At 41.0% G+C, this 59,803-nt stretch overlaps 2 protein-coding genes across 2 annotated transcripts; one reads left to right on the plus strand and one right to left on the minus strand.

Annotated features, from left to right (window-relative positions):
- Positions 1 to 628: 628 nt before the first annotated feature.
- Positions 629 to 29,113, minus strand: mms19 (MMS19 homolog, cytosolic iron-sulfur assembly component). Its single transcript, XM_039787743.1, has 31 exons — positions 29,008 to 29,113; positions 28,429 to 28,477; positions 26,765 to 26,865; positions 26,039 to 26,124; positions 25,679 to 25,753; positions 25,190 to 25,259; positions 22,541 to 22,669; positions 22,316 to 22,377; positions 21,375 to 21,461; positions 21,181 to 21,255; positions 20,902 to 20,979; positions 19,699 to 19,837; positions 17,978 to 18,132; positions 15,812 to 15,890; positions 15,202 to 15,327; positions 14,460 to 14,541; positions 13,680 to 13,777; positions 11,938 to 12,099; positions 11,200 to 11,355; positions 8,620 to 8,719; positions 8,047 to 8,149; positions 7,213 to 7,290; positions 6,974 to 7,100; positions 6,765 to 6,871; positions 5,053 to 5,109; positions 4,708 to 4,894; positions 3,581 to 3,663; positions 3,294 to 3,458; positions 2,987 to 3,046; positions 2,187 to 2,287; positions 629 to 1,374 (listed from the first exon to the last, which is right to left on the minus strand). The coding sequence occupies exons 1-31, from the start codon at positions 29,096 to 29,098 to the stop codon at positions 1,344 to 1,346; spliced, it is 3,099 nt and encodes a 1,032-aa protein (XP_039643677.1). The 5' UTR covers positions 29,099 to 29,113; the 3' UTR covers positions 629 to 1,343.
- Positions 29,114 to 29,650: 537 nt separating this feature from the next.
- ubtd1b (ubiquitin domain containing 1b) lies at positions 29,651 to 48,675 on the plus strand. The gene is made up of 4 exons (XM_039789153.1): positions 29,651 to 30,402; positions 41,122 to 41,471; positions 42,325 to 42,390; positions 43,052 to 48,675. Exons 1-4 carry the CDS (start codon positions 30,324 to 30,326, stop codon positions 43,337 to 43,339), a joined length of 783 nt encoding a protein of 260 aa, XP_039645087.1. The 5' UTR covers positions 29,651 to 30,323; the 3' UTR covers positions 43,340 to 48,675.
- The last annotated feature ends 11,128 nt before the right edge of the window (positions 48,676 to 59,803 follow it).

The following is a 59,803-nucleotide window of genomic DNA, read 5'->3' on the forward strand; positions in this document are numbered from 1 at the left end:
ACACACATACAAACTTTGAAAAAAATCCATCCATGCTGTTTTGAGTGAGATACGGTTTCTGAATGTGTCCTGCCTTCAGTCTCCTAGTGAGCTGTTCAAAATCGGCTCGGACTGTGACGTCACAGTCCGAAATGAGCTGGCTAACCACAACCGTTAGCTCGTTAGCATGCTAACCGTTAGCATTAGCATGCTAACGCTAATGCTAACGCTAGCATGCTACGTCGTTCTCAATAGCAAAGCACGGCTACAACACACACAAGTTCACCATAATCTACAAAAGAACTACTTACACGTGTGCCCTCGTTTAGAAGTCTCCCAGCTAATCCTGCCTTGTAACTGACCAAAGTTGGAGAAACAGCTTTCTTTTACTGTCTCTAGAGTTAGCTAGCTGACATGCTCTACATCTGAGCTACTGCGCATGTGCGAGTGCAATCAAAGATAGTACAGAAGAAGAAGATGAAAAGAGGTCTCACTCTGTAGCTAAAACAGAAACCAGGTGAAAAGAGGATCTGCAGCAGTGAGAGAGAGCTGTGCAGTACAACAAAAATATGGTGTTTTTTGAAAATTAAACCATGTAAACCTATTCTGGTACAACCTTAAAATACAGTTATGAACCTGAAAATGAGCATAATATGGGCGCTTTAAAAAAAAAAAAAAAAAATCTTGCAACATATGTATCCATTTTTTTATTATTTTGTTAGTTAATTAGAAACAGAAAATTAGCAGATAATACTTAAGTTTTTTATCAAGTAACCACACTAAACGTCAAAAATACTGTCCATTTCATTGTGATTATATAATGATTTCTGGAGGACTTATTTTAGCTGCTGATCTGATCCGAGTAGGAAACCTAAAAGACTCTTAGGACTCCCACTGGACTATTTAAAATGCACTTTGAGTCACATTTTTCAAATTATGAACAACCAAAATGCCTCCATGCAATCTGACGTTTTCTCAAATACGTAGTGAGGAAGACGTACATGAGCTGCGTGGCATATTAAACAAAACTGGTCATTTACATTCTTTTGACTTGGATGATGCTCCACAGTCGGGCCACGTACTCGTACTTGTGCGTTGATGAAGATACAGACAAGCTGCAACAAAAAAAAGGGAGAGAAGACGAAGGGTGGAGGGATTCTGGTTGAAAAGACAGAGAAGGGAGGATAGAGGGATGCTGGGAGATCCAAAGAAAAGAGGGGAGCCACTGAGGAGTTGAACCGAGGAGAGAGAGCCGTCGTGTGGCTTGTGCAGCTTGGGTCCTTGGTACCTGGTCCTGGAGTTTGACTTTCCTTTGTATTCTTCCAAGTTTCGGGAGGATGGGAGGCTTTTGGTTGGGAACAGAATCAACTTCCCCCAGGACTTCCTAACAGGAACCTGTGGAGGAAAAATGAGAAAGAGACACTTTGTTGTGACGAACCAACTATAACTCTATGTGGCGCGTCCACATGAAACAAGCCTTGCTTGACCGCGCACCACTAATTTTAAAGTCACGTTAAAACTATTTCCTGTCCTCCTTCCGATTTCCAGCTGCAGCCTGTCACTCCCCCCTGTACTAACGTTACTCTGTCCCTAAACGCACCTGCACCAGGCGCTTCACGCCGTGCGCTTAGATCGTTAAAAGTCCCATGACATGCTGCTTTTTGGATGCTTTTAAATAGACCTTAGTGGTCCACTAATACTGTATCTGGAGTCTCTTTCCCAAAATTCAGCCTTGGTGCAGAATTACAGCCACTAGAGCCAGTCCCACAATGAGCTTTCCTTAGGATGTGCCATTTCGGTGTCTGGAGCTTTAAATGCTATTGAGAGGGGGGGGGGGGTGTGGCCTTGACCAACTGCCATGCTTGGCTTGTTTTCAAGCCATGATGTCTCTCTCTCTCACGGTGGGCCAAATTCTCTGGGCGGGCAAAGCAGCGAAAGGGGGGGTAACCTTGCTCCTTATGACCTCATAAGGAGCAGATTCCAGATCGGCCCATCTGAGCTTTCATTTTCTCAAAGGCAGAGCAGGATACCCAGGGCTCGGTTTACACCTATCACCATTTCTAGCCACTGGGGGACTATAGGCAGGCTGGGGAAACTCATATTAATGTTAAAAAAACCTCATAAAGTGAAATTGTCATGCCATGGGACCTTAAAAATACTTTAAACGTCCTCTAGTGTGTCTCTTAAACAGTGATTCGGATTCTCACCACTGTCCTCTTGCCTTCACCGCCTCGCTCCTCACCAGCCTCTTCTTGTCGTCCAGGGGCCGGGCCAGAGCTCGCAGCACTCGGGCCCGAAAAGGCAAGACCTGAAACCGTAGACAAGGTTCATCAGTAAAACAAAAAAAAAAGTGTCTGGTGAAGATTTTCTTCCAGTGTCCATAACAATAGTAATACAGTAATAATTTAAACAAATTGGTCAAAATCCGCAGTGTTAAAAAGCACTATTCTTTATTGCACCCACATTTCATAATATTCTTGTGACGACATCCTAATGTGTGCAGCTTTAAACTGATCATACAATCTACACAGCGGAGGTTAGGTTCTTCTTCAGTCCAGATGGTTCATACGTTTTTCTTCAATATTATATATATATATATTTTTTTTTTGTGCTTTTCCCTTTATTTGATAGTGACAGTGGATAGACAGGAAAGGTGGGAGGGGGATGACATGCAGCAAAGGGCCGCAGGTCGGACTCGAACCCGGGCCGCTGCAAAGGTCTCGGCCTATATGGGGCGCACGCTCTTACTGGCTAGAGGTTGCCCTGTTTTTCTTCACTATATAAAGAAAACAACTGGGGTCATTGAAAATCCACATTTATGGGATGGAAGTGGGGAGAAATGAAGGGCTGGAACATTATAACATGTTTTTGTTCCGCTCTGTAAAAAGATATATATATATATTTTGCTCGAGTGTAGGTCAAGCAGAGACTCTAAATTTAAGAAAGCATTTTTTGACACAACACTTGACAGGGCTCTCAAACATCTAAAACAACATTTGGGTTTTACCTCATGTTCGGGGAAGCGGGAAACAGCATGGATGCACCGCAATGAAGTGATCCTCACGTTCTGCCAGAAATAAAACAATTATTGGATAGAGCTCTGGCTAATGTATATATATATATATATATATATATATATATATATATATATATATATATATATATATATAAATATATATAAATATATATATATAATATATATAGATAGTAAGCAGCAACTGCTGATGACGGTTTGACCTTACACTGCTCACAAATGTGATTATGACAGAGGGGATCAGTACAGAAAGCCCTCTCAGGTATGAGGTCTCACTCACCATGGCTGGACTGGAGGTAAGGGCCAGCAACCTGCTGACCAAAGCCTCCAGCTGTTGGATGAGCACTGGCGGGGGGTCCATGATGACGGGCTGCAGACAGGACAGGGTGGACAGCTGGACGCCCTGGTCGGGACACGACAAGGCCTCCAACAGCAGAGACAGGAGCTGGACACAGCAAAAAAAAAAAGCTTCACATTAATGCTCGCCATTTTCAATTTTTTTTTTTGATTAAGTGGCAGGCGGCCGCTGGTTATAGTCGTTCTAGAACTATTTGAAAATGAACTCACCTTTGGCAGTTCAGTGACTTGGACCTGCTTGGGCAGTGTATTGACGATGTTAGACAGAGCCTTCAGGTAGTTGGGCTTCTTCTCTGCAGAGGAGGCAGGGATGAGGGGCATTAACGAGACCAGAGGAAAAAAAGTCTGAAACCTCCAAAATAACAAGTCACTTTATTTGGACGTTATTTATTCTCTTTTGGAGATTTTACATCATTGTCTTTTAAACATCCTGTCAATGTTGTTAGAAGTTTTTGAGCATGAGCAATGATCTAAGGCAGCTTGCGACTCCTATATAAGCTGCCTTAGATCATTGCTCATGCTCAAAAGCTTTATATGAAACCAGTCAAAGGTTTGGGGTAACTTACAAATTTCCATTCCACTCCATTATAGACAGAATACCAGCTGATCTGAGTGGGTGGCTGATCTTTAATGCAATATCTACGTTGCCCATTATCAGCAACCATTCATCCAATGTTCCAAAGGCACATTCTGTTTACTAATCGGATATCATTTTAAAAGGCTAACTGAGAAAACATTGGAGAACCCTTTTGCAATTATGTAAGCACATAATGTAATCTGAAAACTGCTGACCTGGTTAAAAACACAATGCAACTGATCTCAGCTGGTATTCTGTCTATAATGGAGTAGAATGGAAATTTGTAAGTTACCCCAAACTTTTGACCGTATATATATATATATATATATATATATATATATATATATACGACTATATTGGATTATATATATATATATATATATATATATATATATATATATATAATCCAAGGTTTAAAAGATTTCCATCCGACAGTGGAATGGATATAAAGCCTCCTATAACGGGTTGATTTGACTTCTCTCAGCTCTATTTCCTTTATATATTCAAATATGGGTGACTGTGCTGGGATGTCCATTAATCTTGCTATTCAAATGCTCTCACATAGCTGTACTTTGAACAATGTGGTCTTAGTATTTCTTTTTTCTATGAACTGTCTGTAATGAGAGCAGCATGCATTTCGGTTTGCTACAGTGTCTCTTGTGCTGTCAGAAATGTTCAAATGATACCCGTAAGTGGCTTTAACCGAGTTAGGTTTGATTTCAAATAAGCCTTTTCCACAGCAGTGCTGTTGCCCCTGTACCTTGCGGCGCAGCATTGAAGCCCCGGACCAACTTGTCTGAATTCTCGCTGAAGAAGCGCTGGCGGTACATGATGCGAACGTCGGCATGGCAACCGCGGTTCAGGATGTCGGCGGAGTCGCTCATCAGCAGCGTGAAGCCGTCGGCTGCCATCGGACCCAGATCGGCATCGTCGAGCAGAGAGAAGAGCTTCAGAACACACAGTGGGAGGAAAGTTCAAATCAAAGTCCAGTTTCTTCTGTTCATCTTGGCACATGAAAGTTGTGTAAAAGGACACAATAAAATTGTAATAAAAGATTGGTCCAATTGTATTTAATAAAGCATGGTGCGTGTGTCCCTGTTCTTACCTTGTCAGTGAGTGTTGTAAACAGAGGGTGGTATCTGAGAAGCAGAGCCTTGGCAACCTGGAGACAAAGCAACTATATTGCACTTGCTTCTTCTTATACAAACATAACTGTGTTAGGTTACCATTTAACTTGATTTATTGAATGCCAGCCAGTTTAAATGTCTTAAAGTGCTCATATTATGCTCATTTTCAGGTTCATAATTGTATTTAGAGGTTGTACCAGAATAGGTTTACATGGTTTAATTTTCAAAAAACACCATATGTTTGTTGTACTGCACATTGCTGCAGCTCCTCTTTTCACCCTGCGTGTTGAGCTCTCTGTTTTAGCTAAAGAGTGAGACATCTCACTTCTGTTTCTATCTTTGTTGGGAGTTCCACATGCGCAGTAGCTAGGTAAGGACTACTAGCCAGTCAGAAGCAGAGTATGAGGGCGTGCCACGCTAGCAGCTAGGCGAGCATTATAACGTGTGTTACAAAGTAGGGCTGTGTATTGGAAAGAATCTGGCAATACGTATCACAATACATGGGTCACGATTCAATATATTGCCATATATTTCGATACTGTGCATAAGGCGATATATTGGGATTTTTTTAAAGTATAATTTTAGAAAAACTAATATAAAAAAAAAAAAAGACATGACGTTCATTAAAGTCAAAGAAGTTTACTTTAGGTAAACAATTCAGTACACAGAAAATCAAACTGCCAGTTTGGGATTGTGGTTCACAGGTTCTTAGTGAGCTAATTTTTATATGCTAAAGTAGGCCAAAGTTCAGCTACATTGTTAGGCAAAGTCAGGCACTGCTAGGCACGGTTATAGCCGGGACACACCAGCCAGACGGCTGACCGTCGACAGAAAAGCCAGTCGAGATGATCAGTTGGGTCCCTGAGGTCCAAAAAACTGCCTCGGAACACACTGAGGTGACACCGATTTGAGAAACGTAATAATTCTCCATAGCAGCAGGCGGCGCTACTCTGTCACGCTCATTCCGCTCCCCATTTCCGGTTGAGTCCCGACTGCCTTGCCGCCGACTGAACATGTCAGGTCGGCCAAAATGAACGCCGACAGCCCCCCAGACTGACGACGGCACGGGACACACCGAACAGATTCGAATCACTGACCTCGCCACTTAGGAACCTGACCTCGCCTTGTCCAACGGCCGATTTGTCCCGGCCTTTAGGCAAGGACATTAGTGGTGCGTCTCAGCATAGCCATTTAGCGGAAGGGGGTTTAAACACAACATAAAAAATTAACCACTGTCTTACATGAATATTTTTGCACGTAAAAAAAAATATTTTATAAAAAAAATAAAATCAACATTGCCTTTTTGAACATCGATACAGTATTGCAAAATAAATTATTGCGATACTCAAGTGTATTGATTTTTTCTTACACTCCTATTACAAAGTGACGCACGTTTGTCTCTGAAGTAAAGGCTGGACTACAATAGAGCTGTTTGGAGCAGTTTGTGAACAGTGTTTTCTGTTGGAGATGGTAAGTCCCTTTGGGGTGGACTTTGGGCTTTTTCACTTTGTAAACATATAACGTGCACAAAAAACGATATATAACACAATAAAGGAAAGGGAAAAAAGCCAAAAAGCATAATATGAGCACTTCAATTATCTGACCAAAAGTTCTGACATTTGACCAAAAATGATTCTAGCAGAGGAATATAAAGTTGCAAACAATTAGCAGCAGACAGTGCGACTCTTACCCAGATCATGAGGGTGAAGGCCTGAGTGCGTACAGATGCAGACGCAGAGTCCAACTCCCTACACACTCTCTTCACGCTGCTCTGGATTTGGCTGTCAAGAGAATCACCTGAAGAAGAAACCAAACCACCACAGAAGCGCTCAGTTAGTAGTAGGCTCTCGGGTTTTAGAACAAAAAAGCAAACGGTAGCGTGAAGAGACACAAACTGACCCTGTGGTCTCTTGTTAACCAGGCCGGCGAAGCACTTTGCGGCCGAGGTGTATGAGAGCGGGTGACTGCAGGCGCAGCTCATCTCCTCCAGCTGTGACAGCAGTTCCTCTATCTGAGGCACCTCCACCTGGATGACACGCACAACCCTCAGAATGCAGCTTCAGTAACAGATGCAATGCTCTTTTGGTTTTTTTTATATCTTCAGAAAAGCAGAATTAAGTGTTGGAGTTGAGACTCACACTGCGAGGTAACGAACACACGCATCCCATAAGCAGGCAAACCATCTGAGACTGGCTCCACGAGTCACCCTGCTGCTTCTGGGAAAACATTACATGCCTGAATGAACACACTTTTCAAGTAACAGGGAAAAGAAAAAGTCCTCTTCTTCTCCGAAAGAGAACCAACCCCTAAATTAGAGCTGTATATTGTTGATTTGATTTTTATTTAGCACATGCGAAAAACAACAACAGTGTTAAAATATGCAAAAAAACTCCAGAGGCTTGGCATGTTGGGCTCCCTTAAATTAATTTAACGAAAGGTATATATATAAAAAATAAATAAATAAATAAATAAATAAATAATTAATATTAATATTAATATATATATATATATATATATATATATATATATATATACACACACACACATACATACATACATACACACACACACACACACACACATATTAGGGCTGGGTAAAATATCGATATTATATCGATATCGTGATATTAGACTGGATATCGTCTTAGTTTTTGGATATTGTAATATCGTGATATGACACAAGTGTTCTGTCACTGTCACTGGTTTTAATGGCTGGATTACAGTAAAGTGATGTCATTGGAACTTACCGGACTGTCCTAGCTTTTCTATTATTTGCCTTTACCCACTTAGTTATTATATACACATTAATGATGCTTATTTATCAAAAATTATCTTTTTTAATCATAACATGCACAGTACGGGAATGATAAATAATTGGTGGTGTATTAAGACATGCAAATATGAAGAGACAATATTTGAAATAAACATTTTACGGCAGCCACGTGTGTACACAAACCCATGTACATACAAACCTTGAGCAGCTGGATGTGTGAAGGGAAGGAGTTGTCGGGCAAAAAGGAAACATCACCGTGCAGGAAGAGAGACACAGCCCTCGACGCCGTCTGTCCCGCCAACCTGACGACATCAAAAAACAAAAGAAGACAAATACGGAAACCACACAAACCTCATGAAATATGTTCTTACAGTACTTTGTCAAAACACGTCTGAGACACTGCCAAAAAAAAAAAGGTGAGAAACAGACAGGAATTAGACAGTGAACTAGTTTTAAATCTGATTTAAATTTAGAAACATAGAAACACAGCAGGCAAAGCAGCTTGTGAAACTGCATTCAGGTACAAAAAAAAAATAGTCTAACACATTTGAAAGCTAAATAATTTCCCCAAGATACATCAATTATTCCTATGTATCTCAGGGTAAATAGTCTGTTGAACAACTGACAAAGAGCAGTCATTTGCTTCTAGCTGATATTTTGGAAAGCCAGAGTGTGGCACTGGTTAGTATGTCTTTACATTAAGACAGTAGAGACAGGACGAGTTCAGTGTTAACGTGGTGAAAAAGTGAATGAGAGTTTGTACTGTACTGACGTGGGCTGTAGCCTGGAGCAGGAAGTGCTGATGACAGGGACCATGGCAGACAGGACCGCCTCCTCCACAAGGGGACTACGACAACCAGGTGACCCCTCGCCTACAAAACATCAATAGTGAGTTATTAGTGAATTAGTACAAAATAGTGCCATAAGATATTTTCTGGGTGTGCATAAATATACCCCTACATTGGCGATAGTGGGAGACATGGGATGGGAATCATGTGAGGCTCGCTGGAAGATATGTATGGTCCAGTTATGGAATCGGCTATTAGATATGGACGCAAATAGGTTGACAAAGAAAATATTTCTCTGGGATAAACACATTCTTGGTCTTTGGTCTAACGACATATGCAAATTGTTTTGTAATTATGGTTTTGGGGATTTGTTTCTTAATAACGAAAAGCTGAATATTGGTTTGTTTAAAGAATCTGTGTTTACTAAAGACAAAAAGCAGTGGGCTGATGATATATGGGCTAAGCCAAAATTGCGTATTTTTGTAATGATAAAACCAGAATATGTCAATGAAAATTATGTTGTATATAATTTGTCAAAAAGGCAAAGATCCTTATGTGCTCAAGTGAGATCTGGTGTTTTGCCTTTGACTATTGAAACAGGACGATCTGTTAATGTAGAAGAGGAAAAACGGATCTGTCCTATGTGTTGTTTGAATGATATAGAAAAGGAGTTCCATTTTGTTTTCTATTGTCCTTTTTATTGTGAGCAGCGTGATTTTTTATTTTGTAGGATAAAAGCAGAGATTGATTTGGTAAATATGGATGATGCTCAAAGATTGAGATGGCTGTTCACATATGAAACATATAAATTCGCTAATTATTTAGATAAAGCCTGGGAGAAGAGGAAAAAAGCTCTTTATCGAGTGTAGATGAGAATGGATTGTTTGTGTGTGGTATGTGTATATACATGTATGTACGTGTATGTCTATATATTTGTATTCATGTATTTGTTCAAAGGATTTGTATATGCAACGGGAAGAAGTTTGTTGAATAAGTGAATTTGTGGTGTCTTGTAATCCCATGTGGGATGGGCCAAGATGTTTGGCATGACACAGAAATAAAATATAACTAACTAACTATAGCTGAAATAATTCACTGATAAACTTTAACATTTAGAATATCTTTTTTTTTTTTTATTATAAAATTATGCTGTAAAGTTGGGCATTTACCATAGCGGTCTATCGGGATAAGTCTCGCTTTGCCAGACCCTCCTCCAAAGCACACTGAAGGAGGGTCTGACTAGTCCACATAGCATTCGGGGATGGGAGGAAAACGTGCTCTGGTTTAATGGCATTTCTTTAAACCAATCAGAATCGTCATGGGCGGTGCTAAACTCCACACAGAGCCGCTGCGAGAGAAAACTCAGATTGGACAGATAGTCTAGCTAGCGGTCTGGATTTACCCTGCAGAGATCTGAGGAGCTGTTAACCATAGTCCTCAGAAATCTACCCAATTTAAAATTCCAACACAAAGAAAGCGGAAGGAAACGGAAAATACAGTACGTGCATCCGGCGGACTTTCCTGCAATCCCGGAAATGGAACGCGAAGGATATAGACTAATGGGGATTGAGTCATTTTAGGAACCAGCCTCAAGTGGCCATTGGAAGAACTGCTGTTAATTTTTAGCACTTCCACATTGGTTTAACTTTTAAGCACCAGAGGTTACCGCTTGGTTTAAAGTTCCTGAATACGGGCTGTGTGCATTCTTCTGTGGATTGAGTGTTTCGATACTGCAGTATTTAGAATAATAATAATAATAATAATAATAATAATAATAATAACTTGTATTGATATAGCGCCTTTCATGAAACCCAAGGACACTTTACAGAATTACACTGGCTAAGCTAAAGGAGCTTGTAGGCTGTGGTGAAAAAGTGGTGTTTCAAGATTTCTTTTTTTTTTTTTTTAAATGTCCAGGTATGTAGCATTTCGGATATCTGCAGGGAGGGTGTTCCAGAGGGATGGGGCTGCAACACTAAAGGCCCTGTCTCCAAAGGTACAGAGTCTGGTGTGGGGAATGGAGATCAGGCCAGCGTCTGAGGACCGGCGGTTTCGGGGTGGGGTGTATGGATGGAGGAGGTCGGAGAGGTACTGTGTGGCCAGGGCATGGAGGGATTCGGAGGTGAGAAGGAAGATTTTATATATGCATATTATAATATGCGATGCAGGACTTAAATCGGGAGCCAGTGAGGGTGGATGAGGGTTGGGGGTGATGTGCTGCCAGGTCTTGGTGTGGATGAGGACACTACAATTACCACCTTGCTGACCCCTGCTTTAGGGGGTCCTGAGATACAGCGTTCACAAGAATGGGACGGACTGACAGACAGACAACCCAAAACATAATGCCTCCGGCCATGGCTGTCGCCAGCGCAGTCATAAAAAGATTTTTTTTTTTACAATACAGGACCTTTAAAAATGCAAGGATGACTGTGGTGGGACTGTGAATTAAGAAGTAGCACATTATCAGTACTTAAGGTAGACGTTATTTGGTGAGGCTGAAATGTGGGGTGATGGTGAAAAGTAAGAGAGGACATTATCAGAATTTCAGTTGAGAAACCGCTCACCCTGCAGTGCTGCCTGGAGTGCCAGAGACAGCAGGCGCGGGATAATGAGGTCATGGAAGCATCGTCCCGTCTCCTCAGTGTCCTGAACCTGCTCTGCTATTCTCTGGAGGCTGCGACACGCCAACACCACCTCCTCCACTGAGAAACCAACAGCACCTGAAAAAGACAAGAACAAGAAATGATGCATTCCACTGAAACTTCTCTTTTGCTTCTTCTTCATTTGTTTAGCCTGTACATGAGACACAATTCCTGTGACTTTAAACAACAACAACACACAAGTTATGCAATAACTGATGCATGTCACTTGACACAAATGCAGATGGGAGATGTGAGGTGTCAGCTAACAGTACTGAAACTCACATTTCAGAATTTGATGGGTAGCGATACTGTTGTTAACTCTTGTTCTGCTTGACCTTTACATTTTTGTATTTGGAGACAGACTAATACGTAGATTACCTGGACCAGTGTTCTTATTTGTGCCATACAGTTAAAAAAAAAAAGTCTGCTTTAGCTATTGTCAAATCCTTCTGCCTAAATATGGAGAGATTGTGACTGCTTCAAGGCAATTTAGGCGAAAAAAATTTAAATCTTCAAACCATATCAAGAAAACGTCTTTACGGTCTAAAATAAACAGTCATCTATAAAGAGGAATGGCTGTTTATTTTTTGGGATTGTAGGCTTCCAGCAATCATGTTGAGAAAGAAATGAGTCTATGCCTGAAGTCAGAAAACCGATTACCTGTGTGTGCTGAGCTGAGGACCTCCAAGAGGACAGGCGTGCTCTCCTGGACAACACTGGGTTGGGTGGACACCGCAGCCAGAGCAGACAAACACCGCTGGCGCACTGCATGATGGGAACGCCGCTCAGAAATGGCTCTTTCGTTGTCATGATCCATGGGCTCTGAACAGAGGAGGGTTAAAGATTTGCAAGATACACTCATGAATTGCCAGTCTGCAGTCTAGAAGGGGGAGAGCGGCTATGCATTTCATTAGTTTACGTTTAAATATTTGTAATTTATTTAAGTCAATTTGTAGAGATTTTTTTCTCCTTTAAAATTAAAGTAATACTGCTGTTGATCAAAAAAAAAATACTAAATAAATGCACTGAGTCAAAGAGGTAAAGAAATAAATCATGGAAAGGTCCAGCTCCTTTTTACAAGCATTGCATAATACAAATATTAGTCTCTGTAGAGTTTTTACATACTCCCTGATAGAGTTCGACCGATTCATCGGTGTTGCCAATTAATCGGCACCGATAGTTGATTGGTGGAACTTTCGTTATCGGCAAAAATCCATTCCGTTGCTGGAGCAGCTGAGAAGCACGCTGTAGTTCATTACACTGTACGCGAGAGCTGAGAAGGGTCTGCTGGCATCATGCATTACAATAGCGCCCTCTAGAGGCGAAATAAAAACTATCACTGATGCCTCGTGTTGTTTATTTTCGACACGTGTTACTGCATGCTGCACGGAGAGCACATGCTGTGCGGAGAAGGCTGACATCAGATGCGCATTTAAAGCATCGACAGCAAAAAGTTATGTATACAGTACATTTTGTCATATCATTATAAAGTTATTAATTTGTTGAATAGATGCTGCATTAGTAGAGAAAGAACAGCAAAGTATGTTTGTTTGCTTTCGAGGCTGAGATGACGCTAAACATTAGTAGTAGGCTAACTTACCTCAAGCGGACAAAAATAAACGCAAGTCCGACCCAAATGGATCGTCCACGATCCCAAACGGCACCTCTGATTCATATTTAGATGATTTAATAACAGTTAAACGTAGAGACTTACCGATTTCTGCAGCTAAAAGCTAACGAATTAGCCGTCACGGGGGTGTCTTTGGTGTCTTTCTAGCCATTACAGGTGGGTTTCTATCCAGCCTGGAACTTGTGCCTTTTTTCGGAGTTGTTGAGCATTAAATCCAAACTGTTACATGCAAGATTTAGCCACTTGATGTCCATAATTCATCACGTTTTCGGTCATTTCTGCCGCTAACTCCGTGCTACCGACAAGGGAATCTCCCATGATGCCTTTGTTTATGTTTTCAACCAATGGGAAGGCAGGTCCGTCACACATTACGCCTTATATGGGCATCCAAGCGAGAACAGAGAGTATATAGTGGGAAAGATAGATCCCTCCAGTTCAGAGATCGTCTGTTACCGTTCTAAACCGTTCTACAGAGAAGAATGGCGTCACTGTTTTGAGATTTGGCATACATTTGGGCCTTTTTTGAAGAAATGTAAATAGTTTGTCCTTTATATGAATTATAATGCTCATTATGTTTATTTTTGCACTGGATGACTCCAAATATGTAGGAGAACTGTTTTAGACAACACACATGCTTGTGTAGCATTGCTGTGGGTGTATCAATTCTAAATACTATCGGTCGATTAATCGGTTATGGGCAAATATTGCCCAACCTAGCTATCGACCTCTACTCCCTGATACTCTATATTTTTAGTGTGTGCTTTTCACTTACCAGAAAACATCTCCTTCTTTAGTCTTGGGATGAGTTTAGCGATAAAGGCTGCAGGGTGCAACGCTGCTAAGGCTCCGGCACACTCCACCACAGCAAGACTGCAGGCCGAAAACAGGACAAAGACTCAGACAGATACCATTTATGGTCAGATCAACTGCCAAACAAACAAAACAGTATGAGTGTTAAGCCGCCTACACACGATAGGGGGCAAAACTGCTCTGCGCTGGCCGTTCCATTGATTTCCTATGGCAACGTGGCATCATGACTTTGCGTAAACATACACGCCACTTTCCTAAAGCCAGATTATTAGTTATCTGTACGCATTTTGAGCTATCCGCGTGTATGTCTACACTGTATACAGCGGACGCCCCGTGGTGTGTTATCGCGAGAACATGCCGTGCTATCGCGAGAACATTGTCACACGTGTGTAAAAAACTCCTGGGTGAAAGTCCTGTGTTTTACCCATTGGCTGTCGGTTATTGGCTGTTATGTTTCGTGGTGCAGGTTGGCGCAGTTTGTTTTTGTTGGCGTTTGTGGAGCCTGGGCTGTCTACAGAGACCACTTTTTTTTTTTTTTTTAACAGTGTGTTCAGGGGACAGGCAGCTAGCAGATAGTGAGGAGATGTTTGCTGCATGTGACAAAAAATGTTGTAGCCTAAAAAAACGTGCAACATCGCTTAGAGCACCTTTAAGGAGGTAAATGGAGAAGTAGCAATAGAGGAATCCAAATGATGACAGAGGAGAGGAGAGACAGATGGAAGGATGTTCAACATGAGCTCACCTGACTTCGGCGTCGTCCTCCGTCAGCACCAGTCTGGTTAGGTGGTCTACAGCCAGCTCAATATCAGAGTCCAACAGCAGGCCTGAGAGACACAGTAGATTTGTAATATTTGAAACTAGGGCTGCAACAACGAATCGATAAAATTCGATTATTAAAAAAGTTATCGAGTCAAATTTAGTTGAGCGCAGAGCGGTATAGTTTGCAAGACTAAAGACGCGTTTTTATTCACTTGCCTTTTTTGGCCCATTCATTTTTCAATCTGCTGTCATGTATATATTCTGTGCTTTGTCCCGTATCAGTTATTGTTGACAAATATATTTGTGTGTGTTGTACTTTTTAATTTCCTTTTAAAGTTCTTTTATAGCACTTGGTCATCTTAAACTGTGTTTAAATGTGGTGTGTAAATGAACTTAACTGGCACTACAATACAATACAATACTACTAATAATTTAATGAATAAGCTTCAAGTGAATGTGTGTGTGTGTGTCTCTTGTCTGTATCTGCTCTTTGGGTTACTTACCTTTACCCAACTATTAACTAAAACAACAAGTATGTATGTAAGTTTGTATTGAGTTGATGTAAATTAATGCTTTTGTTTTTTTATCCGATTCATCGAATAAATAATCGACAGATTAATCAATTATTAAAATAATCGTTAGTTGCAGCCCTATTTGAAACAGTGCTAAATGCCTGACTAAATCTGACTCTGCTGTAGGCTGTTAAATATTTAATTGCACCTCACCTCTTTGCTGCGCCAGTGAGGTGAGCACAGAGTTGGCCGTGATCTGCAGACTGGCATTCGTCTCGGTCAGGGCAGAAAAGACCATGCTGCACAGAGACGGACGGAAGGCTAAAAACACACTCTCTTCTAATGCGGAGAAGGCGAAACACAGACAAACAAAAACAGAAAAGTTAAAATCTGAAAGCAAATTCTTTCTCTGGTCTCCATGGTTATGCATGAACCGCACCTAAACACAGTCACAGTATTTCAAAAAAGAAAAAGAAAAAAGAAGAGCAGTCCTTTTTATATCCGTTTTGAAGTTCCTTTATTACAAACTATTCATGATTTAATGTCAAGAGACAATAAACTACAGAAAGCTTTTTAGTCTTGTTCATGCTAAGTTCAAACACAAAAACCGCACTCTGCAATGCAATGGCATGAAACAGATGCGCCCAAGGGATTAAAATCTGAGACAAATGTATAATTTGTAGTGTATAATTTGTAAGATTTGTATCATTATTTATTGCTGTTGAAGTGGAACAAGACCCAGCTGTTAGAAATGGATGCCACACATGAGTGCTCTGGAATGAAAATGTTGCCCTGAAGTAAGACAGCAATAAACAGCACTTGCCGTTGTCTGAAGACCGGCAGGTTTTTACCGACAGGATAAATCGCTGTACCACCTCCAGTAATGTTCGTCTGTGGGAACACTGCAGAGAGAAAAAAGAAGTCCTTTATTCTAGTGTAGTAAGTAACTCATATCATTAGGGATGCACAGATACCACTTTTTGTAAGTATAAGTACTTACATTTGGGTATTTGCCAAAACAAAGTACCAAAATGAGTACTTAATACTATTACAGTTCTAACAATTACTTTGAAAACATGCATTATTTGCACCTGAACGCATCATGACCTTACGAGGTGTACCTGAATGCACCATGAAGTAGGGCTGGGCGATATGGAGAAAATCAAATATCACGATATTTTTTACCAAATACCTCGATATCGATACCTCAACAATATTGTAGTGTTGACTATTGGTGCTTTCACAAACTATTTACACAATGAGATTTTTGATAAATAATCATCAGTAATGTGGATATAATGACTTAAGTGGGTAAAGACAAATAATAGAACAGTTACAACAGTCTGGTAAGTTCATTAAATGACATCACTTTACTGCAATGCAGCCTTTAAAACCAGGAAAAGAAAACACTTATGCCATATTACGATACTACGATATCCAAAATCTAAGACGATATCTAGTGTCATATCACAATATCGATATAATATCGATATATTGCCCAGCTCTACCATGAAGTCCTGTCAGTTCCCACATCCTTTAAGATAAGATAATAAGATAACCTGAATGCATCATGAAGTCCTGTTGGTGCCCACATGCTTTAAGATAAGATAAGATAATAACATAATAACATAAGATAAGATAACCTGAATGCATTATGAAGTCTTGTTGGTGCCCACATGCTTTAAGATAAGATAATAACATAAGATAAGATAACCTGAATGCACCATGAAGTCCTGTTGGTGCCCACTTGCTTTAAGATAAGATAATAAGATAATAACATAAGATAACCTGAATGCACCATGAAGTCCTGTTGGTGCCCACTTGCTTTAAGATAAGATAATAAGATAATAACATAAGATAACCTGAATGCACCATGAAGTCCTGTTGGTGCCCACTTGCTTTAAGATAAGATAATAAGATAATAACATAAGATAACCTGAATGCACCATGAAGTCCTGTTGGTGCCCACTTGCTTTAAGATAAGATAATAAGATAATAACATAAGATAACCTGAATGCACAATGAAGTCCTGTTGGTGCCCACTTGCTTTAAGATAAGATAATAACATAAGATAGCCTGAATGCACCATGAAGTCCTGTTGGTGCCCACTTGCTTTAAGATAAGATAATAAAATAATAACATAAGATAACCTGAATGCACCATGAAGTCCTGTTGGTGCCCACTTGCTTTAAGATAAGATAATAAGATAATAAGATAATAAGATAAGATAACCTGAATGAACCATGAAGTCCTGTTGGCGCCCACATGCTTTACCGTTCCTTGTTTATTTACATAGCAACTCACTAGGAAGGCATAATGTTGCCACACGGGTGACTTCAGGGAAGTGGGAGGATTTTCCAGTTCTGTTGTTTCTCAGACCCTGGCAGTGGCCATGGTTTCTGGGAAAGGGAAGCTGCAGGCTACCGGTAAGCTACGCAGTATTTAGCTTCGGACTGTTGCACGTCCCCGACCGGGACTCCCGTTTTGAGTGAAATACAGCCACACTTTAGACCGTTTTGCTTTGAGCTTTTTAAGTGTGCTTAAGCTATAAGCAAACGATAGGTTACCATGGCCTTCTGCCAACTGTAATGCTAATTAGCATAAAATGCAGTTGTATCGGAGTTGTTTTAGGAGTACGAGTGCATTAGCAAAGTATCGGACCCGATACCAACACTGGTAATTGTGTATCCCTGGATATCATCACACAGATATCAATATTCTGACTTAAGAGTCCATTTATTTTTTATTTTACCTTTTTTTTTTTTATTCAGGCAAGTCATTAAGAACATGCTCTTATTTGATATGGTGGCCTGATTTGCAATGGCAGCCTTAATGTCCATGACATCACAGATTGGGTTAGGGTTAGTGAATGACACTAAAAGAGAATGACCTCAAAAATATGATAGTACAACAATAGTACAAGTTAAAGCACCACTCTCCCTATGCCAATATTAAACGAAACAAACACCTGGATGGTTGCCTTATGTACCTGCGCTCTGCTGTTGTACTGCTCAATGAGAGAGGGCATCACGGCGGCTGTTATGATGTGGCTGGCCCTGTCGGAGGCGCTGCAGGCGGCCTGCAGCAGCTTGGCGCTGGGCCACACAAGCTTCAGGTCCGGCTCAGACAGGTGATGTTTGCAGTCTGGAACAACATCACACTTTCAGTAAAAAAAAAACAAAAAAAAACAGAACAATACCACTAGACATATACTAGAGGTATACTGATATGTTACGGCTGTTAGTGAGTTTTATTAAAGTTGAGATGAGAAAAAAAAAAGTGGAGAGGATTTCCCTGCAAATTGTTTACAGGCAGATCAGTCAATAAGTTTAACCTATTTCAGTCTAAAATATGGACTGGCCTTTAAAACTCAACCAATATCAGTCAAGCCCCAGTGTCTATATTATAATCATAGCAGTGTTTCCTTTAGGATTTTTTTTAGCAGTGGGGGCAGGTCCGAACACCCCCCCGCCCCATGAAACGGAACTGGCACTTCGCTGCAACACAAAACAAATATATTTATTCACCTCTATTCACACACACAATGAGGCAATTTTTGGCCATATATATATATATATATATATATATATATATATATATATATATATATATATATATATATATATATACACACACACACACACACACACACACACGCATACATACATACATACATACATATATATATATATACACACACATATATATATATACACACATATACACACATATATACACACACATATATATACACACACACACATATATATACATATACATACATATACACATATATACACACATATACACATATATATATATACACATACATACACATATATATATATATATATATATATATATATATATATATATATATATACACACACATATATATATATATATACACACATATATATATATATATATACACACATATATATATATATACACACACATATATACACACACACACACATATATACACACACACACACACATATATATACACACACACACACATATACACACACACACATATATACACACACACACACACAGAACACACACACACAATAATACACATATATATATATATATATATATATATATATATATATATATATATATATATATATATATATATATATATATATATATATATATATATATATATATATATATATATATATATATATATACACACATATATATATATATACACACACATATATACACACACACACACATATATACACACACACACATATATATACACACACACACACATATACACACACACACATATATACACACACACACACACACACACACACACACACACATATATACACACACACACACATATATATATATATATATATATATATATATATATATATATATATATATATATATATATATATATACATACACACACACACACACATATATATATAGCAGACATACATAAATACACACATATACATATGTAGATAGACTAAGATGTGGCAGAGAGGCAGGACCCCACATGCCCATGATGGAGGAAGCGAAAACAAACCACACCTGAGGCTACATTGGGACTTCAGCCAACACGACACAAACTGTAGCAATAGGACCGAGCACCGAGACCCGTGACACCAACCGACGCCACCGACAACACACAACCAAGGTGAATTATGTGCATATAAGCTCAATTTCACATGTCACCTTTGAGAACGAGATCCAGGAAGGTGCTGAGGGAGTCTTCAGAGTCAGAGTTGAGGACCGAGCGAGACAGACAGGAAGTGAGTGCGGTAAGAGCAGCGAGGCCGGCAGACTCAATCTTCTCACTTGCTGTTTGAAACACCTGCAGGGAAATAACAAGGGGGGGGGGGGTACGACAGCTTTCATTACTTTGTTCTTCAGATTGACCAAAAAGGGGATTACATTATCAGTTTGTTTACTTTGGTCTACATGGTTATGTAATGGATCTTTAATTGGGTTTTCAGTGCTCGGAGCCTGAGGAATTTGTCTCTCACACAAGAACGTACTGATGAATATCAGCACTGGTCCAGTGTTCACCCTGGCTTTTTCTTGGCTTTCAGAGCATGAGCAACTGCATTTGTTCCCTGCTTCCCATAAAGCATTGTGTTTTGGGTCATTTCCTTTAGATCAATGGTGTCAAACTCCACTTTGCTAACGGGCCACACTGGAAAAAGAGAATCACATCCAGGGCCAGACATGTAAAGTTTATTTACATGCTTTTTTTAAGAGAAAAAGTCAAATATTTTAACTGTATTATTGCATGGCTCACATAGCTTTCTCACTTACTGTTTGGTCCACATAAAGCCCTAAAAAGGTCGGCAAAAAAGTTCCTTACCTATCATAGAAAAAGCGCCAAAAACATTGGAAGTCTAAAGCAACGAAGTGACAAAAATGTAGGGAAAAGTGATAAAAACTAGCTGGGCCAGATCAAAATCTGCGAGGGGCCGGATTTGGCCCGCGGGCCTCGAGTTTGACACATGCTCTCTATTACATTCTCACTTCTGAACCATCAGTTCTATTGTTGGAAGACGGTGACTCACATCTTCATATGTCTTGGAGACATCATTTGGAGTTCAAATGGTATTGTTTGCAACTGGACATGCAACACAGATGCAGATTTTGATATTTTGTTCATCCAAAGTTGGGTTGATGTGAACGCAGCTTTAAAAGATGCTTCTTGTTTTTGAGTGTGTAGTGGGTGAAAATAAAATTGGCAACTCAATAAGTAGAAGGCCATTTCCACACAAAAAAAAAATAAACACACTTTAAGATGTTATAATATTTCCTTACAAAGCTAAACCATATACACACACCAATAAAATAAAATCACATGTACTATTACTCTATTAGTATTATTACTATTAAATACAATTATCTCAAACAAACCTCTCGGCGCAGTGACGCCCACAGTCCCTCGAGGAATTCCGCCAAGTCCTTATGTTCATATTGTGACACGGCAGCAGTCTGAAAAAATATCAAGCGTGGGTGAGATAAGAAACCAGGTACACCCCGCAGATATAATATCTCTGGTACACCCTGCATCCCCTCCATGAGTTGAATGCAAAACCTCCTGCTCTGGGCCTCTCAGCAGCTCCACTGTAGTTGTAATGAGTTGTAATATCATCCACGTTTACAAACTCCAGAAAAGAGTAGAAGATTTCTTACCAGAGTCTGCAGCGAGTCCAGTTTGGAACTCGGAACGTCCGAGTCCAGCTTCTCAATGATGAGCGGTAACAGAAACTGCAACAGTAAAGCAATACACAGCACATAAAACTCTCCTTGGGCCCTTAAAGAAGGTCACAACGAAGACGGCTATTGCACCAAAAAGAGAAACGTGAATGGAAATAGATCGTCCCCACCTCGGCAAATCGTGGCGTCCCAGTGAGGACGTCCCTCAGCATCTGGATCAGCTCCTCTTTGGTGATGCCGTGGGGGTCATTGGGAGGCTGGGGTGGGTGAAGCACACAGAAATCATAAATGCACCTACACATGTTCACAGAAAAATGTTGGGCTGCAACTAACTAACTTATTTTTTTTCATAGTCAATTTATTTGTCGGTTATTTTGTTAATGAATTAATTAGTTGTTTGGTTTATAAAATGTCAGAAATTGGTGGAATGTGAATTAGTGTTTTCCAAAGCCCTCAAATGTCTTGTTTTGTCCACAACTCAAAGATATTCAGTTAACTGTCATAGAGGAGTAAAGAAGCTAGAAAATATTCACACTGTGGCCAGGTTGGCTCAGTGGGTAGAGCAGGCGCACATATACTGAGAGGCTTATGCGTCGACGCAGAGGTCCAGGGTTCGAGTGACGATTTCCTGCACGTATTCCCCCTCTCTCTCCCCCCCTTTCTCACCTAGTTGTCCTATTGATTAAAGGCGGAAAAGCAAAAAAAAAACTATTTTTTGTACATTTTTCCATAAAAAAATGACTCAAACCGATTAATCTATTATCAAAATGGTTGGCGATTAATTTCACATTTGACAATTAATCGATTCGTCTTTGCAGCTCTAGAAGAATGCTGCGGCCTTTATGTCCCACAGAGGCCCACATCATATCAGATCATCGTGGTAATGTGCTGTTCTGCTCCAGAGAGTCAACAAACAATCACAGAGCTGAGGTCATCTGTGACGTAGAGATGGGAAATGTGCGTGAGCAAACGAGGAGGCAGACGCTGTATTATGGTTTCCTGCAGAGTTGACGTGAGGCCACAGGAAGTCAGTGATGACATTTCTGTCTGCTGCCCTCTCTGCTTCCATCAGTTCTTAAAAGCCAAAGCAGCTGAGTAAACAGGGACTTACGGGGCTGAAGTCGATAGGGAAATAGCAGGACGTCACTTCAAACAGCTCCTCTGCGAATTTACCTGAGACAGCAGACAGGAAATCAACAGAAAGCAAAAGAGAGTCATGCTGGAACTGTGCAATGGATAGTAACAAAGTTAATGTGTCTCTGTTAACAGAGACACTGAGAAAACAGCGAGAAAAGATGCTGTGTCTGTGTGTGTGTGCACCTGTATGCGCGCTCACCTAGATCATAACCCCGGAGGACAATGTTCTTGGCAATCTGGAAGGCCAACAGCAGGTTGCGAGGATCCCTCTCTCCGTCCATTGATTGGACAAAACCAAAGACAAAGTCTGCCCCCAAACCCTTCAGTTCTGTGGAAAAGTCAAACAGGAACACATGGTTTTTATTAAAAAGGCCCAGAGTGTAACATGTTAAGTTTCAAAATCTGTGTTGCCCATTCACAAACTTGTCCTTTTTCATGAATATTTACCACCACCATCAATTCCAAGTATTCCTTTTGGCTTGAAATTTTACATTTGCATGAACTGGGGTAGACGCTCCATCTTCATGCGCCATCTTGAAATACGTTAGCCGGTAAGGGACATACTGCTCCGCCTTTCGTGTTTTCACCGTCACATGATAAACTCACAGGTGCTGCTAATGCTGCTAATGGGTATCGTAGCTTCCCGGCCCCAGCGAGTTTGAAGAAGGAAACATGGAGGACCACACGTATGGAACAGGAGTTTTCTTCGCCCCAAACAAAGAAAAAGGATATTGAAAAGAGCAAGAGACTGGCTTTTTGAAGCGTGAAGGCTACCGTAGCTGTAATACGTACTTTGAACTGCTTGGCGCGAAGAGAGTTGATTGCGATATATAATCTCAACGCTAGATGGGAGAAATTCCCACACATAGGACCTTTAAGTCAGTAAAGGCGGATTTATGGTTGTACGTAGGCTCTACGCAGAGCAGGTACTCTGTGCTTTCTGACTAGGGCTGGGCGATAAAACGATAACGATATGTATCGCGATAGACACGTAATCAGTATCAATAGAAAATGCGTTCGATAAAACGTTCGATAACTTGTTTATCTTCTTCGGAAGAAACCAGAAGTTGCAAAGCAAGTTTGGTTGCATGAACAAAGGCACTCACTCTCTGGTAACCTAGCAACGTAGGGAGTGACACTCTAACAGCCAATCATGTAACAGTATCAAGTTTGGTTGCGCCACATCGCTGTCTCGTGTTGGATTCTACAATAACAGAACCGGCGGCATGGAGCGATAAGTGGAAAGTGAGTGCCGCAGCGAGCGAGGAAATTGTTGATAAAACAGGAAAAGTCAGTATGGCAGTTTTGGGGATTTTATAAGTCTGACCGTCGTCTCCACCAACACTACCGCAAACTTGTTTTACCACCTTGGAGCACAGCCGTATTCGCCAGCAACGTCCAACATCTGCAGCTGCTACACCGCACAAGCAGCAGACCGCCATGGAGAGGTACTCTGCATCAGCGCCTTACTCAACGCTACAAAGAAATAACGGAGGCAGACGTGCTGAGCACTGTCCAGAAGCCAGGTTACCAACCTAGCACTAAACCTGCAGAAAATAGTTCTTCTCAGGTTTCAGGTTTCTCTATGTTTATTTTTAACACTTTGCACCATTTTATTACACCTTATTAAGCAATTCTTACTTATTCTTTCTTCACTGTGATTTTAGACTTATGTTTACATTTTAATTATTTGAGTGATTTCCATGGTTGTGTTGAAATTTCTGCTTTTATAACTGAGGGGATTATAATCAGAGGAAGGTTAAGTTTAAAATAAAAATGTTTAAATTTAATATATTTTTCTCCTGGTCCTTATTTTAAATAGGTCATAAAAAATATCAATAATTATCGATATCGACCGATATGAAACACTTATATCGTGATACAGTTTTCAGCAATATCGCCCAGCCCTATTTCTGACCACGGTTGGAAATCTGTAGCAGGAAAAGTGAACCCTCTCCTTGATTTCATGTTGTTCATGGAGGAGAACCCAGAAATTAGAAGGGGGGGAAATGTGACGCTACCAAGACCAGCCAAGCGGACCAATCACAGTTGTTGCGGTCTGTGTCGCCGTGGCATGTAGTTACATTTCTGGGGAGGTGCGCGTCAGGCTACAGCATGGGTATGTAGCTACGCGTATGTAGCTACGTGTACCTACGGCGTAGATTCAACGCAGAACCTAAAATCAGACTTAAGACAGAGCACAGAAATATAGGATCATCACATGTTTGGAGAGTGGTGACAAATTCTTATTTCCACCAAGTTGAAGAAATTACACCGCATACCTCTTCCTGAAAATCTGAGGAAGTTGTTAGGATGTACTGTACTACAAGTGTGTTGAAGATTGCTTAATCTAAGCATTATGACTAACAAATGAGAAAGAGCCTTCCTTTCCTGTTTGATCACGTACTTTCTTCCATTTCATAAAGTATAAAATGGGGAGACAGAGGTGAGGACACACTGCGTCATCCAACACTGCTGGTGTGTTCATGATACGCTAACTACCAGCAGGCCACACACAAACACTTCTTTGTCGGTCTTCTTTTTCACATGCAAAACACCGAGTGCATGCAAATGATTCAACTCAGCCTAAGTTGTGACAACTCTGTCCTTTATTATGGGGCTGGTAAGCTGGTATCAGCGCCCTGGGGTGAGCAATAATGACCAAAGAGATTAGTCAGCCAACTGGTGAGATTTTGGACTTTCAAAACTAGCTCTGTGCTGTTTGGAATCACCTGTGTCTTCAACACAGAAGCTTGTTTTTTCTTCCAGCAAAGCTCTCAGTCATAGCGGAGAACAGTTAGCGTCTGTCTCGATCAACTGAATCACGCTCAAACCCGCTGTCTCTTACCGGCTTCTCTGGTCGCCATGAGGTCGATGAGCATCTTGTAGACGCAGGCTCTCTCCGTCAGCATCAAAGACTGAAGAGAAATAAACACACCCGATGAGCTTTTAACCCACAATACCCAGATGTAGGAACATTTTCGATGAGTCAAGTTTACCAACAAAGCATGCTTAATAAAAAGTGCTTCGCAGACATGGAAGAACCAGTAATCCCAGACACTCTTAGATAGTGTTCTATATAGAGAGTTAGATGTGCATTTTGACATCTGGCCAAAGGCAGCAGATACACTTTTTCATGTTGATCAGTTGTCTTCATTCCTCATAGATACACTAAACAATACTATTTAGTGCAATTATGTACCTATTGGATTAAACACAAATCTGCTGTTGTATATATCCCCCACACAAAATGCTTCGTCGGGTGTATGTTTAAAAAAATAAAAAAAATCTAGCTACAACTTTAACATCTTTAATACAACACAGCTTCAAGTCTCACCTGAACATGAACATCCTGGAACAAAGACCTCAGCATGGACACAGCTGAGCCAGGAGGCAACACTGTACATTTTGTCTGGAGAAAGCATAAACACACACACACACACACACACACACACACACACACACACACACACACACACACACACACACACACACACACACACACACACACACACACACACACACACACACACACACACACACACACAATGTGCACGTTGGTCGCAGCTATCACATCTGACTGGAGCTTCTCAAAATGATTCTGTCAAACCTGCCAAGCAGCAAACTAACTTGAACATTTAGCACACAGTTCATCTTTAGTGTTGTCACTGAAAATGCATCAGCGGCAGACACTCACCAGCGCTCCGAGCCCCTGTAAAACAGCCGGCGTGATGACGTAATGGTCCTTTAGACGGTTTTCATAGAAGGCAATGAGCACTTCCACTGGGGGAGAACAGAGACAGAGAGCCGTGCGATAAAATATCACTCTTTACATAAATATGTTCATGTAGACCTGAAAGACAGTGGTGTAGTCTAATGTATTGTAGTGGATATATTGTACTGTATATGTATGGGCCTATACTGTATTTGGGGGGGGCACTTCATAGTGGGGGGTCTGGGTGTCCTCCCCCAGGGAAGTTTTGAGCGTCAACAACTTCATTTCCTGCATTCTGACACACTTTTATGCACCAATTTACCTTTATTTAGCCTATGTCAAGAAGAAAAACACAGATGACAACTCAAAATATATAAAAATTACAATGCAAAGTATGTTGTTACGTGTCATTGGGCATTTTTAGGCGAGTATATGGAAATCCTGGAACTTTCTTAGTGGGTATACTGCGTATACCTGCGTATCACGTAGACTACACCACTGCTGCAAGACCACTGGCAACACTTATTTGATACATTTTTTTTTATTTGTTTGTGTTTCAATATTTTAGCCATCAGCCAACAAGACACTGAGATGATGGTTTTGCACCCAAATAGCATGTCAGTACTGTTTATGGCATCTAGAAACCTAACAAAGAGTGAAGAAGAGAATGGGATAGATTTTCTACAAAATATAAGAGAAGATGTGTACCTTCGGTCTCTGTAAGGATTCCATAGCACTCCTGTAAAACTTCAGAGAGAAGCTGGACTCCTCTGGCTCGAGTGTGAGACTGAGAGCTGGTCAAACTCGCTCTATAACAGGGAATGCAATGAAAATGTTAATTATTAAATATTCCCATAACAGCGACTCTAAATTTAACTAATGACTTCTAGTGAATAGAAGTCTACAATATAGTGTGGATAGTTTAAAGATTTATAGTAAATCATGTACCATTCATGAGAATTCCTCATATCGGCTTGGCTGGGTGATATTAGCAAAATGAAATATCTTAACATTATTTAATGAAACTTACAGCTTTTTACAGCTATTAACTTCCACTACCTGACCTCCATTGTCTAACACATTCAGTACATAAACCAAAATAAGACAGGCATCAGATAAAAGAATACATTAAATCATACTATGGTTAACCCTTGTGTTGTCCTTGGGTCAAATTTGACCCGTTTTCAAAGTTTTTTATATCAGAAATATGGGTTTCTTAACAACCAAATTGCTCCAAAATAACTTTGATGCATGCATGTACGTTGTATGGAACCCATACAACATATACATCCATGCATCCATGTTCTTCGCAGGTAAAATTAATGATTACTTCCACTGAATTTTGGTTGTTTTATACAATTTCATGGCATTTGAAAAAAATTTTTTAAATGGTTTCAAAACAGCATCCTGACCAAACTTTGACATAAACCAGTCTGTGATTCACTCAAGTTCCTCGGATCTTAACTTTTCTATTAGTCAAAATAATTCATAATCAGCGTTTCCTCTATGTTGATTTGACCGTGGCGGCCCCCCACGGCAACATTTCTGCCCCCCACAGTATCAAAAATAGGGCTGCATTGTTAGAGTGCATGTCGGAGAATAGCGCGGTCACTTGGTAGAAAAGGGGAGAAAGGAAAAAGAAACGCTGTCCGGATGATAAGCCAGTTGAGATCATGTGTGTACGTCCTTGAGCACTGTAAGTCGTATAACTTATGTTGTCAGTTCATTTAAGCCTGGTCTTGCAAATTTTTATTTAGTTAACTGCTGATTTTCGTTATTTGTGTTCTTCACCTGCAAGCTAAATTGCACGTGGCTGTTGATTCAATATAATAGCGATTGCTCAACACCCTTGCTCACGTTTGTATTTTAGGTGCATTATTATATATATTATATATTATGTTATATAGTTACACTGCATTAAGATAATGTAATTAATAGTGGGTTTATTATTTGCTACAGAATGCTTAGCCTATATGTCAAGATCAAAGTTGGCCTATATAGTAACTAAAAAAATACAGTTCAATCACAACTGAAAATATGCCTCATTGTGTGTGTGAATAGAGGTGAATACATATATTGGTTTGTGTTGTAGCGAAGTGTCAGTTCCGTTTCGGAGTTTCGGACCTGCCCTCAAACTCAAAAATTAAGTGTAATGTCATTTTATTAGGTTTATTGACCATGAATAAAAAAAAAAACGCGTTGAAAAGAGGGACAACAACGTTTAAAAAAGCGTCAAAAGCATAAAAAAAGCGTCAAAAAAGTTCCAACATTTTTTCAATTTTGACCCGGAATGACATGTTTATGGACGACGGTGAAGACAACACAATGGTTAAGGTTATCGCTGTAATATTGGAAAAGTATTAATAGCTTACCCCAGTGCTTCCACCAGCTGTAGTACTGTAAACTTGCCGTCTTTGACACCTGAACAGAAAAGCCAAGTTTAGTGAATTGTAGCAAATAATTGATAAGATAACTAACTATAAACGCACACAGAAAACGTATAACAACACACAAGCATAACTAAGTTATCTCTAGTAGTAGTACAGATTAACTAGCAGCATCGGTGGGGTTCAAAGGTGCACAGTTCATTGACAGGATGCTTTCATTCGGACACACACACAGCAGCTAGCAGGCAGCATGCGGTATAACCACACTGGGCTAGCATCAAAATCCACATTACTAGTCAAATGACAATACAATTAAACGTTAGGTATAGATTTGGCGTATGCTAGTGACGATAAAAATGAGCAGACCGGTGTCACACCCTGTGTGTTTTAGTTGCATGAGGGTGAACACCACACAGGATGTTGTGGCGCTTAGTTAGCTAGTTAACGTTAACCATCGTGCAGTGTTGCGCATCCTTGAAGCGGCAGCTCAGCGGCTTCTACGGCTGGTTTTTCGCAACGAGCTGCTGTGGAAAGGTCTCGAGGAAAATAAGAATATTTATTTACCTGTTGCTGTATCTTTAGCCTTGCTGTCCTGTAGTCCCGAGACAAATTCCTCCACCAGAGACAGTAGCAAGGTACTGTCCGCAGCCATCATGCCTCTGTAACTCAACTGAGAATACGCATGCGCGAAAAGTTAGGGGGGGGAACAAAACAAAAAAGTGACTAATGTTAACATAAACGTGTATATAATATGACAATTAACTAACAATGCAATCATTCATTGAGCCCATTTGGTTGAGTTGTATGTTGCTTGAAATTTAAATGTTTTCTGATAGTTGAGAAAGTTGGAAATATAACGTTTATTTTTGGTGCTGCCTTCAGGTGCTGTCCGACTTCCAAAAACGGCAAAGAGTACACAGTACAGCCTAGCGTGGAATCATTTGTTGTTATCTGTTACACCGTCTCTATTTTCACAAAGGCACTGTGGGCTTTTGTACTGTTAACATTTTGAAAGGAATCACTACCATTATCATTAAAATAATATACTCAAAACAATAAACATAGTAGCTGCACTTAATAGCTATGTGATACCTCAACCGGTGTCGAATTTATTTGCAGGCTCCTGACGTAAAGGAACCCAACACCTGCCTGCGTGCTTACGCGCAGGCGTAAAAAAAGTTCGGTGCACTAGCTCCGCCGCTAGTCACCTTTTACCAGCGGAGAGGGAAGCAACCATACCATGGAAGCGACACTGGGGGGGATTTAAAGGAAAATAATTCTGGAGACAACGTCAAAGAATAGAAGTGGTACACCATGGTCTGCGAGGAACTGTAACTATCCACTGCATTTGGAATAAACTAAACGTGTAAGGAAATGGTCGGGAGTGCGCGGAAGTTTGTGTTTACTGATGTTTTAGGAGCTAACTTAGCTGGTTGGCCCTGTTAGCTTGTTAGCGAGGAAGGTGCGCGCTGTTTGGACTGCTGGACTTTACCATTTACAACTAGCCTAACTTAAAAGGGAAATGCTGGTTATATTCTAACATTTCAAAAAGCGGTTTGGAAGATCTTGCGGCGGCTTGCTGATTTGGCAAACTCAGGTAGCTAGTGCGGGCCAAAAGCTTTGAATTTTGTGGGGTCGTGTCACAACACAAACAGCACTGATACCTGAAGGGAGAAAACGCTTTTTAAGTCACCATCTTACAGGTAATCGGTCAGCTCAGCGCTATATCGACCATCCTCTCGTTACCGTGTAAGCTGCTACGGATGACCCATAGGTTTGCAACCCGTCTTCCTCATCGGACCTAGTTAATCGTCTTCGTCCGTGATGGGCCCCCTGTTCAGCTAGTACGACGCGTGGAAACAATCTGCAGCCCATTAACCATGGGAGGATGTGTGGGGAGATACTGGCAAGGCTGGGAGGACACACAGAGCCGAGGCTCCAGGAACGGTGGACGAGGAGGTAAGGCATTGGTTTGTGTACAACTCTATATATATATATATATATATATATATATATATATATATATATATATATATATATATATATATATATATTGAAGTGCACAAAATGCACTGTGACTCAAATGCATCTCAAGTGACCACCTGTGATTGGGTTTCACCTCCTTGCTCACCTTTTTGTTTTCCTGTCTGCTGCTAAACAGAAGAACAGAGGACTATTCGGGACGTCACTCTGGCGGTGTCTTTCTGCATGCACTGAATATCATCTCTACATAAAACTGACCTATAGGATTGGCAGGCTCCCGACCAATGTGTATACTCATGTGAGTCGATTAGATAGCGATAGCTGAAGTGCCTGCTATTAGAAATTACAGCAAATTATAGCATGAGGACAGAGATGGGTACCACTATGCATTTGGGGATTTTGGATATTCCAGTTCCTTTGCTATGTTGCCAGCACACAGAATGTGGTGTCAATAACTCTCTGTGCTGTTTTAAGTTGAGCACCCAGGCAAACTCTACTATCCCAGACCCACTCTAAACGCTGATTACAGTAGAGCTGGGCAATCTATCGATATTATATCAATATCGTGATATGAGACTAGATATCGTCTTAGATTTTGGATATCGTAATATGGCGTAAGTTTTGTCTTTTCCTGGTTTTAAAGGCTGCATTACAGTAAAGTGATGTCATTTTCTGAACTTACCAGACTGTTGTAACTGTTCTATTATTTGCCTTTACCCACTTAGTCATTATATCCACATTACTGATGATTATTTATCCAAAATCTCATTGTGTAAATATTTTGTGAAAGCACCAATAGTCAACCCTACAATATCGTTGCGGTATTGATAGAGGTATTTGGTCAAAAATGTCATGATATTTGATTTTCTCCATATCGCCCAGCCCTAGATTACAGCCAAATTCACCCACACTATGCCTACATTTGCCTGACATTGCACCTATAACAAGGCAGACGATTTTCTCACCCAACAATTTCAAGCAACAGTAAGCTTGTTGGGCCACTGCTATCTTTAAAATTGGTAGTATGGTAGCCCTGTGATGACACCACATCACACTGCAGTTTTAATGTAGATGTAGTGACCGAGCAGGACTTGTTACTTGTTGTTCTTGTAAATGGCAACACGGAAGCAGAGGTTCCGTTGCTTCCCGAAGCTGCGGATATGTTGATTTTTTCACATCGGGGACTTGAGGTCATTACGTCCATTACTTACCTTCCCGGAAGATAACATTCTTCTAAAGATAAACACTGGCGAACTGCCACGTTTTTGTTCTCCATACACTTGTCTTTGATGGTGACAGATGCAATTTGGATTTCTGCTTCAGCACTTAGCAAGAGTAAATGTTATATGTACAACCAGACTAAACTGCATGACGCAGGCGCCAGCTGAATTTGGCAGACGTTCTAAAGTTTCTGCATAGCTGACCCAAGACCACAATGTCGATGATATTTAGCCGGAGTTGTATGATGGTGTTATACATATGTTGTGACACGTGGAAATGCTTACCGTTTCTTGGACTATTATAGGCTTTACAGACCTTCGTGAATGTTGTATAGACTCACTCACGATGGGAAACGACCTTTAGGCCCTTTTGCCGAGATGTGTTAAAAATCTCTGCCATGGGTCAATAAGTTGGTCAGTTGTACCAGACGCCCCAGCAGTTTACACCAGTACAAGATATAGCCTTTTATTTTACTCAAAAGCAAAACGGTGGAAGTGATTTATTGCAGCCAATTGCATTACTGTCCCATATCCGCTACACTGAAGGTTCCCTCGATAGCGACTGAATGTGTCTGTTGTTCATTTTGGATGCAGGTTCTGTCCCCTTTCGTTTCTTCCAACTTTACCGATGGAAAGTTTTCCAATCCGTCTTCGTCCAAGAGGAATTGTGTCCAGTTTTAAAAACATCAGGAGAGACGGAACGTTTTTAAGAATGATTCCAGCTTTGTGCATTAGTATCGGGGAAGGAGACTTTTCTTCCTAACCCTGGCCACACGGCTGTATTCCAAAATGCATCAATCTGATATTGATTTTTAGAGCAGAATGTGACCTTCAAAAATAATTTAGTCTTTATTTGTTTCCTGCCAAAGTAGCCCATGGATAGAGTATTTAACGTTCAAGCCATCGGCGCCAAGGTTCCCCGGGTTTTGGCAGTGGCTCGTGGTAATTTCCCACCCTGATTGGAATTAACAGACACTCCCTACTAGACCAAGCTTCCATCCAAAAAAAACAAGTCACATCCTGTCCCGCTGCGTCATTGACTGGATTCTTGATAGGGGGATTGAATCTGTTATCCTTGAAACACTCCCCCCCCACCCCACCCCATACATACAGACAGACTGGAATGAATGGAAGAGGTCAAATGGAAGAAGGCATAGAAGGCATTTGGGCTATACATCTCAATCTGTTCACAGTATGGTTCAATTGATTTCAGTTTTCCCAGAGCGGTAAAAAAGGCTTTTGTTTTTCTTTGGATAAAATGTTTCTGTGTTTTGTGTTGTATTGTAATGTCCAGGATTTGACTCTGCGTCACATCCCCTGAGGGATAAAAAAAAAAAAAAAACTTAATTTGCATCCCCCAAGGCTGAAGTAAACTGGTAGAACAGTGTTGGGATAACATGACTACTAGTATGTCTGGAGGACAGGCAGGTGGAGTACAAAGTGAAAGTGGTTGTTAGCATTGATAAACCGTGACCGTAATTTAAATATTGAATAGCTGAAATGATCTTTATTGCATCTTAACTGTGTTTTCTGATATCTATCTATCTATCCATCCATCCCTTCAGGGATTCATTCATTTGGTCTGTTGATTGGACAAAACTAAACATTTCAAGACATCACCACTAGGTTTTCTAACCATCATTAAAGGTCCAGTGTGTAACGTGTTTAGTTGTTCATTATCAAAATCTGTGTTGCCCGTTCACAACCTTGTCCTTTTTCATAAATATTTACCACCACCATCAATTCCAAGTATTCCTTTTGGCTTGAAATGTTACATTTGCATTCGCATGAACTGGGGTTGTTGTACCGAATTTGGTTGCAGTTCCACCAGAGTTCCACTGGGGGTGATCGCGGTCCAGTGCAAAATGAATGGGACTCTATGGAGCTAGACGGCTAAATGTGGCTCTTTCGCCTGATTGTCGTTGAGAAACCTCAGATTTGATTGTAGTTTTTGCAAGTTCAACATGGGTTATAGGTCGAAATTTGAATGAACGAGTACTTATGTCCTTTTGTGTTGTAGCCCATAACACGCTAGCATTCTGCTAATGAATGCTGATTGGTCAGTGAAGGTCTGATTACGATCAGAGAGCCAGCTTGACGGCATCTGAAGCAGAGCCAGAATGTCAGAGTGAATATTTCGGCGAGGTCTTTAAAACATTAGCAAACCTCTTTCTAGCATGTGTATTAACAGGGAGAGCCTTACCTGTCAGCTGTGTTGTCGATGCCTCGAGAGAACAAAGGAAGCGACTCAGAGCTCGCCGTAAAGCAGTATCTCCGGCCGTATATGTCTATGACGTCATTGACATTTTAAAAGGCTTTTTAGAACAAAAAAGTGACTTTAAAAAAATCTAACACCCAGCAGTGTGTATTTTCTCTGCCTCCCTTTCGAATGCAACATTCAAATTACTAGACAAAAAATTATATCCTGAGAAAAGTGGGTTTTAAGGGGTATAGCTCCATAGAGCCCCATTCATTCTGCACTGGCCTGTGAGCGCCCCCTATATGGAACTCTGGTGGAACTGCAACCAGTTCAGAACCCGGAAGTAACGAGGTAGTGGAACTTCTTGATATATTAGAAGTTCTTTGGGTAGACGCTCCATGTTCATGCGCCATCTTGAAATACGTTAGCCGGTAAGGGACATACAGGACATACTGCTCCGCCTTTCGCGTTTTTCGCTGTCACATGATAAACTCACAGGCGCTGCTAACGCTGCTAATGGGTATCGTAGCTTCCCGGCCCCGGCGAGTTTGAAGAAGGAAACTTGGAGGACCACACGTATTCAAAATCCAAATTTCAGGAACAGGAGTCTCCTTCTTCGCCCTCCCGCCGGCTTTTTGAAGCGTGAAGGCTACCGTAGCTGTAATACGTACTTTGAACTGCGTGGCGCAAGAGAGTTGATTGCGATATATGATCTCAATGCTAGATGGGAGAAATTCCCACACATTGGACCTTTTTTAATCAGCAAAAACAGGAAGTAGAAAATGTATTTGAGCTTAGAACGTGACTGATGAATTGGCCAGGCGGATTTTAGCTTATTGCAGCAGATCGTATATAGTTTTTGGTATCAGTAAATGTTGGCCATTAAGTAGTAAGACATTGGTGTACAGAAATATTTGTAAGGTAATTGTTTCATCATTACATAGTTTGATGACAACAGAGAATGAGCACTGACGAGTTTATTTATCTACTCCCTTTTTTTGATCATAATTTAGTCAAATTTGGCCAAGTGGTATAATGTGATAATGTGATATAATATATATAAATCCTAATTAATTTTTCCCCCCACCATTGATCCCTGGAATAGATTGACCTGAAGTCAAAGCATAGTTTGAGATGTTCTGTAGAACATGAACATTGAAGTAATCAAAGTCAACGGGAGTTAGTCTGTTCACTCCGCTCCATAAGGAAATGATGAGGTCTGCCTGGCTCACTGATGGGGTCAGTCAGTGGTAAAGAGCTGCATGTGAAATATTTTATAGAAGTCCGTGACAGGGCAAATTTTAAATTGAGTCCCGCTGAGAAAGTTTTCTTAAGTGACATTATGGACGCTACACAGGACTTTGTCGAGGTGCAGAGGCCGACTTTATCTGTAGATGCAGAAAGCCAAACACACCCTTGTGATGATAAGATAACCAGCTGTGTGCGTGTGCGTGCATGTTGGGAGTGTATGTATGTCAGTGCTTGTGTGCCCTGAGGAAATACAGTCATACATACAGTAGATTCAGTTAGGGCAGCACGATATGAGGAAAGTATCTAATTGCGGTTATTTTGATTGATATTGCGATATGATTCACGATATGGGAGGGAATGATCATTTTTGTATCGTTATTCTCATTTTCATTGAAAAATATTGAAATATTTTATTTTGTGAGGATCTGTACCAAACAAAGATATTTTTTTTTTTCTTTAGTCTGTAGGATAGGATTTGTAGGCCAGGACATCTCTGCAGCACCACGCTACTTAATTCAGAATGGTTTGACACATTCTTTTGCCTTTTTAACAAATATTGGATATATTTGGATATTGCACTAGTCCATACTGTGATTTCGATACAATTGCGATTAATTGTGCAGCCCTGGATTCAGTCGGTGTCTGGTTCCCTTCTATCCATCTGCTCCAGTTCACCGTCGTGTCTGCTTTTAAAGAGAAACAGAGAAAACACCCTGCCTTGATTAACATAGCCTCATGTCAGGGGAATGTGAGAGGCTGTTAAATGTCTTTGCAGGGCCACAGAAACATTATGTGTTGTCGCACATTCTTTTCCACAGAAGCAAGTAATCCTTCAACAGCCACCAATGGTTTGTGGGTGTGCTGTTTTGTTAGACATACGCACCGAGAAGCCTGCTATATGATCCTCGCTCCTACTTTGTTCATGGCGGCATTTCATTAACGCACAATAAATACAACGCACTTCACTATAGCTTCATCACGTGTTTTTTTTTTGTTTTTGTTTTTATGTGCCCAGCTGGATGATAACGCCCTGATATTGCATCACGTGTCTGTAATGCATTGCTTCATGTCTCTGTTAGACTTGATAGATCATCATTTGTTGACTCACTTCCTTTCGTTGCTTTTCACACACACACACTCCACCGCACCACACTTATTTCCATAAAATGAAAAAAATATATATTTTAGATTTTATTTATTACTTTTCTGTGCAGTGTTTAACATATAATACTGTATATAACTCGTAATTCGGCAGGGGGTTTTGTTCTGTATTTTGCTTTTGTATAGAGTTTAGCTAACGGTTTACTCTCTTGGAATCCTGTATGCTGGAGGACACGGTGACAATACAGTGGCAGAAGAACAGACCGTCCATTGGTCGCCCCGCTCTCTAAATATCGTCCTCGGCCGTTGTAAAAGCGGTATCGGATGACCACTACTCTGTAGACCTCGTGTTGACTCTGTGGCATGAAGAGAGAACCAGTTCTCGTTCAGCCCTCGTGTTAGGAAGGGGGTCATTCAAACGCTACAGCTGGAATTACAGAGTAGCTCACATGACATTATTTAGCCAACTTTAATGATATGTCAACAGTGGAGTGGATTCTGCCATAAGCAGTATGTAGCAAGACATTTATGCACATGACAGGAGAACGGTAAGTGTAACAAGAGATATCATATTCCGTAGATTAAACCATGTGCACCAAACTGCATATAATACACATACACTTACACACATAAACTGGACTGGACTGGAGTGATTGCACTATGATACCATTGCACCTTTCTGCTGTGTGTGTGTGTGTGTGTGTGTGTGTGTCTGTGTGTGTCTGTGTGTGTCTGTGTGTGTCTGTGATGTGTATAAGCTATTGGACACCTTAATTTCCTTCAGTATCTATCCGCGTAACCTTATAAATAGAACTGCAGCAAAATTAACAAAGTGCACTCTTATGTAAAGGAATAGTCTGACATTTTGGTAAATGCGCTTATTCCATTTCTTGCCGAGAGTTGGGTCAGAAGATTGATACCACTCCTGTCCAAATATGAAGCTACTTCCTGCAGGCGGACAGCTCGCATTGCTCTGTCCGACGGGAGAAATTAACCTACCAGACCTTCTTAATCTCACAACTTAACATTTAGGTAGGTAAAGGTAAAAACTGTTATTTTAAAACCACAAAACTTGTTTTATGGGGGCCATACTGATTTTAGTGAAACCTGATAATCGTCCGAAAGTCACTTCTATAATTACAATTTGGCATATCTAACCAAAATCAACAATTACCATACGCCTTAAGACTTAGCTAATGTTAGCAATTAATAGCGGTTAAACAAAGAAACCGCGATTATGTAAAAAACCCTTGTGTTGGCTTCCCGTCAACAAAGCAACTTTTTGTTTTCCTGGGTCAAAATTTTAAATTCAGACTTTTCAACATTTTGTTGTTCTTTTTTCGACACACGCTCACTTTTCCAGACATTGTTGTCACTTTTTTCCAAGTTTTTGGTCACTTTTTCTGATGTTTTTGTCGTTTTTATTTTTTTATTTCTGCGTTTTTTGAGCTTTTTCCAACATTTCTGTCACTTTTTTTCAACACTTGTTTTAATTTTATTTTTCAAATGCTATAGGATTGAATAAAACACCCAAATTCAATGGAAGTAGTGAACTGATCATTTATTTTACTTGTGAAGAGTAATGGTTGTATGGAACCATCCACGTTATTTTCTTTTGACAATTTGGTTGAAAGAGACCCAACTTTCTGATTATAGAAACTTTTTGAAAATGGGTCAAATTTGACCCGAGGACAACAGGAGGGTTAAGACAATTATGTAATAACTGTTACCGGCCTAATCTATGAACCACATTAGGATAGATATTGCACTTCAAACCCCATGTGTCCCATATAGACACCACATGTCCACTACTTACTTTGGCTGAGCGCTAGCGAGGAAGTCCCTTTCCTTTACTCCTCTACCAAGTGCTAATCCTACACCACCCCATGTCCTCCAAATTACTCCTCCTAAGCCGCCTGCACTATAAATAATTTCTTTGAAAGAAATGCAACCTCTTAGATGTGTTCTGTCTCCTTCGTACTCCTCTTCCATTTTCCATCCCTCCACTCCTCGGTGACTGGCATCTCTGCCTCGCAGGCAATTGGAAATTTTTGACGAGCACTAAATGTAACCTAAACATAAACTGAAGTAATTTGCCAGTTTGGCGACCATTTAAACAAAAAGAAAACCCACCGTTGTACCACAAGCTCTTTTGTAAGTTGAACACGCTGACGCATGGAATTTAAAGTAGCTATTTCCCAGAGAGAAGTCCGATACAACATAACCTTCTCATCTCCGTGCGGCGTAACTGTCTGGACGGCTCCAGCATTAGCTTAGCCCAGCACAGATCCTGCAGGTAACTGGTTCCAACTAGCCTACTGCTCCGAATTGTGACAAAAGTGACAAAATAACGCCAACGTGTTCCTATTTACATGTTGTGATTTGTAGAGTCACAGCGTGTATATATTATATATATATATTCTTCCTCCTGAGAATATAGTTCCCAGTTTGTTTACGGTTAGAAGATGGCTGTGCCTCATGTTATGTTGTTTTTTGTACACGCTGTGACTCTACAAATCACAACATGTAAATAGGAACATGTTGGCGTTATTTTGTCACTTATTTGGAGCAGTGGGATTACTGGAACCATTCACCTGCCTGTTCTGTTATGGGCTGATGCCGCAGGAGCCGTCAGACAGCCTTACAGCATGCACGGAGATGAGAAGGGTATGTATGGACTTGTCTTACTCTGGGGGTTACGGTGAATAAGCTAAATTCCCAATAAGTCGGCGTGTTCCTTTTCAAAGTACTACCCATAGTGGAAAAATGTTACACCAGACAATTGCAGGTTGTGGTAAATTGTGGTGTCCTTTGGCCATAGCTTGCAGAATTACCAGGGAATGTTCAGATGTTTAACTGCGAAACGGTCCGTGGTGGAATGTAACAAAATATATTTACTCAAGTACTGTACTTAAGTACACATGTTACTGTTAATGCCACTTGTACTTTGTTTTCATGCCACTTTCTTCTTCTACTTTTCAGAGAGAAATATTGTACTTTTTACTCCACTGCATTCATCTGACAGCTTTAGTTACTAGTTCCTTTACACATTAAGATTTTTGCTCGCAAAACACAAATGTTTTATTAGAAATTAAACTACCCAACAATCTATAGACCTGCAAGTCCATCTGAAATAATTAGCCGACTAGACACTTAGTTGATTGACCAAACTGTTTTGATCTTTTCCAGTTCCTAAAATATGAGGATTTTTCTGAATTGAGTACTTTTACTTCTAATAATTAAAATACATTTTCCTGATAATACATACTTTTACTTAAGTAACATTTTCAATGCAGGACTTTTACTTGTAACAGAGTATTTTTTTTACAGTGTGGTATTAGTACTTTGACTTAAAGGGGCCGTAGGTAGGATTGTGAAGATCCAGGACTTAGCCAAAAGATTTGAACATCGACAACGTCTCAGTCCCTCCCCTCTTTCCGCTAGAGCCCAAAACGGTCAAAATTGGTGCATCTGAACAGAGAGCTGTGGATTTTTGCAAATCACACTACAGGCTGTAGGTGGTGCCAGAGGAGCCAGATTTTAAATTTTTTATTACCTGCTTCATGTAGTTGTACTGGAACGTAGGGTCAGTTTCAGCAAATATGACAGAAAGTTAGTTTTATAAGGCTTAACTACTGCACCTTAAGTAAAGGATCTGAATATTTCTTCACGAGAAATGGCGACCAGAAATGTTGACCGCGTGTTGTCTTTGAGCGTGACCCTCAGACCTCCACTAATAGAAGTGCTCTCCTGGCCTAGGTGAGCTTTGGGTTTAATATTGCATGGTGGGAAACACAGGTAAGGTTAGACAGATATATGCTCCACATGCTTCATGTATATTGCAAACCCTGAATGACCTCCTAATTTTAGATTGTGATGACATAGTGTTGGGGGGGATGTTCTGTCTCTGGTGACAGCTAGCGTTTCTCTCCTCTGCCGGCTCTGTTTATCATATGTTAAGAGATGAAAGCAAAGGATATGAATTAATGGGAACGATGTGTTATTCACGAATCATTCTGCCTATTCTTTGCATTGTGTGGTGCTTTTCTGGGTACAAAAACACTGCACTTTAATATGGCACTGCAGAAATGTACAACTTTGGTAAGGTGCTTTCAGGCTTTCTTCACTAACATTTGAATTTTGTAATTTTTTTTTTTTTTTTTTCTCATGATGCCAAAATGTTTATATTGATAAAGTAACTTCTGAGTTATGAGTATGAGTGCAAGCTTATAAATTGCCAACAGATTTGCAAAAAAATATTATCCCCTATCGAGAGCTGTAAAGATTAAACAATTAGTTGTCGAACTAATGAATGAATCAGCAACCATTTACATAATCGATTAATCGGTTTATTTTTTTAATGGAAAAAATGCGAAACATTTGGATTCCAACTTCTTAAATGTGAATATTGTAAATAATAGTTTCTTCACTGCTCTTTGACTGAGACTAGCTCGCCCCTCCCTTCTCCTCATCCCAGCCCCTCTCCCTCCCTTCCGTGCTTCCGCACATGTAGCCTAAAAAACGCATGACATCGCTTAGAGCACCTTTTTAACATGAAAATATTTTAGCATCACGTATTTATCTTTATATCTTGTAAATGTTGGACACTTTTAATGCTCTGTACTTCCCTGTGTTTGTCAGTAAATGTCACTAACTCTCTGTTGCGCAGTTGTCATTTTTATATTATTAAATAAATCTATCTATCTATCTATCTATCTATCTATCTATCTATCTCAACGTATTGGATCACAAAAAAAAACAGGATGATGGCTAAATAGGAGCATAAAGGTGCAGTTTGTCCCCAAGAGTTTCCAGGAAATGGGGACTGTACCCGCTTGTTGTGGACCATTTCAAACCAACATAAATTGTTAAAACTTTTCACTACCTGTACCGATCCTCCCTTGCCGTTCCTTCCCATCCCAGGACGTAACGAGCCTCTAAAGAAAGATCGTCCCAAGTGGAAAAGCGACTATCCGATGACCGAGGGCCAGCTACGGAGCAAGCGGGACGAGTTCTGGGACACTGCGCCGGCCTTCGAGGGCCGGAAGGAGATCTGGGACGCCCTGAAAGCTGCGGCCGTGGCCTTGGAGTTTAACGACCACGAGCTGGCCCAGGCTATAGTGGACGGAGCCAGTATCACACTGCCACATGGTAAGGACAGAAAACTCAACAAAATAACAAAACCACCTAGCAGTAGGGCCAGGTACCGAATTCAATACTTTGTAGGCACAGACCACATTTCCTCTATAGTATCGAAAAGTGCCTCGTCATTCAATACCTGATTTCAATACCTAAGGAGGAAATCTCATCCACGTCAGTCAGTATGTTTACATGCACACCAATATTCCACTATTATTCCGAATAGGACATTATTCCGAATATAGCATTTTCCGATTAAGACGTGGGATATTCGGGTTTTAGAGGCATTCTTTGGACATGTACTGTATACAGAGCATTCGGAATATGCGTCTCAATCTGGGTTTTTCACCGCAGTTTACGGCCTCTTGCCTGTTTACGGCTTATGGTCAGCTCTGTGCATCACTTTGGTTGCTGTACACAGACCAACCAGCCAACAGTTTGCGAGGCTGCAAACCCGATAAGGAGAAAAACCGCTACTTTTAAACATTATCAAAGACTTGGACATAAACACGTTTTTAGATATTCGCGCACATCGCTACGCCAACCTTTTCGAGAAGCTGGTTGAAGGAATTGAAAGAGGGACGCCGTGTTCACACGCTCCAACAACCACCGCTGGTAAACTTTGAAAAAATCCTATTTTGCACGGCTACACGTAAACGTGAATATTAGTGGTATACTTACTTTCATTAGCCATATAAACAGCTCAGTCAGAATATAACATTAGGGCAAAATCTTGAATATTTCTGTGCATGTAAACGTAGTCAGTGAGCCAATAAGCACGCAGCATGCTTCTACCAAGATCTACTAATGCTTGGGACTGGCTGTTCAACGTTGCACGTCGTAGAGGCAGGCAGGAAAAACCCTGTTACGCACAGAGACAGAAGTAATTGAAACGAAAATCAAAAAAAAGATTTGTAACAAAAAAAACGACCAGTATCCACTTTAATATTGACCATCATACCAAATGTTACCACGAACAACGTCCAGACCAGTCCATACCACGGAATTACCAGTGAAACCTATCATCTTAGCCACCAAGAGTTCCAGCTCAAGGTACTCCATTAACTAGCTCAAAGGACCTACTTGGTTGTTTTGTTTTTTTCTCAATTTATTGGGAGTTGTGTGTCTTGTCTTTGAATTATCTTTGCCCACGCTTCCAACAAATGCAATATAATTGTTGAAATATGTCAACATGTTTATTAAAAGGTAACCCACCAATTATACTCATGTTTTGGCTGTCCTATATGTCCCTGTATCATCTAAGAACTAGGACCGGGACGATAAACTTGGTCCCCATTTTGATTCTGTCACAACGCATGGCTGCCGATTCAATATACGTATTGCCATTTTCTTTTCCTTCTTTTAACAAAAACAAAAGTTGAATAATACACTTCTAGAGACAATACATCGAGACACTTCTAAAATCTAATTTTCTAAAAAAGAATGCACGTCACAAGTCAAGTCAGTCTGACATTTATTTCATTCGTAAAGTGCTTTCGCTCTGTTTAGCTGGAAACGGATATGATGTGTAGTCGGCAGAACCATATAAACAGAAAACATGTAGGTCAATCGTTGGTACAAAAATTGAAATAAATAACGACTGTAGGGGAAATAATCTATTAAAGAAAATCATCGTATTACTTCTTCAAAGACACATTTCACTTGTCTCTTTTTGCCTATGTGTTTATTATTCACACGTTCTGGTTGGCCGTAGGTACGACTGTCCACGGGCACGGACCTGCGCCTCAGCGCCAGCATGGGGGACACCATAGGGCTCCTGAAGAAGCAGCTGCAGGCCCAGGAGGACATCGACGGCGCCCACCAGCGCTGGTTCTTCTCCGGGAAGCTGCTCACCGACAAGACGCGGCTGCAGGACACCAAGATCCAGAAGGACTTTGTCATCCAGGTCATCGTCAACCCGCAGGCCCTCCGAGCCCCGAAGCTGTCAACCACCGCCTCCTCGCCTGCGCCTGAATTACCCGAGGACCCAGAGGATAGATAGATAGATGGATGGATGGATGGAGGGAGGGAGGGAGGGTAGTGAGGTGGGTGGCAGGCAGACACTTAAAGGTCCTTTTTTCTGGATAACTTACGCTTTCTGAGAACAGTTTCTGTTATTGAAATGAAATCGTACTGTGGAGGTACAACACTACTTTTGTAGTAAAAAAAAAAAAAAAATGAGGGAGAAACTCAAAAGTGCTGCTTTCTTTCACCTACTACGTGTCATTGTATCACTCTCGGGGTCTGCTGGCTTGTTCTCTTAAGTGAATCCATTCACCACACCAACTCTGAAGATCCTCGTCCCCTTATCTCCAAGTAAAAGCAGAACTTGTCAACCACAGACAAAAAATGTGCACATCATGCTGCTGCACACGCGGACTTGCCTCTGCCCCTTTTTTTTTTTTTTGTAATCTGCACTAACACTAACTGAAGTGCCAATGGAAGAAATGCAGAGGTGTTTTGGGTTTGTTCTAAAGCACATTTCTACTGTGACGCACACGGACTCTGCACCGCAGTCCCTTTCTCCTCCACAGAAAGAGGAGGGGGGAGGCAGAGAGTGAGCTACGGAACTTTTTTTTTTTTTTTTTGTTCTCTTTTCTCTCCCACCCACATTCTTTCTCTTTATCGAGGAAATATTGTAAACTGAGCTTTTTTTGCACATTTGAAGATTATTACTATACTTTTTGTGGTAGTTTGTGTGCCTTCTACAAGATAAAACAAAAAAGGGTTTAATGTCCTGCAGACGCTAGTTGTACCGCTAGGCTAAGCCTTCTGTATTTTTTTTTTTTAGATTCAGGAACTCTTACATCGATCCAAGCTATGACTGCTGCCTTTTTTTTTTTTTTTTAAATGATGATTTCATGAATCTTGTGGACAAATATTTGGTGTGTGGGTGCTTGTGTGTGTTTGGGCAAAATTATGATGTATCTGGCCCATATAATTTCACTTTAACGTAGCTCACAGAGACAAGACTGTTTTTCCGGTCATAGCTTTGCAGTCAGTCATATCATATTGTATCGAATTAATCCCAAATTATTGTCTTAAAAGCTGCATTATTGACCACTTTATAACCCCCCCCCCGACCACTAGGGGGCAGCAACACAGCCATGATGTAGTCGGTTCAGTTGCTCAGGCCTTGTTGTCCCTTTGTTTTCACCACCTGATGAATGTAAATCCAGTATTCATTCACCTTTTTATGCTCGATGTGGTCCAATAACTTAAAAAAAAAAAAACACTGTCAAATTTGTTCGCTCTGTGTTTGACTTTCTACACCAGCATTCAGACGGCTTGTGTGAGCTTGTTTGCCACAAATGGCTGCCTATTGTTTCATATGTGCGATTGAGAGCCATTATGAGTCTATATGGAGCGGTGAACCAAAACGATGAGCTGAGTTGCTGCTGAGTAAAATGCTGAGTCTCTTGCCGTCCCCTGAATTTGTCTGATGACTAAGGAGTCGGCCCTAACACACACCAGCTGAACAGTTTCTTTTCTTCCAGTTTTGCGCAAGCCCCATGATAGAAATGTCATTAACACTGCCACTCGCTGGAGTGGAGGTTGGACATTACACAGACTTTGTGCGAGGGAGCTGGCAATGTAAAGTTGGTTTAACGTCCGGTCCAACTGATTCGGACATTTGCGTTTTTGCATCCGGCTCCTCCGGGTAATTTTTAGTAAGGTGACTTCTCCAGGTAGGGAAGTGGGGGCATGTAAAATTGCCTAGATGAAAGAATAATCTCGTACAGAACAGGTCAAGAAACATTCAGTCTTTGAACTAGCCATTTAGCCTGTTTCTCAGGTTGACTCTGAGCACGACCTGCCTTTAGACTGTGTATATAGAAGTACAGCTGCGGTGACTCTGACCATTGTTGCACAGTAAACGTCATTGTTTTGAGTCGTTCCACCAGGTTTGTCACCAACCACAGTGAAACGCGTCAGCCACAAACACAAAAAATTGCCTTGAATTTATGCTGCTAAGTTCCCATTAGGCCTGACGGTGTGCGTGGTAAAACGCTGTGGCTACATTCACGCTGCAGCTCCGATATTTCCCCATCAAATGTGACCCATCCCATTTTTGTCTAAGCACTGTGAATATCAATCCCAGCTGCATTTTGTTTCTTGCTCCCATGGATCATATGTAAGCAAATCCTAGCATGCCATTTATCTGAACTCTGAAATCACAATGATTTCAGTTCTATGCCAGACTACATGGCAGCTTTTCTGAGCAGTGTGTTGGCACATAAAGCAACATGACACCGATCACAAATTTTTTTTTTTTTTTTTTTGGGGTGGGGTTTGACATATCCAGATATACAATTCAAGTGTACACGGTATACAGTTCCGTTTGAACTTGGCTCACAGGACTGAAAGAAAGTAACCTGATAGGACAGAGTTTGATCGGTTCCATTCAGGCTCAGGCATAGCGTGAATGTTCCAGTTTAAATTTTGGTGTCTGAATTTATCCAACTTGAGCAACTAGACTTTTTGACCTGAATATTTAGCTGCAAAATGACAGAATTTGAGAAAAAAAAATTTCTTTCTTCAAAAGGGGCTGTACTCAGTGTTCTGAACACTACAATAACCGTAAACGAAACATCTTCTATGGAAAGAAATAGCGCAGAAAATGCGTCCTGAGCAGGTGTGTGTGTGTGTGTGTGTGTGTGTGTGTGTGTGTGTGTGTGTGTGTGTGTGTGTGTGTGTGTGTGTGTGTGTGTGTGTGTGTGTGTGTGTGTGTGTGTGTCCGTCCAGCCGTCCAGCCGTGAGTGCCTTGTGCGTGGGTATCCGACGCGAGGGCCGTGACAAAGCATCTGTATTTGCCGAGTCGGGGGAACGGTCTGCGAGAACCATGTGGAAGCAGACTTTTTTTTCCCCTTCTGAATACAGAGTACAGCCTCCCTAAATATTGGACACTTGAGTTTTATATTGGTTTGTGAATCTTTTTCAAAACAAATGTATAAGGGCACCCCGGAGAACGCAAACAAGAACGGCCTGCCGTACGTTAGGATTTGAGAGGGCGTTTTTTCCGCGGGAATTTTTGGGAACTACTTTTCACCTATCATTCCAACACCACGTGTCCATCCATTTGTGTTATGTGGTCTGTGATTCGGATCCGCTCCAAAATGTAATTGGTTCTTCCTTGGTTCGTGCGACACCCTTCCGACAAGTTTCATGGAAATCGGGCCAAGTATAGTGGGGTTTTTTTTTTTTCGTAATCCTCCTTGACAAAAACGGACAAGCAAACCGAAAACACGGTTACTCACCTACTAGAAATTTCAAAGAGGATAATTCTAACCACGTGTATTCCCAACGAGTAGAGCAGCAAAGATGTGAAAGTCCCTACTCGGCTTCTTGGCCTGACTGTCACTTCCAGGTCATGTTGGTGTCAATTTGGGTTACATCCCAGAATAGATATTCAGGCACGTAAGGGTTAAGAATCATTGCTCCTGTCTTAGAGAGAATAAAATAAAAACCATCAGAGTGGAACGGCTCACCCCATCAATGAAAATGTTTAAATACAAACAACCTTTTTTTGGGGTCTCTTTTCTATCCAGTTTCAGCCTTGAAGCTAATCACAATCAACCTTTTCATTTGCTTTCCTTTTACCAATGTTTTTTTTTTTTCCCCCTGGGAATATTTCCTAATCTAATTGTATGCAAACTTGAATAAGCATTTTTTCCTCTGTATGTGCAATACAATAGACATAGACCTCATATCATTTTAGTTTTGTATTTTCGGACTCTACAGATTTCATAGAGCATTGTTAAAGAAAGGTCAATCTGCAGGTGCGAGCCTGCTGTAATCTGACGCCTGTGTCAGATAATCCGATGCCTCTTGTCAAAAACGGTCACGTTTGTCACTTTTGAAATGTATATCCAAGCTGTCGTCTTCAGATGGGCTCTCATCGTTCGCGGAGTAAATATCTAAACATTAAAAATAAAAAAAAGACGCCTACGCAACTTTTCCTCTCCCTGTGTCCATTTAGCAAGCTGCCCTGCACGTCTCGGCAATTCTATACCTGTATGCCACTCCATGTTGAGAGAGCGAAAGAGAGATCTCCGATTTTATAGGGGGAAGGGCATACAAACGCACAATAATTTCCCTTTTAATGTGTTATTAAATAGATGAGATGTCTCCACCGTGAACAGTCAGCTTAAGAAAACCGTAGCAAATGATGATGATCAAAATGATATCGGAAGTAGCCAGCTGGAACTCAAAGTACTTTCTCACTTGTGAAAAGAGGCCTCAAGGGCTACAGTGCTGCTTTTAGCATAGCACATCTAAGATGGTCGTTTCTTATCTTATCTATTCATTTGCCAGCCTTCTAAGCTAAGGATACACCATAGCACTTGTGTGTTGATTTAGCTCGCCTAAAGCTATGAATTGCACTCTAGTGTGTCTCCAGCAATTCCACCTCAGTTATATCATTTTTTCTTTTTTCTAAGTTAAAGTTTAAGCCCACTGCCTGGCACAGCCTGCAAGTTCCGCCTCTTGTTGTGGTAAAGACTAAAAGGGAAAATTGTGAAGATTCACAAGAAGTTTAGCACCCACATTCTTTTTTTCGGGACTAGTGGCTAGGAAAGGTGGTAAAAATTGTGCTCAAGGGCACTTTATTAAAATTTCAGGCATTTGGAGGAGACAATAATGTATGAAAAACAAAGCACCTCAAAGATTTTGACAAAAAAAATAAATAAAAAAAACTCAAAGTCCACAAACTAGCTTTTTGCAGAGCTTCTGCTCATTTCCCCGCATCTTCCTCATTGGATGCAGTTTGCTTATTTCTCCCACTCATACATCAGTTTTGGTATTCTAGTGTTTTCCAAAGTCGGGAGCAATGCAAACCGACACCAATCAAAATGACACACTTTGTCCTGCCCTCATTAGAACGTTTGCACATGTCTACACTTCTGAACACATGTAAAACTTGACTTTTTGTAATGTTACACACGGGTGGAAGCGACTTGCGTTTTGAAGTCGGTTTTTAAGCTGGTGATAAAAGCCATAATAGGCCGGGGGATATTTATTTTATACTTGCGTGACAACCAGTACCACTCCATACATCCCTGCTCTTCTTCAAGAACTCATTTTCCCAGAGGGTATTGCAGTTAAATAAAGCTTTCACACAGAAAACAAGCCATAGAGCGCTCACTAAAGAGAAATCTCAAACATTTGTTTTTCAAAATGTCCATTCAAATGTGTCTGTATATTAGTCGTGACATGGAGATTCCTCGATGATGAATGACACCAACAATTTATTGTACACTCGGTGTGTTCATTTGTACGCTGATTTTGTTTTCAATCATCTTTTTAAACTGTTGAATAAAATTGAGTGTGAAAAACGGATGGTCTCGTAGTAATTCTCCTTCTTCCTGAGCAAAGGAGTCTGAAATAAGTTTTTAAAAAAGTGGCAAAAATCTCATTCTGTTGGTTGAATTGTAAGATTGGTTGAAAGTAAGTCAGTAAAGTTTATTTCTATAGCACATTTAAAAACAGCTCGTGCTGTACATAGCGCATTAGCCACAGGGTAATAAAATAAAATACACTTACAAATCAGTGATTTAGGCTAAAAGGACATCAAAAGACAAACAATTACAAACCTAGCAGGATAAGACAATTAAGATGCCGGGAAGGCCAATGTAAAAAGGTGAGTTTTGAGCCTGGCTTTGAATATCACTATTGAAGGGGCATTTCTGATGTCAGGTGGCAGTCGTTTCCACAGCTGAGGGCCAGCAACAGAAAAGGCTCTGTCAGCTTTTTTGCTTAAGCCGGGATCGTGGGACATTGGAGGAGGCCTTGGCTGGAGGATCTGGGGGACCTGGGAGCTACGTGGGGATGAATGATATCTGCTATCTAGCTGGGGGCCAGGGCGTGACAAGATTTTTGTGTTCGTGAGCAGCCTAGCCACTGCATTTTGGACCATCTGAAGCCATGCCACCAGAGTCAGAGGGAGACCAAAGTAGAGAGAGTTACAATAGTCTTAGGCGGGAGGTTATGAAGGCATGGATGACTCTTTTCCCTAGATCATTGTATGACAGAACAGACTTGAGTTTGGAAATTATTCTTAAGTGGTGAAAACTGGTCTTTACAACAGATGATATTTGTTTCTCTAGGTTAAGATGGGAGTCAAAAATAACACCCAAGTTACGTGCATGGGGTTTAACATAGGGGGGCAAGGGGACCAAGGTCGGCAGGGATGGCAGTTTTGGATTTTGAAGGGCCAAAGACAATAACTTCAGTTTTGTTATTTATTCTGCTGCAAGTCTCCATGCAAGACAAAGATATTCATCTTCACCACAAGATGGTGCTCTGCTCTCGTGTAAATACTTGAGTGAACTGAGTGTAGGCAGGGAGATGAACACACACGGCCTTTTTTTGGTTTTAGCCTGTGACATGTTGAGTCATAAAACAGATGAATTACAGTACGTGTGTTTCTTGACAGCAGTGTTGCCCAACCTGAGAGGTTGAAAATTTGGACCACAGGATCAAGTTGTTTTTCATAAAGACACATTTTAACTACAGGGCTTATTCTGCTCATTTTAAGGTTCATAATTGTATTTAGAGGTTATATCAGAATAGGTTTACATGGTTTAATTTTCAGAAAACACCATATTTTTGTGGTACTGCACATTGCTGCAGCTCCTCTTTTTACCCTGTGTGCTGAGCCCTCTGTTTTAGCTACAGAGTGAGGCATCGCACTTCTGTTCCATCTTTGTTGGGAGTCGCACATGCGCAGTACCTAGGACTACTAGCCAGTCAGAAGCAGAGTATGACGTGCCATGCTAGCAGCTAGGCGAGCATTATAACGTGTGTTATAAAGTGACGCACGGTTGTCTCTGAAGTAAAGGCTGGACTACAATAGAGCTGTTTGGAGCAGTTTGTGAACAGTGTTTTCTGTTGGAGATGGTAAGTCCCTTTGGGGTGGACTTTGGGCTTTTTCACTTTGTAAACCTATAACGTGCAAATAAAAGATATATAATACAATAAAAGAAAGGGCAAAAAGCATAATATGAGCACTTTAAGTGAATTATAGCACATGAGCTCAGAAAATGACTCCTACATTACCCAAAATGCCCTTTGACCCCGTCAAAATAAGGATGTGGATATGGTAGTTGCAGTTAAAGTTGGCTTTATGGGCACATAAATGGGTTTGAAAGCTGTGGGCTGCATGTGGTGCTCATGCACAGGATTCAACAACCCTCAACATTCACATTAGTTTTAATCTGCGACGTCCCCATCCTAATGCGGAGGCCTCACATCAAGTAATGTTTCAGCACTGCATTTCCCAGCAGCCACCTGTCAATCGAACAGCATTGGTGGGAAGTTAGTCTGGATCGACGGAAGTACATTTCCAGGATAATTACGTGGCATCCGGCAGATATCCATCGTGCAGGTTTTGTCCCTCACCTTCCGCTCTGTGTGTGCTGCCGTTCTCAAACTCCGTTCGCCTCGGGGGGGAAAAAAAACAAACTTCCAGCTAGCAAGATACATGCCGAAAGTGGCAAGTTTTGAAGAAAATTTAGATCGTGCAACAAAGGCAGGCCTGCTTGGTTCTTTCGGGCAAGGATTGTTAAGATTTACAAAGAATACGTTTACGGCATTTACTATCTAACTGGGATGTTTTTGGGACCGATTTGTGGGGATAGCTATGGACACACGGTGATACACTGGTAAGAGCAAATGACGTTTAACCATGTATCCAGCTAATTTATCCGCCCAAGACGATTGTGATTGGTTTAAAGAAATGCAAACAACCCAGAGTGTTTTTTTTTCCTCCTATCCCAGAATGTATGTGCGGAGTGACCTTACTCCGCAACGCTGTGGAGTAAACAACTGGTAAAGCCAACATTTCCTGTCTGTAAGGCAGGTACAGGTTATCAGACATCAGGTTTTTGGAGCCAATGTGCTTTTTTATTTTCGTCATAGTAAATAGCCATTAGAGGCATTTTCTTTCTGGTACAGTACTGTGAAAATACTGCCCATTGTTACTGTCATGTCGCACATTTTGTAACAACTAATCTCATCTTCTCAGTACTCGGACAGGGAACTTTTCAAGCAGTACAACTCTGTCTCTGCAAACACAGGGTCTCCGGAGGGTTGTGGTGCACCGGGCCTGGAAAAAGCCCCTATTGACAGTGGAATTTCACAGGGAGAGCTGTGTTTGTGGTCACTCGCCCAGTCAGCCTTATTCTAAACTCTGTTCCCCCCACCGACAGACCCAGGATGACCCTGACGCCACAGCAGAGAGCTCGGAGGGTTTGGACATTAGATTGTCCCAGGCTTGGTTGTTAATTTGACTTAGGAGCTCAGTCAATATATGTTTTATGAAACTCCCACATCGTAATATGTGTGTCCAATTTTCTTTCCTCTGACTCTTTTCTGCGTGCAGCAAAACCACCCAGGCGGACACATAAAGTTTTACACTAATCCTCCCTGTTGAACTGCAAAGTTATGACTGAAATATTAGGAAATTAAATTAAAAAGGAGTGCTACCAACTGGTAGAGTGAGGCCAAGAGTTAACCCATTTTTTATCTAAAAGTATGTTATTTCATTTCTCTTTATTTTCTTGTGTGTGACATATTCTGCATTGAATGGTGTTGTTTTAGAACGTATTGCTGATTGGTTTGACAGATGTCCTTTTTCGTGAACTCCACTGTTACAGGCTTGTGATGGAAAAAAAAAATAACCCTATATTATTTTGTCAAAAATCTCCCAAAAAAAGACAAAACAAAACCAGCTTGTCACACTGAATTACAAAGTAAAGCTACAACCAGGCTGGACATTTACCCAAATGAAATCCTGCTGTCAGTATGGTGGAAAGTCTGCACCACAGGAAGTGGTGAATCAAAAATGAGAGTCAAATAAAAACCGTCCAGAGAAACCTGAACTCCCCAGCAAATCTCCTGCATCCTCACCCCCACTGGACATAAGCATTATGTTCCCTTCATAGTTGGAAATTCCCAACTTATAGGCTGTAATTACAACTTCTGTGGGTTCCACTTCTACTGACCGTTAGCTTATTGTGGAATCGATAGCGCTAAAGCTAATCGTCACTAGGAGTGTTTGCTGGTGAAATAAAATCCAATCTGTAAGAAAGCCACACAGGAAGTGAGTTCTATATATTTGATGATGGAAAGCGAGACGGTCATTATTATGAATTAGAACCCAGACAGGGTGATGCAGGACAATCAAAGGGGTTCAATTCGCAATGATGACCAACTCGATCTAGATTAGCCCACTTATCACACGGCTACTTACTAAAGAAATCAGTAGTTTGACACAAAAAAAACATTTTATTGACGACGCTACTGGACGACCTGGGAATGAGAAGGGTTTATTGAAACTGTTGGCCCCTCCCTTCGCGTTCATGTCTCACTGGCTGGCTGATCGCCGGTGAATTGCCGCCGCTAAAGCACTGCACGCTGCTTGAGCCGGGCTTCTGCGGGAGATCAGTGCTCATTCAGAGGTTACCTGCTGATAACGCTGGCATAACACTCGGGACCCCTAAAGTTACCACTGATGAGCATGGCTCTCCCACGGGAGCCAGGTCGACCCAGTGAGTGTGAGCTAACCATGAAGCTAACAAATGCTCTGTTTGCACTGTAGCCTTTAGCGTCGTCTCTCCCCATTTCCTCCCTCCTTTCTCTTAATTTGTGATCCACTGATCAACAGTATGAGCTCCATATGAGCACACATATTTAAAAAGGATTTTATTGATTTAAGAATGGTCACCCAGAGTTATGATCAGAACTCTGCCAATGGCAACCGTCTGCTATACGAAAATAAACTGCAGAATGCCATGACTGACCAATCATATTTGTGTATTCAACAAAGCTGTGTAATAACGAGCAATGACGTTATCTTCAGTCTTTCATAATGATTTTTGGAACTAACGCATTTAATATTTGCAAGGTGTTGAAAACAATAATGCTAACATTAAACGTTAGTCAGCTAATGCGTCATATTAGCTTGTTGTATGCAGTGTAGCGTGTTGTTACTGAAGTGAGGGTACTTTTACCTTCATCCTAAAAACTTCCAGGAATGCAGGACATCTTTTTATTATTTTTATGAATACATTTTGAAGGTAGTATTGGTTCAGGCCCAAGTCTCTGTTCCAGAGGATATATTATTTTTGAATCTTTATAGACCCGTTAGCTTCTAGGCTAACATCAACTAGGCCTACACTTTATCCAAACAGATTGGCCATGTTTTTATTTAGCTAATTTAGCAGAGCGTTTCTTTCACAAACACACTACAAGAAAGGATTTATCTCATTTTTTTTACTTGACAGATCTCAATTCTGGGGTCCCTTTCTTTCCATTGGCTGGCAGACCTGGTTCCCCAGATGTGAGGTCCGCAGCTGGACTCTCTTGGACAGTTTGCCCCTCCAAGTGTGTTTTGATACATTGTAAAAAAGGTGGTAGTGCTAGGTAATATGTATAGCGCTGGCAGATAGCTGCAGCTAGGAAAAAAATACAGTCCTGAGAAATCTTGACTCTTGGAGCGCTGACTTACATTTTCCCAGTAGTAATAAGTGGAATTTCCTACTCTCCCCAATCCCAGCAAAGCACCAAAAGAACAATAAAGTTAGTTTACTGATGGTACTGTATGGTTTTTCAGTGACAAAATGCTCTTGCTGCTACTTGTGCAGCCATGCCCTGCCTGAGTTCAAAGGCAAAGCTCCAATTTCTACTCATTTCCTGCCTTCCCTCACTCACTCTTTTCCATCAGCAACGGTTTCTTATACTTCAGGACAAAGTAAATATTTTGACACATTGTACATTGTGTAAAATCTACATTTATTTGATTACTTTGTGACTGAAAGAAGAACAATACATTAGCTGTTGATGATTGTGTTGGGTAGAACTTCAGTGTCCAAATATTCCTAGTTTCATAGCAGCAGTAAAGAGTTCAGAATTGGATATTGTTTATATATATAAAAAGTCAAATTATAGCTCCTGGAACAGTGTCATGTTGGCTTGCTTTTTAACAAAACGCACCAATATTTCTGCTGATCCCTTTCATGTGTAATATGTACTAGAAGTTAGTGAACTACAGTAATCTCCTGCACTGATTTACAGGAACTGGAGGTCATTCATGAGTCATCAGGATGTTTATGAGAGGAGTGTGTGTGCTCTCTGTGGGATAAATACAGAGGATTGTTATGCAAAGCAAACTTTGTCCAGAATAACAGAGGACTCCTGAATAGATGAAGCAAAAATCCTTTCAGCACAGGTGTGTGTGTGTGTGTGTGTGTGTGTGTGTGTGTGTGTGTGTGTGTGTGTGTGCGTGCGTGTAGGGCTAGTTATAGTGGCTTTAAAGCTAATCCCCAGACTCCTGCTCTCACCAGACTCTCATCCACTTACCTAACCCTTACCTAAACCTCACATAATGCTATGGCGTGTGGGTGAGTCATGTAATGCCTTGTACCGTAAACTACACCTGTAAACCTGGTCACCCCATGGCCTGACAGACCACGTCACACAGCACCCAGTGGGAGCAGAGCCAACGGAAGGTGTTACCAGATGAGGCAGGTTTCCAAGACTTAGCATGGCGGGACTGGTTTAAAGGTCTTGGGGTTAATATGAGACATGTTCAGTTTGTTGACAACATAGAGCAAGGGACAAGCTTGAAACAGTCATTTTCAATCAGTGTCAGAATTTGTAACACTTAAGCCCGATTTATGGTCCTGCGGAGGCTCCACGCAGAGCTTTCGCCACAGCCTACGTAAGTGGCCTGAAGTTAATACTAGGGCTGGGCGTTATGGACAAAATCAAATATCACAATATTTTTCACCAAATCCCTCAATATCGATACCGCAACGATATTGTAGTGTTGACTATTTCGCAAAATATTTACACAATGAGATAAATAATCACCACTAATGTGGATATAATGAGTAAGTGGTAAAGGCAAATAATTACAGTCTGGTAAGTTCAGAAAAATACATTTACTGTAATGCAGCCTTTAAAACCAGTAAAAGACAACACTTATGCCATATTACGATATGACGATATCCCAAATCTAAGACGATATCTAGTCTCATATCACGATATCGATATATTGCCCAGCTCTAGTTTGTACTTGTGCGTCACACTCTTTAAGAGGATAGCAGGGGCGGCATGTCTGTGTGTGCGTGGGGAGTGTGTGGTAGAGCGAGTGAGAGAGTGACTGTGATTTGCTTCGGAGCGAGTAGCGACTCTAGAGGCATAGTAAGAGAAACAAAGTGTCTCCCCTGTGCTTTTTGACCACGGTGGGAAATCTGCAGCAGGAAAAGTTAGCCCTCTCCTTGATTTCATGTTGTTTATTGAGAAGGAGAACCAGGAAATGAGTCGGGGGAAATGCAACGCAACTAAGCCACGGCCGAGCGAGGTGCGTCACCACGACGCGTAGTCAGAGTTTTTTAGAGGTGCACGTCAGGCTACGGCGTAGGGTTGGTATCTCCAATCTCTCGATTTAACGCAGAAGCATAAATTTGCCTTTAGGTGAGAAGTGAAAATCATCTTCAATCATATGGAATAGTATGGTCGACATATCTGACCTGATACTTAATCAAAATGCTGTTTTATAAAGATGTAACCTAGAAGCATTACATAAAAAAATGACATACTGTATGTTGTGATATTGATCTGGGTCTTTCAGGTGGTAGGCAGGGTCAGACTGACGTGACATGAGGGGGAAGTGGTTGTGTGGTGATTTAACCTCGAGTCACAGGTGTGTGCGGGGATTGTGGTTTTGGAAAAGGTTGCTTCCAGCTGGAGGTGAGGCAGAAAAAGGCCGCGCCTAGATGAAGAACACTACTGAAGACAAAAGGACCTAAATACTTTCTTGTTTCCCTTTACTCCAAACTTTTGTACATACACCTATAAACATCTGAACTGCTACAACCAAGGAGGAGCGGGGCGCCCGGCGAGGACACCAATGGAACGGAGCCAATTAAGCACTCGAGCGGCTGTGGTCCCAGAGGCAGCCATCGTCGTTGTCGTCGTCCGAATGCGAATTATGCAGAGTCTGAGGTGAGTCAGTGACACCACGCAAAACCCTCCAGAAGTAGGAAACCGGCTAGGCTAACCTTTAGTAGCGGTGGTCTTTGGGGGTTTAACGAGCCCGGTTGGTTTAACATGTTCGTAACACATATTATACCTCAAGTTACAAAACATGTATGCTGATGATGTTAAACTGATGATGTCAAAGTGATGAATGCATAACTATAAAACAAAGTCAAGTCTACCTATTTACAAAGGCTTGACATTTAAACTCAATATATCGTTTGGGAAGTTTTTGTTGACTTGCAGTTTCAAAGCTGCGATTAACGGCACCGTTCTCAGGATCAACAGTCTGACCAGACAGCCTCTTCATCTGCCAGAACCAAGACACCAGCTCCACGTCTGAGCCCTACGTTGGCCATGAACCCCACGCAAAGCTGGCCAAGCCTGCCAGCCAAACACACACACACAGACACACACACACACACACACTTGCTCCCCGTGCAGGTGAGACGCACCGATTAAATCCCCCAGAGCTAAAGTAAACATCTCCTCATTTCCAATCCCTGCCCTGCGGCCAATCAGGAGGCTCCTTGGCAGCTCTTGTTCTAATCAGCAGACAGTCTCGGAGCTTTGAGTGTACCAGACTGTAGCTTAGGAGAATCTCCCGGTGTTCTATAGGGTATTAGACACTGATATGAGCTCCATCAAGGCAGACTTTCCCATAGCGGAGGTAAAAACATGAGGCGGCGTCGCCTGGAGGTCAGGGGAACGGATGACTGGAAGGACGTACGTTTGAATCAGACTGAAACGCTCCTCCCTAATACTCTGTGTGATGACTAAGTCAAATGACTAAATGTTTATCATTTCATCGGTGTGAACAGTAGCTCATGGTGGCTAACATTAGCGTTGCAAGTAGCACCAGTACAGAAAGTCAGCGAACTCAGTTACACAACTATGTTTAGCTAAAGTTAGCTAATATTTGCTAACTTTAGCCACCATAGAATACTAGCATACCAGGCCAATAAGCCTGTAGCAGCAAAAGCCAGAGTGTATTGAACTAAACATTACAAGTGCAGCCTACCAGTAGCTTTTACATATTTTAATCTTTTTAAAAAAATTGAATTTCAAGGAAGCAACTGGTTTCAGTGTGGGGTCTGTAGAACAGAAACATGCTCAAGAAAATCAATCCCTCACATTTAACATCATGCCTGGTTTTCTTGATGAAAAGGTTTCATTATTATTGAACTGTAATACAGATGGAAGTATGGAAAGAATTCCAGTAAGATGCACTTGTGACTTAGACTTGACTCGGCTGCCAGACAGCAATCTTTTCATCATAAGAATTTACCAAACCAAAATTATTGCTTTTGTTTTTGTCGTCCGGGTTTGATTTGTGCATACAAAGCTGTATGGCATCTCATACCATCAATGTTAAAGCTTTGGACCAGAATTCGAATTTGCCATATTGTTTATTTTCAAATTGGTATCTGCTTTCAACCACGTTACCATGAAATAAAGCTGACACATAAAACCAGAAGTTTCGCTCATTTGTATGCCTACTGTTTTTTTCTAAATAGGTGTTCAACGTCATTAAAACCACAATGACCTGTGCAAATAGCAATTCCAGTCAGAAAGAACATGAAAAGTACATAACAGTAAGTCAGCAAAAAAACATTGGTTTATCTGTTTACTTTTTCCCCTCCACATGTTGTGCTGTGCTCTATTATTATCATCATCATCATAATGAGGCACTTTTTGATTCTGCCATTTAATAAGATTTATTATTGTGGTGTCACGACATGGATAAAGTGATACTCAAGTCATTATGGCCTCTCTGTCAGTGAACCAGACTGAGATAACAGTTATTTTACTCTCCATACACTATATAAATCTGTTGGTTGTGACAGAAGAGGGGCGGATACATTCTTAACACACACACACACACACACACACACACACACACACACACACACACACACACACACACACACACACACACACACACACACACACACACACACTCTTAATATAGCATAATTACTGCTGGCCTACATAATGCTATCCAAACCGCATGACATGGCAGGATAGTGGAAAAATGACATTTATGTCACTAGATTTTGTCCTATCAGATTGCACTGCTGCTTGTTTTTTTTCCTTCTGTGGTTGGTGATGGCATCTACAGCTCTCAGGGAGAATTCGTGCTCATCAAGTGTATGCAATTTCTCAGTCATGCAGAGTTGTGATAGTTGCACTAGAAGGCTTAGTCATATCATCATATCTGATTGTTAGGTTAAAGTTTATGACTGAGCACCATAGATTGCATTACTCCATCACATCTTCAGGGGCGTCGGACTGGGGGGAAAAAGGGGACTGAGTACCCAGGGTACTCACGTGAGGAGGGCCCAAAAAGATGCTAGAATGAATAGCTGTGGATGCGGGGAGGGGCCCATAGAAAATGCCTTTCTACAGGGCCCAGAATGTTGTGCTACGCCCCTCCACATCTTTACAGAAATAGTTCAACATTTTGGAAAATACACTTTTTTGCCAAGAGTTAGTTGAGAAGATGGATATCATTGTCATGTTTGACAGTGGTATCAATCTTCTCATGTAGCTAACTCTCAGCAAAAAAATCAAAGCGTTTTTCCCAAAATGTTGTCATGTCACAACTATACTAAACTGTATGTATAGATAGAAAGTGCTGCTACAGTGCCGTTACAGTCATTCCCCGGCTGTAATGACGGTGCAGAGACTCAGAGAGAGCAGATGTGGAAGACCCGGGAACACTGACCAATCAGAGAAGACTGGGCTTTTTCAGAAGGGGGTCTTAAAGTGACAGGCGCTAAAATGGAGCGCTTCAGAGAGAGGGAGAATCCAGGTATTCAGACGGACAGTATGAGAAGTCATGAGTGTAATTTAACATGACCTTCAGAGTGCGTAGTCCCACACAGGGCAAATTACATAAAAACACAGTTTCCATGCAGTCATACAACACCTCCACTTTATCTTCAGTCTGTTTTTTTTTTTACTATAAATATCAATTGTGTCACTCAGTTCCAGTAGTCTCTCCGTCTCTGTCTGTCTCTCTCTCTCTCCTCTTCTGGTGACAACTCCATACCAAAATTAGTACCATTGACACTGCATTTTTCCCACTAAGCATTACTTTGGTCATGAAAGAAAAAAAGTTGTTTAAGCATAAAATTTTGCTGGGATAAAAATGTCAGAATGTGTATACACAAGAGATGATTGCAACCAAAATACAGTTGTTTGAATACGGTTGAAACGATCATATAAACCACGCCGGATTACAGCAATGAAATGCCAGATGAAATTTCATGAGGCAAAGAGTTCCCCTCCATTTACTTTCTATGATAAATAAATAAGCATGATAATGGGATATGGGGATTAATGCAAGCCAGGCCTGCAATATACCTAGACTAATTTGAAAAAGAAAGTTTGCTCATGAGCACATTTGTGGGATGAGAAG

This window comes from Perca fluviatilis, chromosome 21 (genome assembly GCF_010015445.1).
Source record: "Perca fluviatilis chromosome 21, GENO_Pfluv_1.0, whole genome shotgun sequence".
Taxonomy (NCBI): domain Eukaryota; kingdom Metazoa; phylum Chordata; class Actinopteri; order Perciformes; family Percidae; genus Perca; species Perca fluviatilis.

Coding starts and splice junctions, on each gene's coding strand:
- mms19 (XM_039787743.1), bottom strand. CDS start 29,098: ATGATGGCTGCGGACAGTACCTTGCTACTGTCTCTGGTGGAGGAATTT. Junction 26,125..26,764: donor AATCCTTACAGAGACCGAAG/GTACACATCTTC, acceptor GTTCTCCCCCAG/TGGAAGTGCTCATTGCCTTC. Junction 20,980..21,180: donor TGGACTCGCTGCAGACTCTG/GTAAGAAATCTT, acceptor ATATTTTTTCAG/ACTGCTGCCGTGTCACAATA.
- ubtd1b (XM_039789153.1), top strand. CDS start 30,324: ATGGGAGGATGTGTGGGGAGATACTGGCAAGGCTGGGAGGACACACAG. Junction 30,403..41,121: donor CAGGAACGGTGGACGAGGAG/GTAAGGCATTGG, acceptor TTCCCATCCCAG/GACGTAACGAGCCTCTAAAG. Junction 42,391..43,051: donor ACCAAGAGTTCCAGCTCAAG/GTACTCCATTAA, acceptor GGTTGGCCGTAG/GTACGACTGTCCACGGGCAC.